The 72089-nt window shown below is 35.9% G+C and overlaps 3 protein-coding genes and 2 non-coding genes across 5 annotated transcripts; 2 read left to right on the forward strand and 3 right to left on the reverse strand.

The window, feature by feature from the left end:
• Window positions 1-10399: 10399 nt before the first annotated feature.
• On the forward strand, window positions 10400-10507 carry LOC121243902. Its single transcript, XR_005936325.1, has one exon. It is a non-coding gene; the product is annotated as a small nucleolar RNA R71 (small nucleolar RNA).
• Window positions 10508-16220: 5713 nt separating this feature from the next.
• On the reverse strand, window positions 16221-17103 carry LOC121266838. The gene is made up of 2 exons (XM_041170709.1): window positions 16917-17103; window positions 16221-16886 (listed from the first exon to the last, which is right to left on the reverse strand). Exons 1-2 carry the CDS (start codon window positions 17031-17033, stop codon window positions 16221-16223), a joined length of 783 nt encoding a protein of 260 aa, XP_041026643.1. The 5' UTR covers window positions 17034-17103.
• Window positions 17104-19395: 2292 nt separating this feature from the next.
• Window positions 19396-21380, reverse strand: LOC121266928 (flavone 3'-O-methyltransferase 1-like; the record flags this gene model as incomplete). Its single annotated transcript, XM_041170819.1, has 3 exons — window positions 19396-19777; window positions 20261-20325; window positions 21038-21380. Coding segments are annotated over 3 exons (705 nt in total), but the record flags the coding sequence as incomplete, so codon positions are not given.
• Window positions 21381-34140: 12760 nt separating this feature from the next.
• LOC121250553 (protein DMR6-LIKE OXYGENASE 2-like) lies at window positions 34141-36930 on the reverse strand. The gene is made up of 4 exons (XM_041149692.1): window positions 36641-36930; window positions 36234-36481; window positions 35812-36133; window positions 34141-34535 (listed from the first exon to the last, which is right to left on the reverse strand). Exons 1-4 carry the CDS (start codon window positions 36860-36862, stop codon window positions 34281-34283), a joined length of 1047 nt encoding a protein of 348 aa, XP_041005626.1. The 5' UTR covers window positions 36863-36930; the 3' UTR covers window positions 34141-34280.
• A 23426-nt stretch (window positions 36931-60356) lies between these two features.
• On the forward strand, window positions 60357-60463 carry LOC121243878. Its single transcript, XR_005936317.1, has one exon. It is a non-coding gene; the product is annotated as a small nucleolar RNA R71 (small nucleolar RNA).
• The last annotated feature ends 11626 nt before the right edge of the window (window positions 60464-72089 follow it).

The raw sequence follows: 72089 nt of genomic DNA on the forward strand, positions 1-72089 counted from the left end.
TCAGGGCCCAAACTGCTACCCCCCCCCCCCCCCCATGCGGAGGTGGCGGACGGGGTAGGTGCAACCCCGTTTGGGGGATGCAAGTAGTAGCCCTACCTCTGACTTGTTAACATATTATCCGTTAACTAGAATTGATAGAATTTTTTGACTCAATTATGATGGGCAAATCTCAATCTAGAGACAATATAGGGAGTTTGGATCAAATTTTCCAAAAAAAAAAAAACATTTAATACTTATATTTCTTGTTTTCACTTCATATGTATGTATTTCTTTGTCTCATATGTTGTAACAACTCGACCCCAATATTATTAGGGATAGAATGTGAATAATTTTATGTTTATTATCTTAATAATCATTCTATTATTGTTATTATTACTAACAGACCTCAGATCCAGCACACAACTTTCCTCGATGAGCTCCGCTGCAAACCATTATCTCCTTTTTCCATCTCTTTTCTTCCCTAATGGCACAGAAACTATCTTTGTCTCAGAAGTTCCGCCACAATCAACCCCAACTGCACCGATGTCGATCTTCACCCATACCTGCTACTGCACATTGCTCTCTTGGTGAGTCCGTAGCACGACCCTTCTCTACCTCAGTGGTTTTGTTTTAGAAATGACTTATTTCTTAAGGCCTCGTTTGTTTTTACAACTCCTCTCAACGCATCTCATCTAGTCATTACAATTTTATCAAATTTTCACACAAAAATAAAATAAACAATTCTACTTTTTCAAATCTAAAAAAAAAAATTAAAAAAATATATTCCATTTTATTCAACTTTTAAATTTAACCTCAACTCAGTTCATCTCATCTGTTTAAAATAAAAAAAAAAATGTCTCTCGGAAGGCACGCTAGGATGAGTTTAGAACAGATATTACATTTATGCCCCTAATACTCCAGGTGGGCTTGGACTCACAAGTCACAAGAGTTTTGTTTACGTATTGAGCTTGCTTTTAATTGGAGTTGGGTTATGTGAAATGATTATTAAATGATTTTTCTTATCATCCACTATTCGCTATACACACCCACATCTTTTGAAAAAATAAAAAATAAAATTTATCAGATGTGGAGTGTGGAGATGAATAGTAGTTGATACATAACAAAACCCATTAAATAAATATATATGTTATTGAGTTGGGTTATATTTATTTACACAAAACCACTTCATAATGTTTTGTATAGGCTCAATTTTCATCCAATAAATATGTTAGCACAAAAACTTTACTTTTTATAGAAAATATTTTAGGATTTTTAAATTAAAGGGTTAATTACACTTTGCCCTCTCGAACTTTTACTCAATTCACAATGTGGCTATGAAACTACTAATTGCATCAAAGTAGACCCTTGAACTTTCAAAACTTCCCAATCCTCCATTCCGTCTACCAATAACGTTAAATCTAACGAAAATTCACTTCATATATGTAATTTTCATCTAATTTATTATGATTGACCACATAAAATGTAAAATAACATATGCTATCAATTAATAATAATCATTAGTAAGTAATCATATATAAAATTATTTTATACCTAAGTTGCAAGTAAGTATGAATAATCTATATACACAATGAAATTATTTGATATTCATTAACCATATATAAATTAAAAAAAATTAGTTAATGATTTATTATGTATCATTAATTGATAGCATATATTTTTGATATTTTATATGGTCAATGGTAATAAATTAGATGAAAATTATATCTTTGTAGTGAATGTTATGCACATGAGCAGCACGTGCAGTGAATTTTCATTACATTTAATGTTGTTGGTAGACGGAATGGGGAGATTGGAAAGTTTTGAAAGTTCGATAGTCCACTTTGATGCAATTAGTAGTTTCGGAGGCACATTGTCAATTGAGTGAAACTTTGAGGAAGCAAAGTGTAATTAATCCTAAATTAAATTATTAAGCATTGAGTTATGATTAAATTATAGTAACAGTTCACAAGAATTAATATTAAATATTATTAAGTCTATTTTACGAACTAAATGTTTACACCATTATTTTTATAAAGTTAGATAAAAAAAAATACATTATTTACTAAATTATATTTGAAAGGTTAGATATGATATTAGTATTTAAATAATTAGATGATATCAAGATTTAGTAATAATAGTATATAACTGAATATCTTACTAGATTAGTTTTTCCAGTATGTATTTAATTAAGTAAAATATTACAAGAAGTTTTTCTAGAAACATTAGTGACGATTTGTATTTCGTATAGGTGAAGAATTACGAAGTAAGAATCAGGAAACAGTGCAACGAGATAAGTAACTTGATCATAAATTATGATTAGCACATATTAGCTAATTTAGATAGATTATTATTAAAGCCAGTTATTTGATAGCCACTTTTTATGTACCATGCATGCCATGATTTTTGTAAGCATGTCATTTATCATAGTACACGATTATGTTAATTTTTCGTATCATGTTTAGATTCAACATTTTACAGTTATTTATATTAGTATGCATGTCATGCATCTCACATCGCATAAGACTCGTAAATTTTCTTAAGTTCAAGTGCAATATAAAATCAGATAAGTTTAATCAGATGATCATTTAGATAATGAAGAAAGCTCTCTCTTCCTTTTCTCTCCAGAGACTCGCCCCTAGCAAAAACCCAACCCAATTTTTTTTTTTTTTGGGGGGGGGGGGGCGGGTGGAGCTTCGGCTCCTCCCTCCCTCCTCCCATCTGGTTAGATCAGAGATTGTGTAGCCCTTATTTTCCTATTTTTGTTTGTTTTTCCTTCCAAAGTATGGCAAAATGCCAATTTGCTCTTTTCGGAGCCCAACAACTACCACGCGCCCCACCGCAGGATTCCTTGGTTGCAGGTCATTCAGACGGCCAAAGGCTTTCGTCAAACGGAGCGACGCATGAGTCATACGCACGAGTCAAAGCAGCGCGTGAGATCCATGCGCCACCAAACCAGGAAGCTTCTACTACTGCCATGAGCGGCATTTTTGGGACAATGGACCTCGGTTTCTTCAGACTCGATTGGCCGTCACACTCCTAGCGTGACGTTGTCCCTCACAAGCCACGAGAGTCTCTTTGTTTCTTATATTTTTATTTCCTTCAAGCTGAAAATTTAGATCTACAATTGTAATTCATCATTTTCATATCTATCTTTATGTTTATTGTTATTGCCTTTTGATTAGGTAAAAATGAAAAAGAAATAGTCTCTTGGACATTTTGTGCATAGAAAGAAAGTCCTCTCCTCATCTGGAGGGTGAGGTTTTAAATCTCTGCTTTAGGTAGAGTATGGTGGTTCTCTAATTTTATTACCTCCCAAGTGCAAGAGGTGCTGTGTTGATGTGTAGTGAAGGTCCCAAGGTCGATTTCACAGGGATTAAGACAACTTATGCTTCAAGACTGAAAAGAAAAGAATTGGAAAATGTATCTATCAAAGAATACCCTCTTAGACATTGTGTTTGACCAAGGGGCAGTTCTTTAATAGAGTTGTTCTCTTCCCAGTGGCCCAAAGATTTAATAGGCGTGAAGTAGGATTGGCCTACTCTTCTATCAAATCCAATTACTAAAGAAACTAAAATAAAACTTGTATCAACGGACTCAAGCAGATTAATGTGGATGAGAAAAGAACTTTGATTATCTAAAGAAAATAAACCTAAGTCTCGGGGAATCCTCTCACAGTGAATAATCTGAAGAATTTCACAATCCCATTACCTTCTACAAATGTTAATCCAGTCTAGGGTAAACATTTGGATAATGGATAAAAATGTACGCACAGCAAGAGAAATAATAAGGATATTCTCAATAAATTTCTATCATTCCAGTTTCGATTAACACATGCAGAGAAATGGAGTTTTCACTTTTTAAGTATCCAACGTGCTTTCAATTAATGAAAAATCAAAAAAATATGAAAAGAACTCCAATCCTGGACTTGATTTGGAAATGATAACAACTTAATGAAAGGAAACAAATTACCACAATCTGGGAATAGGAACCCTTAAAAATAAACATTGCTCGATGGTTTCCCTTGACTTAGGGTTTAGAGATTACTCCCCCTTCATCTCAGGATTCCGAAGTTCAACCAAAACAAAAATGAAAAACATTTCTAAAAAAAAACTCAAGAAGGGAATAAACCCTAAGCCCATTTTTTTCTTTTTTCGTTCATACCCAAAAACTACGACCCTTCTGACTCCCCTTTCTTTGCCTTTTATTCTCATCCCTTTCATCCTTTGCCGCTCCCTCAACTGAATCCTCTCCAATTCCATCCGGATCCTAGAGTGTAGAATCTGTAACCACAATGCAGAGAGAGAGAGTGTTAGGTTTCGAGCAATAGAAAATCTGAGAATATCCTAAGTGTAGTGCGAAGGTGTAGTGGGAATCCTGAATGCGAAATGACCATATTACCCCCTTTCTTTGCCTTTTGACTTCGGATTGTCCCTTTAAGTAAAAATTGATGTGTAAGTGATTATTTGTAGTGATTTTCAGGTCAAAAGTTTTAACTTAAATACTTACTTACTACAATTATTTCGCTTAATCACACCCCCCAACTAGCTTTTTGCTAGCCTCTAGCAAATAAAGTGATTATGAGAGCAAAAAAAAAAAAAAAAAATTCAAGGAATCATGCCATCCATCAGATCCATTGGTTTTAGAATTTAAGGGTTAATGCAAATCTGATATAGATTCTCCACAAAAATTTATACATTACCCAGTCAATCTGCCAAGGAGACAAGAAACCACCAAAAACAGCATAACCCTGAGTGTGCATTGTGATAAAATTTCCAAAGCTGACCACTAAAGTCCATTCTAGAGATTCATCTGAAGCAGCTATTCAGGAAAGATCAATGATCTTACTCTAAGTCAAAACTATTGCAATGGTAGCTTTCACGCTATTACACTTTAAAAGGCGCCTATTTTTTTTTTTTTTTTTAGTAAGGACCTCGGCAATAGGCAGCCTTTTCCAATACGCAAGCATACATCATGCATGATTTTTTTTTTTTTTTTTGATCCCTGGCTTGCCCATTTTCTCATTTAATACACTATAGATCTCTTCCTAAGCCATTAGGATATAGTTCATTAGAGTTCCTTACAGCTACATTGATGAATGCTCCCTTATGGTACAATGGGGTTACCAAGGTAATTCAAGTGTAAGTGTAACCCAGGGGTTAACTGTTTTAAGTAACACACTCCTAACTAAATCAACCCACCAATGGATAAACATCTATTTTGAATTCACAAATCAGTCCTCAGATGCTACTGCAACTCATAATTCCAAAAGTTCTTTCCTCAAGCATAAAATTTTTTAGCATAGCAATTTGGAAAATAAAACTGATAAGTAAAAAAAAAAAAAAAAACTTTCTGCTCTCAAGCTTCAAGAACCCTGATGTGATGTGTACTGACTCATGATTGTGTAAAAAAAAATAGTTCTGATTCTAAACTCTGTTCCCACCCCCCAACTAAAAATATGCATTGTCCTCAATGAGTAGACTAAAGGTAAGGGACAAGGAAAGAACAGAAAGAATACATGGATTATGTTGTAGGTAAAAAGAGAGAAAAGGAAGAAAAATAAACAAAAGTATTTGATAAAAGAAAGCCTGCAAAACAACAGAATGAAGTAAAACTAAAACAAACTGAAAGGAACTACTGAGCAGTAGGGTAGATGGGATCTTGCAGCAAACTGGTTGTAACCACAAGTAAAAAGTTAGTCATAAAGGGTTTTAGCCTTTGACCATTCACTTTGAAAGTGTTTCCATTTTGAGGGTTCACAACTTCAATAGCACTGTGGGGCCAAATGGTTTTTACAACATAAGGTCCACTCCAACGAGACCTTAATTTACCAGGAAACAAATGAAGTCTAGAATTATAAAGCAAAACTTACTGATTGGGTTCAAAAGATTTCCTGAGAATGTTCTTGTCATGCAAAGTTTTCATATGTTCCTTAGTTAGCTTAGAATTCTCATAGGCATCCCTTCTTAATTCTTCTAGTTCAGAAAGCTGCAGTTTTCTCACAGAGCCAGCCTTATCCATGTCAAAATTAAACCTTTTTACAGCCTAGTATGCTTTGTGTTCCAACTCAACAGGGAGATGGCATGCCCTACCATAGACTAGTCTATAAGGGGACATGCCAAGAATTGGCTTATAAGCAGTTCTATAAGCCCATAAAGCATCAGTTAACCTCAATGATCAATCTTTTCTGTTTGGGTTCACGGTTTTCTCAAGGATATGTTTAATTTCTCTATTGTCTAATTCGGCTTGACCATTTGTCTGTGGGTGATAAGGTGTGGACACCTTATGTTGAATTCCATACTTTTTCAGGAGGGCTTCCATGGGTTTGTTACAAAAGTGTGATCCATTGTCACTGATAATAGCTTTTGGCATGCCAAACCTCGATACAATGTTGTCTTTCAGAAATTTGAGTAAAACATGATGGTCATTCTTTTTGCATGGAATAGCCTCTATCCACTTAGAGGCATAGTCCATTGCAACCAGAATATATAGATATCCAAAGGTTGGAGGGAAGGGTCCCATAAAATCCAGACCCCAACAGTCAAAAACTTCTAGGATTAAAACTGGTTGTAAAGGCATCATGTTCCTTCTAGTGACTCCTCCCAATTTTTGACAGTTTGCACACCTTTTACAAAACTCAAAGGCATCCCTAAACATGTGTGGCCAGTACAACTCAGACTAAAGTATCTTTGCAACTATTTTTTTAGTAGAAAAATGTCCACCACAGGGTTCAGTGTGACAGGAAGGGAGAACTGAGGGTATATCAATGTTCGGAACACATCTACGAATGATTTGGTCATAACAATACTTAAACAGGTAAGGATCATCACAAAAAAAAAATACCTGACCTCTGTTTTGAACCTCTTCAAGTCTTGGGTACTCCACTGTGAAGGTGTCATTCCTGTCACCAAAAAGTTCACAATATCAGCATACCAAGGGATAGACTCAACTAACAAAATATTTTCATGAGGGAAAGAGTCAGAAATAGGTAAGAGAGATGTAGCCTCTATGAAAGTGAGCCTGGATAAGTGATCAGTCACTACATTCTCCACTCCTTTCTTGTCTTTAATTGTAATATTGAACTCTTGGAGGAGCAACACCCATCTGATCAGTCTTGGCTTCACATCCTTTTTAGTTAACAAATATTTCAAAGCTGCATGGTCAGTGTAAATGACCACAGGTGACCCAAGGATGTATGCCTTAAACTTGTCTAAGGCAAAAACTATTGCAAGCAACTCTTTCTCTGTGGTTGAGTAGTTTTTATGGGCCCCATTCAAAGTCTTGCTAGCATAATAAATGACATGGGGTTGCTTATTTCTACGCTGGCCAAGCACTGCTCCTATGGCATATTCACTAGCATCACACATTATTTCAAAGGGTAAGGTCCAATCTGGGGGCTGTATTATTGGAGCTGTAGTGAGCAACTCTTTGAGTTGCTCAAATGCAGATTGTTGGTCTGTGGTCCACTCAAAATCATTATCATGCATAAGCAATTTACATAAGGGTTTAGAAATTGAACTAAACCCTTTTATAAACCTCCTATAGAACCCTGCATGCCCCAAAAATGACCTAATGTCTCTCACTGTTTTAGGTATGGGAAGTTTGGAAATTGTCTCAATTTTTGACTTGTCTACTTCAATACCCTTAGAAGACACTATATGCCCTAGCACTATACCCTGTTGAGCCATAAAATGGCATTTTTCCCAGTTAAGCAGTAAATTCTTCTCCTCACACATGGACAAAACAGCTTGCAAGTTAATTAATCATTTCTCAAAAGTGCTTCAAAAAACAGAGAAATCATCCATGAAGATTTCTAAGCTATTTTCAATTAAATCACTGAATATACTGAGCATACATCGTTGAAAAGTTGCTGGAGCATTACACAGCCGAAAGGGCATCCTTTTAAAAGCAAAGGTCCCAAAGGAACAGGTAAAGGTAGTTTTCTCTTGATCCTCAAGAGCTATTTCAATCTGATAATAACCTGAAAACCCATCTACGAAACAATAGAATGCATTTCCAGCAACCTTCTCTAAGACTTGGTCCAGGAATGGTAAGGGAAAGTGGTCTTTCCTTGTGGAGGAATTAAGCTTCCTATAGTCAATGCACATCCTCCAACCCGTGGTCACCCTTGTAGGTATCAATTCATTTTCTTCATTTTTTACCACGGTCAACCCTGATTTTTTTGGGACCACATGGATGGGGCTGACCAACCTACTGTCAGAGATAGGGTAAATAATACCCTCATCTAAGAGCTTAAGCACTTCATTTTTCACTACCTCTTTCATTGTGGGATTAAGTCTCCTCTGCCTTTCCCTAGATGGTCTAGCATCCTCTTCCAAATAGATCTTATGGGTACAAATCAAAGCGTCTATACCCTTAATGTCTGCCAAAGTCCATCCTATGGCCTTTTATGTTTGGTCAGGACCTCTAATAACCTTCCCTCTTGATTTTCAGTTAAGTGAGAAGAGATTACCACTGCAAAAGTATGGTGAGGTCCCAAGATTGCATATTTCAGCTGGTCTGGTAAAGGCTTGAGATCCAACGATGGGTTCTTCTCTTTTAAAGGTTTTAAGGTTGTTGCTACTGTGGGCAGCTGTTCGAACTTGAGCTTCCACTATGATTCAGTTGGGTTTCCTGCAATCGATGCATAGAATAATTCATTAGTTATGTCATCTAAATCACTAATTTCTTCTAACTCAATTAATGAATCAATGTGTTGATTAGTCAATGGACAAATCTCTAAAATAATGTTGTCCAACAAGTTCACTTCCTGCGCTTCTTCCACTTCTTGGGGTTGCCTGCATATATTAAAAATATTTAGTTCCAAGGTCATGTTCCCAAAACTTAGTTTAAACACACCACTTCTACAATTTATCATAGCATTAGAAGTGGCCAGAAAAGGTCTTCCCAAAATTACAGGTGCTTGAAACAGAGAGTTTGTTGATATTTTCATGTCAAGAACAACAAAATCTACTGGGTAATAAAACTTATCAACCTGCACTAAAACATCCTCCACTACTCCTCTAGGTATTTTAATTGACCTGTCAGCTAGCTGTAGGGTAATAGAGGTAGATTTCAACTCCCCTAAGCCAAGTTTTTCATAAACACAGTAGGGTAACAGATTTACACTAGACCCCAAATCAAGTAATGCATGCCCAATTTTTGAATTTTCAATCATGAAAGCAATATTGGGTGAACCTGGGTCCTTATACTTGGGAGGGGTGTTGCTTTGTATGATTGCATTGACTTGTTCAGTGAGGAAGGCCTTTTTTTTCACATTCAGTTTACTCTTAATGGTGCACAGGACTTTAAGAAATTTTGCATAAGTGGGAATTTGTTGAATAGCATCTAACAATGGTATATTTATTCTCACTTGCTTAAAAACTTCAAAAATTTCAGCATGATTCTTATCTTTATGCACAGGGGTTAGTCTTGTGGGAAAGGGTGCAGGTGGTTGCCAATTATTCACCTCAAGTTCAACATGCATAGGTTTAGAGTCCTTACCAGTGATGGCTGGGTCAGGGGTGGGATTTACCAGAATTCTTCCACTTCTCAAGGTTGTCACAGCTTTTACTGGTTTAATGTTGGATGTATCCACTGCCTCTGATACTTGATGAACCTGCCCTTGAGGGTTAGGCTGTGGTTGAGCAGGGAACTTTTCCTTCTCCTGGGTGCTCAAGGTGTCAAAGATCCTCTAATATCATTGATAGCCTGAGAAGTCTGATTGTTGATGGTAGTCTACCCTTGAATGAATTGTTAGAGGTTTGTTGCTATTTGATGGACAGAGTCCTCAAGGTTCCTCCTCTGCCCATAAGCTGCTACAGCAGGATATTGAGATGATCCTAAGGCTGCTGCATGTGAGTTCAGCGCATACTGAAATGGGCCAGGTGCATGACTGGGGGTTTGCGCTAATTGCTCATTCCTCCAGCTCAGATTTGGGTGGTTCCTCCAAGATGGATTGTACATGTTGGAAAAGGAACCTGGAACAGATTTAGAAATAAAATTGACAGGGTTAGATTGATCTAGAAGAACTTCCCTAAAGGCTGGGATTGTAGGGCAGTCACCAGTATCATGCCCTATTTCTTCACAGATGTTGCATTTTTCTGGGATTTTCTGAATAATTTGAATTTCCTTGTTTGTATCTATGGTTTTCAATTTCTTAGAAAGTACAGACACTCTAGCATGCAAATCATCCACTTCTTTCAAATGATATTTCCCCCCTCCAGTTATTTTTAAAGGCTCAGTTCTGTCATACACATATGAAACATCCCATGACTGGGCATTTTCTGACAGGTAATCAAAGTACTCGAAAGCCTCTTCAGGTTGTTTATTAAAAAATTCTCCATTGCACATAGTCTCTATGAATTGTCTCATCTTAGGTTGTAAACCCTCATAAAAAAACCTTATTATCCTCCAATTTTCATACCCATGATGAGGACAAGCATTGAGTAAGTCCTTGAACCTCTCCCAACATTGATAAAAGGTTTCAATGCCTTTTTGGGCAAAATTCATAATTTGCCTCTTCAGTGCATTGGTTCTGTGCATAGGAAAGAATTTTTTAAAAAACTCAGTCTGCATCTCTTGCCATGTTCCTATGGATCTAGGCCTTAAGGAATTTAGCCAGGTTTTGGCTTTGTCTTTTAATGAAAAGGGAAATAGCTTGAGTCTGATTACTTCTTCAGTACAAGTTCGATCTATAAAAGTTGAACAAACTTCCTCAAATTCTTTGATGTGCAAATATGGGTTCTCACACTCCATACCCTTGAAATGAGGTATAAGGGGTATCATGCCAGGTTTAAAACTAAAATTATTCGCATTAAGAGGTTGTATAATGCATGAGGGTGAGCTAGTCCTAGCAGGTTGCAAATAATCTTTAAGAGTCCTGTTATCATTTCCCACTATCCTCTCTTCTTGTTCTTCTTCAGCCATGGCACTAAGACTCTTAGAGGATGACTTGAATGAAAGTGACTCACAATCAGAGTGTGTCACAAATTCTGTTCTGACTAATCTAGTGGAATAGTCTCTACTCCAAGCAATCATACACAACCCAACCAAAAACCTTTAAACAACTCCAAGTTTAGTGTGCAATTAACACTCAAAATTAACACAAAACAATCAAAACATAGAACAAGCAAATGTTAAAGAAAAGGTAGGGTTAGATATCACCAGAGTGTGAAGAGGTTCACACTTAGACTTCCCCTTTTTTCTTTTTTGTTGTGTTAGTCCTGTAAATTGTCATTAATCCCCGGCAACGGAGCCAAAAACTTGGTTCTCCAATTTTATTACCTCCCAAGTGCAAGAGGTGTTGTGTTGATGTGTAGTGAAGGTCCCAAGGTCGATTTCACAGGGATTAAGACAACTTATGCTTCAAGACTGAAAAGAAAAGAATTAGAAAATGTATCTATCAAAGAATACCCTCTTAGACACTGTGTTTGACCATGGGGCAGTTCTTTAATAGAGTTGTTCTCTTCCCAGTGGCCCAAAGATTTAATAGGAGTGAAGTAAGATTGGCCTACTCTTCTATCAAATCCAATTACTAAAGAAACTAAAATAAAACTTGTATCAACGGACTCAAGTAGATTAATGTGGATGAGAAAAGAACTTTGATTATCTAAAGAAAATAAACCTAAGTCTCGGGGAACCCTCCCACAGTGAATAATCTGAAGAATTTCACAATCCCATTACCTTCTACAAATGTTAATCCAGTCTAGGGTAAACATTTGGATAATGGATAAAAATGTATGCACAGCAAGAGAAATAATAAGGATATTCTCAATAAATTTCTATCATTCCAGTTTCGATTAACACATGCAGAGAAATGGAATTTTCACCTTTTAAGTATCCAACGTGCTTTCAATCAACGAAAGATCAAAAAAATATGAAAAGAACTCCAATCCTGTACTTGATTTGGAAATGATAACAACTTAATGAAAGGAAACAAATCGCCACAATTTGGGAACATGAACCCTTAAAAATAAACACTGCTTGATGGTTTCCCTTGACTTAGGATTCAGAGATTACTCCCCATTCATCTCAGGATTCCCAAGTTCAACCAAAACAAAAATGAAAAACATTTCTAAAAAAAAAACTCAAGAACGGAATAAACCCTAAGCCCCTTTTTCTCTTTTTTCTTTCGTACCCAAAAACCACGACCATTCTGACTCCCCTTTCTTTGCCTTTTATTCTCATCCCTTTCATCCTTTGTCGTGCCCTCAACTGAATCCTCTCCAATTCCATGTGGTTCCTAGAGTGTAGAATCTGTAGGCACAATGCAGAGAGAGAGAGTGTTAGGTTTCAAGCAATAGAAAATCTGAGAATATCCTAAGTGTAGTGCGAAGGTGTAGTGGGAATCCTGAATGCGAAATGACCATATTTCCCCCTTTCTTTGCCTTTTGACTTCGGATTGTCTCTTTACGTAAAAATTGATGTGTAAGTGAGCATTTGTTGTGATTTTCTGGTCAAAAGTCTTAACTTAAATACTTACGTACTACAATTATTTCACTTAATCATATGGTCTCTCAAACGACTTGTCTGTAGAAAGTTATAGAAGTTAAGACCATACGAGTCACAAAAAAATTTGTATACTAGTGGAGCCCCAATCGTAAGTAGTTGACTTGTAATCTGGGATTTTCCCTGTATCTATCAGCTCACAACTGTAATTTCACTTTCATGAATGAATGAAGTCTATTTCCCATTAAAAAAAAAAAAAAATTGATGAAGAAGAAAACATCAAAAAAATATGGTCATTTAGATGCATGGTACCAATGCAGACTCAGGATTGATGTGCAAGCCACAAACCAAAGCGTGGTCAATTGTAGTATGCCAGAATACTACTCAGCGGCTCTGTAACACCTGGACCCAGTCAAGCCCCATTTTTTATATATTTTTGGACTAGTTGAATTATTTTTAGAAATTGAGTCGTGATCATTGGCTCAAGAAAAAGACCAAGACCCAAGCCCACACTTGTGTCTTTTAAACCATTAAAACCAACTGAGTTTATGATTTTTTTCACCGCCACTCCCGATTGCACTCCCATGCGCGTACGCCTCTATTCTCAACTTTAGGGTTTTGTTTTTGTTTTGTTTCAATCACCTATATAGACACACATACTTCCTGCACGAAGAAACCTCATGTGCCTGTCCTGCCACACGAAATCGTAGCCAGCAACTCCTCCCTGAAAACAACACACCACCCTCCAGCCCATCCTCACCACCATGGAGAGGCAACCACCGAAGCATAGAGTGTGGGTTACGCTGCCAAGTTCCGTCAAGCACAGAGGCACCACTCCAGGCCCATCACCCTCCTTCTGCTTATTTAAAACCGACGCCGCAGCCACCCCACATGAAGTTCCAGCAGCCCAGCCCTCCGTCGTCCATACTGCCTCTACACCAATGCAGCCCCTTGTAAACATTCGCCCAGACCAACCACCAGAACAGCATTCCACAGCCACGGGAAACGGCAACCCACAGCTTTTACCAAGTAAAAATCCTCTGTTTTTCTATACCAAAAGCAAAGTAGCCCACGTCAACGCCTTCAGCCCCGCTTCCTCCGCATCTCAACCGCTCGAGTCCCCATTCATGCTCCTCAAAGCAAAGCCCAACGCCCCCAGCAACGGAAGCTGCCATCCATTACCCCGATTGCTCACCGTAAGTCATTGTCTCTTTCGCTCCCTATCTCTCAGGTTCTCTCTTTTTCTCTTACTCATCTCTCTCTCAGTGTTCCGTCACTGGGACAGCCATCTTCTTCGCCGCACCACATGCAGCTCCTCCATTCTCGGTGAGTATCTCACGCCTCTGTCTCACTGACTGTTGCACCACGTAAACACATGAAAACTAGTTCTTAAGAGGTTACGTTAATTTAGGTTTACATATTATTTTGATATGAAATTATAATATTGCCCTTATTATTGGATGGTTTCAGTTGGAATTATGCTTATATTAAATCTATTTTTACGTGGTCTTTGTGAGAAGTATAAGAAATTGTACATAGAATAAATAGGATTTTTTTTTAAATTGTTCTATTAGTAGCAAATTATTTTTATAGTAAGTGTGTAATTTTATTTTGAACATTTCAAATATGATTAAAGTTTTTTTTTTATTATTTAACAAAATTTTTACTAATACTTATCTTAAGTGTTGATTGATATCAAGGAAATTTAGAGAATGTGGATATTTTAGATTTAAGGGATATTTTAAGGTTATGAGAATTGTTAGGTATTGAAGAATTAAAATGGATATTTTAGAAGTTTAGGCTTAAATGGTTTAAATTTGTGATTGAATGGAAATTTACGGAATTATATGATTATTTATAGGTGACGATTTATAGTTGACTCGACTTTTTGAGGAAAATTCTGAAAAGCTAAGAAGTCGAGGTAAGTGGGGTTTCTATGCTAGACTTTGCATAAAAATAAAATGGGATGGGGTTGATTTTTGAGAAGTATGCATATTTCGTTATGAAAAGAAATTTGAACTACCTCAGTTATTTGTTCTGCATTACTCATGAGATTCTGTTTAAGAATAAAGTATTTTTCTAGCATGACTGGTACAGACATAAACTTATTTTTGACATTTTATTTTCTGAATTGTGCGAAGGGAGAAAGAGTATGTAATTTTGTGCATAAATTATATTTTTGTGATTTGATTCTGTTCTGTTATGAAGATGTTTTGTAGTCTAATATGATATGATGTAATTTCTGAAAACCCCTGGCATAACATTTTATTTATGTTTTTGTTCCGTTCTGACCTTACCACGAGTGTAAAACTGTGGCCTCTGTTCGGGTTGGTATCAACTTTTCTGTTTTTGGTGCACCCACTTTGGAAACAAAGTAGTTTTCTGCGTGGTCTTTCTTATGTGCACACTCGGGGCTCCGAGAATGAATAAGGGGAAGATTCGCATTCCGTTTCTGCTTGGTTAGCTACCGGGGTTTGCACAACCCTACCACGGGGGTTATATATGGTCTCTATTCTGATATGATAAGATAAGATGAATATGTTCAGTTATGCTCTGCCAAAGGAAATTTTTGCATAAGAATATTTTCTAGAAGTTTCAGTCTTAAATTTTTTGGTAATATGTTATGATTTTGCATTCTGAAAATAAGTATTCTGATTCTGCATTCTGAAAGAAAATATTTTGTTAAGCATTCTGAATTCGGATAAATGCTTATGTTTACACACTAATATATGTTTTGTGTTTACTGAGTTGTTGATAACTCACCCCTATCTCCAAATATTTTTCAGATAATTTTGATGGTTTAGCTAGAGAACAAGAGTAGGAAGTTTTAGTAATGTGTGATGATCGTAGTGGAATAAGTGTCTAAGGGTACAAGTGCTTATTTGAGAATCATAGCTAGTAAATCGATTTATTTTCAGTTATTTTGAATTGATGAGTTAAGAATATTTTCGAGTCTTTGGAGAGTTTTTAATTTATGTTATTGAGAATTTATTTATTGTCCCTATGAAGGAACATAGATATTTGGGTTGAGTAAATGAATTAATATTTTAAGGAGTTTTCTAGATTTTGTAGTTGTGTTATTGAAGTTGATATTAGGTATTAAGAGCTAACTCTCCAGACTTTCAGGATTAGGGCGTTATGGGCTCCCCTTACGGTTGCGGGATGTGGGGTCGGTACACAAGCTTGTATATAGGATTAAGTGTGTTGGCCAGTTAAATCAATCAATTAATTCAAATAAATCAAGAGAAGTCATACATAGCATGAGTATCAGTATGAAATGTTATAAATTTAGTTCTCAACATGAAAACTTTTATGAAAATCCTTACATTTATTATATTTATATTGTTTTTTTTATAAGTAATAATATTATGTATGTATATATATCAATAGGAGTAACCAAGTACGCTGGACGTATACAAGAAAAACACCTAGCCCATACAAGAAAGCTCATAATCACCCAAAAGCCCATGAAAACCTACCCAAAATACACCAAACTTGAATTAGAAAACTATCACTACACCTCCCTGACCCCATCCCTTAGATTCCTTAAAACTAATCCTCAACCCGAACATCACAAAGCCCTCCTTTTACCCTTCCCTCGACTTGAGCTACCTCCCTTAGTATTGTAGTTGATTGCCCATGAAAGATTCTTCAACTCCCTGCTTTTCTTAAACTTAGATTTGGTTTCAAGCGCGTGGCTCACCTTGATTGCAGTGAGTAGTGTTTTAAATTGGTCTTCATATTCTCCTTGTTCTCCATATGAAAGTCCGAGGGTTTGTAGAAACCCATTATCTTTATTCAGAATCCAATTGGATGTTGATGCTGCTATATCGTTCATTGGAGGAAGAGAAACCAGGGGGAACGACATTATCCCCAGCCGCAGTACTCGACTGCGCTCCCGACTCTAAACCTTCCCCCACACGAGGCACCAACGCCAATTCTGAACCTTCCCCCACACGAGGCACCAATGACAAATCATTCCCGCCCAATGGTTGCTCAACATCTATATGGTTGTTGTCCCCTCCATCTGTTACCATCGCAAATTTCTCCCCTCCATCAACATTGTATGTATAAGCTCCACCCCTCGACGATCCTTGCCGTGCTGCTTCCTCAAGAGGGGAAGCACTACCTTTTGTTGCCCCATTTTCATTTTCAAAAAGAGGCTCGACTGTATCTTCCAAAATACTCGAGACCTTAGAGGGACCCCCATCTTCAACTACAAATGAACCCTGGACAAAAGGACCAACTTCATCTGCAATTGGTGCCTGAGACCCTACAGCTCCCTCAGAAGGCATAGTGACATTGGCATGAACAAAGATGCCAACGTCCAATGACCCTATCGCCGACACACCCTTTGCTTGCACACTTTCTGGCACACTTGGTAGCACACTTGTACCCACAACTAGGTCCAGCCCCTTATCCACTTTAATCATTAGATCTCTTACATAATCCATAACTCCCTTCAATTGGGATTTGACATCCCACAAGACTCCCTCCAACTCACCCAATGTCACTTGAGATCTTTTGTCTCCTACAAGTGCATTGCCCTTTCTTTCTATCGTTGAGCTGATCTCGGCCTGACTACCCGCTAGTGACCTCAACACCATTGCGTACGAAGCACCTTTGATTGAGGAAGGCCTTCCCACTGTTTTTCCATCAACAAACTCCCCACTTCTAGTAGTGGCTTTGGATTCAGTGACACTTAGAATGAATTGTAGAAATCCTTTCCATCCAATGCCATTTGTGCCCTCCGGAATCACCAACAAACATTTCTTTCTTCCATTTCGGAATTCAGAGAGTTGGAGAAAACTACCCCTTGCATTAACATGATGTTGAATGCTAAACCTCCATTACCCATCCTTAACTCTCTGAAGAAACCTTCATGGCAGTTAAGTTCTAAACAATCCTCAATCCCCTTAGCCACCCACGAAGCTGTCGTCCCCCCTAGATACATGAACTTAGCTATCCTTCTGCTACGTTCCGAAATGCGAAAAACATTACCTCCCTCTTTCATAAAAATGAAAGTTTTTATTCAACTTTCAACCGCCTCTCTCCTTCCAATGGGGACGAAACATCATCGTGCTTCGTCGTCGTTGTCAAACCCACTGCAAATCTGTTCCCACTGCTTCCTATTGTTCCCGCTTCATCCTTTTTTTTTTTAAAAAAAAAAAAAAAAGATCTGAAGGAGGACCTGAGTTAACGGATTTTTTGCCAAAAATCCCTAAGTTATTGGAGAAAACCAAAAGTCGCCAGAGGAAGCAGTCTATATTGGTGGCTAGTGGAAAGGCTCAAATCACAGTTTGCAGGAGGAGGTAACGGAAGAGTAGCAACAAAATCCCAGTCGCCGGAGAAGGACCGACGTCAGAGACCCACAACAGAGTCGTCTGGGTCAATCGATCAAATATGTGACGGAATCAAAGTGCTCAGTGGCCGACGCCGTCAAAGAAACACACAGAAAGAGTTCGCCGACGAGGAACTGATGTCAACGACCCTCAGCGAGGACGTCAGAGCACGTCGGCCTCATCTGTGACTGCGGCTCCCTCACAGATCGATGGTGGGTGGGGGTGGCGGCAGGAAGTAGGGTTAGGGTTTCTCTCAACTCACTGTTCACACAAGGGTTACGGCTTCGCACGTAGAGAATACAAACTCACTGTTCGCACTTATGTTTATATTGTGATGAGTTTCTTATCGAGTCTTCAACTTATTTTAGTTTTATATCATGTTTTTAAACCACCTAAATAAGAATGATGATGAGTACGAGCAGGCGAATCAGGTTTAAATGGAGGAGTCAATTTAGTTCCAGTCATTATTTATTTATTTAATTTGATTTATTAAATTATAAAATGTCTTGCATAACTTTATTTACTTTAAGAACGCTACATTCGTTTTGTATGTGCATTTCCTTTCCTTTTTATTATGTAACAACAATATTGCACCAATGGCCTTGGGGTTGAATGGGCCGGCAATCCCCTTGGACCATGTTCGAGCATGAATTGGACTTTACACTTAAAAGCATAAAAAAAAAAAAAAAAAAAAAAAAAAAAAGCTGTGATATGGATCAGCCACTGTTCACGGCTGATCCGTAGCACACGTTACGTGCCACTTTTTTTTTTCTTTTTAAAACCCGTTTCTCTCTCCTCACCTGTGTCCCCGTCGCAGCCCAGATCCACTGTCGCTACTATCGATTCGGCTTCCCAACGCAGCCACCTACCACCACCACCGAGCCCGTCCTCCTCCCCCAGCTCGAGGCCCGTAGCTCCTCCACACTCACGCCCATAGCCCAACCCCACGCACCCACATCGTGGCTCACATTCCACCACCTACAACCGCGTGTCGCCGCCCATGAGCACCCCGCGCGTCGCGGTACGTCTCTCTCCCTCACATGCCCTCTCCCTCACGGGTCCTCTCTCCCTCATTGCCAAATTTGCACCACCGGACTACTGATTGTCGCCATCTCGTCAATCGACGGCACCTCGATAGTTGTTGCCACCTTGACAGTTGCCACCACCTCGACAAGGCCTTGGGCGAGGGGGGGAGGCCTTGGGCGACACGGGTGGTGGGGGGAGGAAGTAAAAATGAAATTTGAAACGAGAGGGAAGTGAGTTTTGTTGTGGGGTGTTTTTGGTCATTTTACTATGGTGTGTTTTGAATGATCCCAAATAGTGGCTGATACCAATACTTTTTTTTAAAAAAAAAATAGTGTATTGTAGTTCAGTCATAAAATTGTTATGTTTGAACGTGAGGATTTAGGTCCTGTTTGGAATTTACATACGAAACCCACAACTTTTTTAACTTCTTATAAATACATCTAAACTTATCTTAATATCCAAACACATCTAAACTCATCTTAGGTGGACCCCATAAAACTCACTCTACCATCTCAACTTATTACTATTCATAAAAAAATTCAACTCAGCTCAACATTCAAACGGAGACTTAGTCGACTCTTTTGTTACGATTTAGGAAAACTATCACGGGAACTTACCTTTATACTGGCGTTTTATTTCAGTGTTGATGAGGGATGCATTTCCGAATATTACAAGAAAGAAATCGACTATTTAAAAAACTCCATGAGCCAGAAACCAAAAACAAAGCATTCATATCTGATGCCTTTGAAAACAGCTTTGGTTGCCAAGGCCATGAATTCTTCTTCGGTCCTTTCCTTTCCTCCTGGGATTTGAGTCAGCATAAGCACACCAAGTTGTGAGGTGAATCTCATAGAAGTGATAACCTCGGGCATCTTGGGAAGAACTGCCTCCACAACTATTACACTCCCATCGTTTGGAATTCCTGCATAGCAGTTTTTCAGAAGCTTCACGCAGTGTTCGTCACTCCAATCGTGAAGTATCCACTACAATATTATCCAAAATTATATATGGCATCACATATCTTGAATAAGAAATGCTGCTCTTCATCATATATTTTATAATTCTTGGCCAAATTCACTAATCATCATGTGATATATTTTAAGTTTTATAAATCAAATACTTATATAATATAGAAGTCATTTAAAAAGTGACACTTCAAACTGGTGCGACTATATATGAATGACAATAAATTCGGAATGTATTTGGATGACTAAGGGAATTAAGATTGCGTTTGGGCAATGAGATATTCTCGGGTTTTCTGTGAATGGTAGTGAAAAAGTAATTAAAAAAAATGACAAAATATTAAATAGTAATGAATAATAGTGAAAAGTATGTGAAAAATAATAATATTAATAGTAGTGATGTATTATGAGAATACCTCCTCAGTACTCAAACTAGACAAAATCGTCACCTCATACTAGTCACATGTCATACATGACACAATCCCAGCAGAATATGAAACTCACCTTCATAAATATTGCGTCTGCTTTAGGAACGCTTTTGAACATATCCCCTCCTACATGTTCCACACCTGCAACAAGAGTTACACGCTTTTTATCTACACAGCTCTTGATTTTACAAACCATGGTGTTTCTCACAACCTATATTATATGGTGATATCTAAGGCTAGAAATATTTGATAGAATTAAGCCATGTGAATCTTACATGAGCTAAACTTTAAAGGTTATGGTTTCTTGTATTCAACTTTGGATCAATATGGGTCAATTTGATAAGACACGGTTAATAAATGAGTCAATTATAAGTCAACCCTTAAACAAACAATTGACCAACATAATCTGTATAAATTAAAATTATATATTGCGAATTTAAACCTTGAAATTTTAAAAACCCTTTTACTTTGTGGTTCTCTGTTTAAAAAAATCGGCAAATTTAATTTAGAAATGCACTCAAAATTTAGGGTATATTCTTAATTGTTGTCTTGAATATTTACTCATTCTGTGATGAGTCTGTGTAAATGATAATAGTTGTAAGATCACATGAAAGTACAGTGTTAATCGAATCAAGTCAATCGTTTGAATTAATCAACCCATTTATATTAAACATGTCACTTTCGAGTCAATTAATTCAAAGTAATTGGTTTACTAAGCGAGTTATGATACATGCAACCAGTTTATTTGAAGTATCATGCAGTGTTGAGGGGTAAGACATGATTAATTAAATGGATGGGATTAAAATGAAACAAAATTGGAAAGGTGGAGAATTATAATGATCAAAATTCATACTCGGATATGGTGGGGCATGCTGTACAACATGAGGCAAGTCGAAATTAGTGCCCTTAATATGGGGATACTTGGAAGTAATAAAGTTGAGAGAAACTCCTAGACCACCGCCAACATCGACCAATTGCTTGAGTGTCTCGAAGCCCTTGTAGCATTCGAGGATCTTCTTAATAACCATTGCAGTATGGTTGAGCATAGCTTTGTTAAAAACCTGATTAAAATTGGGGTCCAAACCAGTATATTCGAAAGCATTTATGCCATGAACCCTATCGAATGGAATTCCTCCCTCAAGAATCGCACCTTTCAGTTGGAACCTATGAATATTAGGGTTAGATACTATATTTGATTAAATAATGCTATACACCACACCACCATCTTATTTTCATTCTACTATACATGATATGGCACATTTATCACCATTGAATTTATCACCATTAAATGATCATTTATCTAATTGTGATACATATGCTACATCTTATATAGTGAGATGAAAATAAGATGGTGGTGTGGTGTATAGCATTTTCCTATTTGTTTTGAAGCACAATTATATCAGAGGCTAAAAAACAAAAACAAGGATGCATCAATTGTAATAGCATATGGTAGATGGAGAGAATATAATACAAATAATTAAATTTACCTCTTCCCATCATTATAAACTTTTGGAACAAGTGGTGATTTTTCATGGTATTAAAGCATATGTCCTGAATTTGAACCTTGACTGATCTACATTCTACCTCATTTTAATATTTCACGTATTGAGCCAACCATTAAGGGGGAGTTTAGTCTACAAGTAAGGGAAAATGTTAAGAATATAATACAAATAATTAAATCTATATCTTTCATCTGTTTAAATTTTTGAGACAAGTGGTAATTTCACAGGTAGATGGTGAGAATGATAGTTCTTGGAGATCGAAGTAGTGGACATACCATAGTATAAGAAAATAAGTGACTGGTAAACTTGTGGTGGTGTTTTGTTGATCATGTATGATAATCTCAAACTAAATAGCTTGTCAAAGAAGGGGCACATGGCCAAAACAATTACGGTTGTTTGAGATTAGAATATAACATCAAGGAGATGCATTTGCCATGATTCTAAAGAAACTTAAAACCTTAAATAATGATTTGGAAAATCATCATATTGACCTTGAAATATTTTTTTAAACATGGTGGTTATGTTAATATTGACTTTTAAAATTTACTTTTAGAATTAATAAGAATTTATGCAAATAAAAATTAATATTCCGATTTAAATCTAAAGCATATAAAATAAAATGTACTTTTCTAGTGATAACTTCAAACAAGGAAGAAGACGTTTAGAAAAGAAGAAACCTCTACAAACATGAAGGAATCGGATATACACTCTTGGAACTTCTCTAGCTACACTCTTGGGACCCTCTCTCTCTCTCTCTCTCTCTCTCTCTCTCTCTAGATTTCTACATTAAGCATACAATGCTATAATTGAGACCTTAAATAAATTTTTTCTTGCTCAATAAAGTCTAGATGATAAAACCTCTCAACTATTTCTTAGATAAATCTTCAGCCTTAAATAATTTTTATTATATTTTCACTTTAGATTCCATATAAAAAAAAAACTAATATTGTATAACAAAAAACTTTGAGATCCATATTAGTAATTTTATTATTTCTCCTAAATTTAGTTTTAATTTAATTGTGGCGAGGCCATATCCTTGAAAATAGATAATATATAGAAATTATACACAATTTTAGGACTATAGGAAAAAAATTGGAGAGTCATTTCTAGTTATATTCAAATTCTAAAAAATTTTGGAAAGTATGCGAGGATTATAAACTTTTTGAGGGGGTCATGTTCTATATTTATAGAATTATTATTAAAATCAAGGGATACTTTGAATGTTCAAAACCGATGAGCTCAAAGGCAATGTGAAAGCATGCACAAGTCTCCAAAACATGATCATTGAAAACGAGGAGATGAAATTGGAGCACTGTCCTTGATGGACATACAAATGAGCTTACAAAGTCTTTTCACATCATTATTGTTGATTCAATTTCCAGCAGAGCCTATGTCGCACTCAACAACCTGCAACTATAAACAAGCCTTGGATCCTGTGGAGGAGTCTCTGATTGCTAGGTTAGGGAAAAATGGACTTACCCTAATAAATAATGAATGAATCAACTCTAGAACATACTTGGTAGGCTACTTATAAAGGTTGAGGTGTTCTACTATGGCATGACCCACTTGAGTGCACGCTTCATGGCACTCAAATGGTAGGTTACCTTTCCAAGCATGATTCTGTCGTTGATAATGTTCGCTCGATGCAGATATCTCACTTGAACTTATCTTTGTAGATTTTGATTTTAATGGGATACGATCAATTCAGTGTCCATGTCAGGTGCAATGTCTTTCTAGGTTTTATCTTTTGGCTCGTACGGTGCGTTTTATGTAGCCTTATCCTTTATTCACACTCAATCACGTGATCCCCTCATGATTCTGCCCAAGCTCACTCTTTTCTTGCCAATTTCTTTTTCCTTGCCAGTAACATATATATGCACCCAATAGTTATCCTGTAAATTCTAGCCACATGTATCAAAGGGAATTCTCTTCCACCCATTTTCACCGATTTCGAATTAGCCAAAATTTTTCTAGATGTCCTTTCTACGTTGTGCACAGTCTGTCTCCTACGACATTCCTTCTGCCTGACGATTCGTTTGACACCATCACGAGATTCACCTGACACCATCACGATCTTATTGTACAACACAAAATAAGACAGCTTGTCTAACACCCTCGTGTTGTGCAATGCGGAAAATGACTTTTTTGGGCAAAGAGATGTTTTAGACTCTTGTGGTCGGTGTACACCTCACAATCTTTACCATGAACAAGTCCAAAAAAACGGTTGAAACATTCTATTCATGATGTCCATAAAAGTTAGTGGACATTAGCTAATCCGAAAGGCATCACTGTAAACTCATAATGACCATACCTAGTCCGAAAGGGGCTGCCTTTGGTATGTTGCCTTCCTTACTTCTCAATTGGCGATATCTTGACTTAAGATCAATCTTAGAAAAAGATGCAACTCCTTGTATCTGGTCAAATAAGTCATCTATCATCAACAACGGGTATCTATTTTTTATGGTCACCTTATTTAGTTCTCAATAGTCGATGCACATCCTAAGGGTTCTATATTTCTTTTTCAGTAATAGTATCGGTACACCCAAGGTGAGATACCAGGCCTAATAAATCCTTTCGTCAATAATTCTTGTCGTTGACTTTTCAATTTATTTAACTCTGTTGGGGCAATCCTATAATGCGCCTTGTGTACCAAAATTGCTCTTGGTTTAGTCTCAACTTAAAAATCAATTCCCTAAAATGGGGATAACCTTAGCAGTTCTCTAAAGATCTCCAAGAATTCTGTTACCATCGATATGTTCTCGATTTCTTTAGGTTCCTTCTCTTTAAGCACTAAGCACTTTAAGTAGGCCTTAACCTCATTTGCCAAATTCTTCTTGGCCTGTAACGAGGTAGTTACTTCCAGTATCGATCTCAACTTGCTTTTGCGAAAGATCCTATCTTCCATTCCAAATACGTGGAATGTTACTGTCCTCATCTGACAATCTATGCTGGCAAAGTGTCTAAACAACCAGTCCATTCCTAAAATGACATCGAACCCCAATATATAGAACATTATCAGATCTGCTTCCAAAGGGATCCCATCTATCTCCAAAGGGCACTCTTTAACTACCTTGGTGTAAAACACTAATCCTCCATTGGGTAGCATTACTGAGACTCCTTGACACATTGGTTTTGCCCGAAGAACAATCATCCCAATGAATGTAGTAGACACAAATGACTAGAAAGCTCCTGAGTCAAATAGTTTACTCACATAGAAATGCAATATCCTAACTTTGACTTAAAGACCAACTTTGACTTAATGGCGCCTAAGGGCAATCCGTGGCATAATGTCCCGTCTGTTTGTAAAGATAACATGAGATTCGGACCTGTCAATAGTCCCCCTAGTGAGCTGTATGGAAACTACTGCAAATTGGCATCCTTCCTCCCATGCGTACTTTGGGAGTAGTTGGCAATCGTCCACCTGTCAGTGACACAAACTTCTGAGGGGCACTTGGGCTGCTTCCCTCACCAGAAAAAGCCCTATTCCTTAGATTCGTGAGCATGACCCACAAATTGCGCTGCTCATGCTCAATAATGGAGGCTACATGTACTAACTTTTGGAAATCCTTAATCTCCAAACATGCTATTTGGGTTCTAACTCAAGTTTGCAATCCGTCCTCATACTCTCCATAGGGATAAGATGAGGGGTAGATCTCCCTAGCTCCATGAACTTAGTGGCGTACAGTTCTATTGTCATACTACCATGAACCGAGTTAGCGAAATCCTTTGACTTTTGCTGCTTCACTATAGTAGGAAAGTATTGATCGTCAATTTCTCTCTTAAATTTCTCCCGCAAGATCCTTACCATAGCTCTAGCTCCAGCTCCATGGTAAGTAACTGCCTCTTGGCACTCTACCACAGTGATACATGACCTTGTAGCAAATAGCTTGCATACAATACCTTCTGACTCTTGGTGCACCCTCACACCTCGAAGTCTTTTCGATGTTTGTTATCCACCTCTCCACCTTCATTGGACCATCATTATCAAAAAATCTTGGATAGCGTTAAGTCAAGAATCGTTCATACATACATCCCTTTTGCTTCTCTCCGGAGATCCTAATGACTAAACTTGCAAGTGACGTGAATATAGTTCACATTGTTGTTCCAATACATCTAAAATACTGTTTAGCGCTCTCGCAAGCTCTTCATCTCTCCTCTCACTTGATGGTCCTCCCTCGTGACCACTCAGTGATCACTTTTCTCGCGGGGCTTTCGGTCTTACCATACGCAAATCCTGCCACATAATCTAAACTTATCACTTTCTATCCTATCACTTATTTCTAAATGCAGATCAAACCTAGGATACTTAAAATCTCAAGTTTATAATACTAAAATCAGCTCCTACATTTTTGGTACAATCCTTCATAACATATAGGTTTACTCAGAGTCCTACATAAGTGCACTCTGATACGAAGTTGTGGTGCCCTATTCCTCAATAAGGACCTAGCAAGGATTCGTAGTGCCAAAGGATTGAGATTTTCTAGAGTTTGCACCAAAATCCAAATTTAAACTTGTTGACAGATAAATATATGAATTGGGTAATACAATATTTATTATTGTTTATATAAACTTATTACGCAACATTAAATATTCCATAAAAATTTCCGATCGACTTAATATTTATGTTTTCGGTATTTGGTAAATAGTCATATTTATTTTAGATCCAAAAAGAAGAAATATTATAACCAACTCCTCATATAAATTTAAAAAAATTAGGAAAAAAACTATTTTATTAGTTCGACCAATTAATGGTACAAGTGACGTGTTAACTAGGCCTCGTTTGCATTCAAAATCCACTTCAACTCATCTCGTCTCATCAATACAACTTTATCAAATTTTCACACAAAATACAATAAACAATTCAACTTTTTCAAATCCCAATACAACTTTTTCAAATTTTCACACAAAATATAATAAATAATCAACTTTTATTCTACCATTCACAATTCATCTCAACTCATCTCTGAATCCAAACTACTCCTAAATTACCTCTTATGAAAATGGTAATGATATGACACTTATTTATTTGGTGATTTAATGTGAGAGGTAACACATACGTAGCGTTGTCATACCAATATAATAAATTAAATTTATATTCACAAGACTTTTAACGAGTCTCATTTTTATTGTCTTTTTATATGACTCCTCCCTCTGGTTTTTGCAAGCTAAATGTTGATGCTGCATTATTTTTTTACCTTGGAAAGGCTAGAGTAGGTGTTGTGCTTAGGGATGAGAAATGAAATGTTCTTATAGCTGTGAGTAAATCTGAGCATGAGCCTCATGAACCGGAGTTTACTAGCCATGTTACGAGGTCTGCAGTTCAGTTTGCACTTTGGGATTTCTAAGGTTGTGCTTGAGAGTGATTGTTTACTTATGGTTGAAGCTTTGGCAATTAATGAAGATTCCTTATCAAGCCAAGGTAACCTATTAAAGGAGGTTAGAAATCTGCTTAACCGTTTCGAATGGTATCAAGTTCAACATGTAATTAAAGGTGAAAATCAGGTTGCTCACTTCCTGGCAATACATGCATGGTCAGTCTATGATTTAGAGGTGTGGATTGGATCTATTCCTTCTTTTCTACATCAATATATTTGGCTCGATCACGCCAATCTGTAAGCATTACATTTGATGAGTGAATGAAGTTCTTCTTATAAAATAAAAAACAATTGGCAATCATGCAAGTAAAAATAACAAATAGTTTTCTAATTAAGCATTTAATTTCAAATATCGCGTAATAGATTCTCAATTAATTACCTTTTTATTTAAAGTTAGTTTTAATTTTTTATTTCCATAAGTGCTTAATGATCTTTTCCATATGACATTTACATGATTGACAAAGAGTGGTAATGGGACTTATGCTAGCTCTTTCTTTGAATTTTTATGTTCTATGGACATCATTGATGCTTCTTCATTGAAAATTCAAGCTTAGATTCTTTTATATATAATTGTTGTTGTTAGTCAAGATAGAACAGTTTACCAACCACAAATTTGTCGGATACGTTTGAATTTAGTCAACCGTTTGATTATTATTTTTTATATAATTTTTTTTATTTTCACAGGAAACAAATATCATCATTAAAGTCTTATAACTTATACTATATCAAGATATATAATAATATTTTATTCAATTTTTAACAAAACATCTCATCTGAACTGTGTAACCAAACGAGTTCTATGTTGTGCACGGTCAGTCTTTTAGGACTGGAATTAGATGAGAAGTTTTGTTTTTCAAATAAATCTCATCCCATCTCATCTCTTTTACAGACATAAATTAAATATAAAATTTTTCAAACTAATCATTACAACTTTTTCAAACTTTTAAAAAAAAATCAATTTTTTTAAATCTCCAAACAAAAAATATTTGTATAAAACTATATTCTATCAATAATTTCATTTTATAATATTTTTTATTTAACTTTTTCTCTCTCTTTTCTCAAAATTAAAAAAAAAATACAATTTAAACTATCTCATTATTATTCATAAATTATTTTACTATCATCGATAAAATTTCCATCACATTCCGGTCCAAACGAGCACTTTCAAAATAAGGAGAAGATTCATATAAAATGAAAGGTGAGTAGGTGACCTTACCTGACGTGAATGTCGTTAATTGAAAATAAAGTACCATTTGTGAGAGTATTGGCATTGGATTGGCTATTTATTCTTCAAATTTTAATTAATATGTATCTTTTGCACTTTTAACTAATCATTAAAAACTTAAAGTCTACATTAGATTAGTCATCACACTCTCTATAATAATAAAATATTATTATTTTTTATTTTTTTTATCTTTATAATTAATTTTTATTTTTTAATTAATTCTTTTTTCATAATCTCCAATAATCATATTTATTTTCATTTTCACAATCCAATAAACAAAGTTTCATCACATGATATCAATATTATCAACACTATTCCATCGATCTTCAATGCAACTAAGCAAATTCTCTATTTTTTTTCGAAGTACCAAGCCAATGCACTATCCTAAAGTTCTATACAAAACTTCCACTGATCTCCATGGTCTTGCCTCCTGATGAAATCAGCCACGTAGGTAGGTAGCTTCACCACAAAATCCAGCATCACTCTATACATTTGTATCTTTCAATACTTTTGTACCACCTGTTACGCCCATATCCATTGATAATCAATGGTCTTGAGACTTGCAATGGTTCTTACTTGATCCTGCAAAACTAAGAAGGGAATTATCTCGGTTCCCATATCATTGACCTCAGTTCTCATTGATCATGCTTATTTGAATATAGACAGATTTACCTTTGTGATGTTGCAAAACTAAGAAGGGAATTATCTCGGTTCCCATATAGAAACAAAAGCAACTTGCACAGAATGCCACAACACAGAAAGTTGTGGATATGCACCCCATTCTAATCTATTAACAATACTAAAACAATGACACCATCCAAATATACATCTGCATGAAGATGGTCATCAAGATGGTCATCAGTGAAAAGCAAACATCTTGGAGATGATTCTGATTTTCCAGATCATCTAATAGCCTTTTTTATCTAGTCTCCAGGCCTTTAAAATTTTAAGCTTCTCATTTAATTAAAGCATATATTATTGAGTCATTCAACTAGGACATTTTTTTTATAAGATAAATTTACTAATGAGCAGAAAGGCACTACCCAATTACATAGGGAGTTAACATTTGATACACCTAGTCAGATCTCAGAGATTGTTATGTTCATTTAAATTAGGATACTGTTACAATCCGATATCCTTTTCAGTTCTTGTCCACATCATAGTAATTTGCTATGTAGATATCTAATGGCTAATCATGGAATAAATCAAGATTTTATTGTATCCCAGAAATTGGAGCCACAATCCCCTCGAAGACATCAATCCTTAATGTGGCAGAACTGTATCATCATATTCCACCAAAAAAATATCGTAGAACCTTTAGCACCACAGCTACTAGACTTATTTTCATATCATGTTTCTAATGATAGCTTCCAAAACAATACAATAGAATTTTTTTCTTATAAGTCGATAGAAATTATCACCACCATAAATACTATACTTATATTTACAACATGTTTGTAGCGATAAATAAATACAACTCTCACACCCTCGCAAGGTTTAACCTGTGACCTCACCCTTCACATGTTTCAAAGGGAGGAGATGCCATTTAATCCAAAGACCATTGGATTACTTTCATGTCACACTTCCTATCAGATAGTTCAATAACAAGGCAAGGCAGACACCCGATAAGAGTAAAAATTGATTTAACAGAATCTTAACAAGACTTCTTTGCAATTTCCAATTAATCAGCTAAATAAATGCTCGGGAACTAGCATGATGCCTCCAAGAAAACATAGGGGAGAATAAGTCTTACTTACAATTTGAAGTTTTATCGTCTTCCCATCTTGCTCCACTGCGTATTTTCTAACAATAGGTGGAAAAGTACAGTTAGGATCATATTGCTTCACTTAAAAAAGCATGCACTAAAACCCAGGTGATAATACTTACAATTGTTCTAATGTAACTGTCCAAGTACGAATCATCCTGTATTCAAATAACCCCCTTCTAATCTGCAAAAGTTATGTACAATCATCAACAAAGGTAAATCTGTCTATATTCAAATAAGCCAACCTAAAGTCCCTATATTTGTATCCTTTGACCTGTGTGAAAACTGTTAAGTACTGAAGTATGAGACTCTTTTTGGATTCTGCCTAGCTATTTCCTTAGAGCCGCATAGGAGCACAGAGGAACCTTTACATAGACCCAATCTCCAACCAGAACTGAGATTTCAAGTGATCAAAACCATCCTCTCCTCAAAAAGATATAGAAAAAACCTTTCTTTCCTTCTGTTTTAGCTATTTTTTTTCTCTTCCACACTTAGTCTGCTACTACATACAAAATGCCCAGACTATATTTTTGATGATTGTACAAAATGCCTAGGTGATCAAAACCATCATCTCCAACAAAAACTGCTACTCTGCTACTACATACAAAATGCCTAGCCTATTTTTTTTTTTTCTTTTTTGTCAAAACACTAACACACGAGTTCAAACCAACACTAACAACAATTTATAGAAGCTGCTGAAAACAAGCAGCATAACTAGAAAAAAGAAATGAAATTGAGCCCTATCGTGTTCAAATAAGGACTAGAAATTGAAAAACTCTTGTTGAAAACAAAATCAAACCCAACAACATCAACAATATCAAACGCAAACAATAAAATCAAGGTTAGGGTTTCGAATTTTACTGAGTTGCTTGTCTTGTTGGAGAGAAGCTGCTGCGGTGCCATGCTGGAGACAAGATGCAAGCTTTTTTTAGCCGCGAGAGAGAAAGCGGAAGAAGAAGAGAAAGAAGAGAGAAAAAAAAATTGCGGGAGAGAAAGAGGAAAGAAGGCAGAGACCCGAGAGAGGGAAGAAGAACAGAAAGAAGAGAGAAAAAAAAAAAGAGAGAGAAAGAAATCGTGGGAGAGAGAGGGAAGAAGAAGGCAGAGACGCGAGAGACAGAGGGAAGAAGAGAAGAAAGAAGAGACGTGGGAGAGAAAGAGGGAAGAAGAAGAAAGAAAGAAATCGCGGGAGAAGGAGTCGAAAACAATAAATAATTCGTTTAGACTTGAAACAGTTCTTTTTATCTTTGGAAAGAAAGATAAAAATACTATAGATCAAAATTCATTTAAAAATGACTTGACTAATTTAATGTGGGTCATCTTTTTATAAAATTATTTAAATTTAAAGATAAAATACATTTAAAAAAAACCGATGTGAATGCTCTGTGGGAGCACCTGCCCTTATTCGGCTCAGAGAGAAAAAAAAACGTGGCTTTATATTAATAATATTAAAAAATAAAAGTGGATATTTTGATGAGCAATGATTACAATAACAGCCCATCCATTTACCTACAACTTTTTATAAAATATGATTTCTTTTAAAAAACTTTGAAGAGTTGTTGCCACCTTGAATATATATATATATATATTATATATATATATATATATTTTCTAAACTAAAACGAACGTTTTTCTTGTTTGAGAGATCTTATATTTTTTACCTATCATTTTATTTTCCAGTTTTTGTTTTACTATTTTTTTTTTTTTTTTGTATTTTTTAAACGACACGGAAAAATCTATCATCTTTGTGTAATATTTCTGACTTGGACTGTGTACCTAACAACCTTGTAAATTCTCACCACACGTGTGCCGGTGGGAATTTTCTTTCTCCCAATATCACCAATTTCGAATCAACTGCACTTTTCTACGTGTCCTTTCTATGTTGTGTACTCTGCTATTAGTTTTGTGAGCAGTGATCTTCATACATCATATTTTACAACATGTTTCATAACATATATTATAAAATAAAAGTATTTTTATAAAATAATGTTAGTTTTATAAAGTATTTTATAAAAATATTCCTCATTTTAAAATATTGTTATGTAAAGTATTGTGTATTTATCATTTTTCTAGTTTTGTTGTAGTCTTTCTTTAGCCTGTTGTCACTTAGTCGTGTCATCTTTTGAAACCTTCAATCATCTTCACTTTTGGCTTTAAAATATCCTCATATATAACAGATATGTTTGTTTAGTTGTAACTCTCCAAGATGTCCTCCTCTCTTATATTGCTAATGCTTCTTTTAATACTTTTCGAGATCGGCTTTGTTCAGGATGTGTTTCGTACTCCTGCCAACGATGTTCAATGACCTGCACCAAGAAAACCAAGGAAAGGCTCGAGGTGGTATGGGCTACTTCCGATACCCAAGTCAAGATAAGTTTGTGCGATATCTCAACTCTTAGCAAAGGTAATGTAGAAGTTACTTCAGGTATGTGCTTCTCCTCCATATATATAGAGTGAACGTTCAATTTATATGGCTTGCTTAACAGTTTAGCTTCCCTCCCTGTCTAGATCGGATTGTGGGTTGTTATTACTTTGAACTTGCTTCCGTGTCGGACAGAGTTCATCTGCCAGGCGGGTCTTATCTTGCTGAGAATGGTTCGTGGTGATCCTTTCATTTACATCATTAATTCGGTATGCGTGATCATGATCCAGCCAGAATCTTGTATGGATACGTCTGTGGTCATGGCCTTGGTTCTTTATTTAGTGGGCTTGTGATCCTGGGTGTACGGCCCCTTTTAAGGTACAGGTACTCGGCCCACTTTCGAGAGGGGAATACTACTTGTTCATCCAGGCTTTTATTGTCGAATTCTCTGGGAGTTCTGCAACTCCATTTTTTTTTTTTTTTTTTTAAATGATAGGGAGCCCGTTTTGGGGTCCCGTTTAGTTTTGCCCGATTGCTTTTGTTTTTTTTTTCTTTTTTTTCTCTCTTTTTTTTTTTAGTGATTAAGGAAATATTTTTTAATAATATTATGAATTTTTTTATTTTTTAAAAACTATTTTAAAATGTTAAAAAATGATGTGAAAAAATTTTTTTAAGACTTTTTGTTTTTTTTTCACATTATTTTTTTAACACTTTTCAATATTTAAAAAAACAAAGAATTCACAATATTATTAAATAATATTTTATTAATCACTAAGTAAAAAAAAAAAGCAATCTGGCAAAATAAATGGGCCTAGCATTTCCCTTTTTTTTTTTTTTTTTTTTTTTTTTTTTTTTTTTTTTTTTGGGGGGGTCTCTGGGGAAACTTTCTTAACAACCAAAGAGTACCCTAACTAGCTCTTGTGGCTAGCTACTCCACATGCTATAGTTTTTCCCATTTAGCTACGGGAATACATGCTGGATTAATGAATCGTTAAGTGCTATTAGTGATCTGTCTCTAGTAGCAAAACGAAACTCGATGAGTACGGCTCCAAAATTACATTTGTTAGGGGCAGATATACAAAAGTAAAACAAGGGATATAGGAAAGAATGGGATTTATAAATGTGATGCTACTGATGATTTCTACTTCATATGAATCAAAATAGTTAATAGCTGCTTAATGTGTACTTGACTAATAATTATTAATCGTCGATATAAAGTAATTAAGCTTCATTTACTAAAAGGCCGCAAGTGTTTCGAATGGCGAGATTAGCGTACTACTTTTTGATGTCAAGATCAATATATAATTCTCCAATAAGATAATTAATGCTGACATAAATTTGAACTCAAGAAAACTTGAAATTGGACCAAGATTAACACGACATGACATTCAGCGTGCGAAAAATGTTAAATGTATTTAAGAAAAATTTATAAAAAATTTATTTCTCCACGTGTTAGTTATTGATATGTTAAAAATCATAAAATTTAAAATTTAAATTTCAAAAGAAAACTAATAAAACGAGTCTTGTAAATAAAAATATAAATAAAACTGTAAGTACATATAACACTACTCTTCAACATGCAGTGATTCCTTTCAGAAGTTTTATTAGAATTAATATCAGTACATATACATCTAGAAGAAATATTGCACTAAACATTTATTAATTTTCAGGAAAACTAAACTATGCACCTCTTTATAATAACCTAAATATAAATTAGGCGCACTTTCTCTTTATTATTATTATTATTATTATTTTAGAATTTAAAATTCCCATTAAGCATATATCACATAAAAAGTACATGACTATTCCATGCATGCATATATACATATATATATATATATATATATATATATTTATATATATATATAGGTTAAGGAGTATGAGAGGTCTTGAAAGCATCCAAGCAGGTTTCAGTAGTGAGACCACCATCCCAAAACTTCTGGTAGTATTCAGAATAGGTAAAATTTCTGTAGTTGGGAGGAGGGTCAACGTGGATGAGCAGTGGAGCTGGTCCTATCATGGCATCAGGCGATGGGCAATAGAAGGTTGGGATAGAGATCCTCTCCTGCTCACAATTCACTACTGCCCGATGCAGCACACTCTTGTACCGATCGTTGCTAATTACCTGCAGCATGCAAACGTATGTACGTTATACAGACTAGTGCTACATATGATTGTCCAATTCTGGGTTCCCCCCCCCCCCCCCCCCCCCCCCCTTCCTTTTAAGAGTACTGTTGTCACGAGTAAAAAAAATCAACTGGTGGCAGTCCGGCCACCTCTTTTGGAATTCGGTGAGAATTTTCAAATATTGTTAATGTTTTTATTTTTAGAAAAAATGCCAACAAATTAAATGATTAATAAACAGGTAGACCACGGAGAAAATATATATAAATAGATTTTGAAAGACTTGTCAAACTTAAGTACTTAGTTTAGATCAAATATTGTCAGAACTGAACCCTTAATTAATGATCGGATCATCATGTACGACTTACCTCTTAACATGAGGAGATATATATATATATATATTTATAAGTTTATCTCATGTTTAATCAGTCTTTCATATAGAATAGGTTCATGACAATCGTTAGTCTCTAATTCAATGGATTCAAGTATATATAACGACTAACCAAGCGGAGTCCAAATTAATTATGAATACAGCCAGCACTACATTCGTAATTGACTTCCATTCGATTAAACAACGGTCAAATCTTGATGGCTGAAAATGGCGCCACACATCCTTTAAATTATAATTAACTTCATTAGCTAGCTAGGGGGCTTATTTTGACAACAAGATTTCTTCTCATCAACCATTATTTATTATCTCACATTCTACACTTCATGAAAAATACACCCACACCTTATGATATAGAGTGACTGATGCATAAAATTCATCTTTTGACAAACATGGAAGAAATTTGATGTAGAAATGATAAACACACGACAAAGTAGCACAGGACAAAAATATGGGGGATAAATCAAATTATGCCATGCAGATGATATGTGCCGTAAAGCTTTCAAATAGCACTAATTTTTTTACTTCTCTTCATGCAATGCTTATGTGTGCTCTAAGTTTAGAGGGACGTTAGATCTGGGGAGGAAGAATATTTCGATTTGGGTTTTAAAACTCAAATGATCTCCTGTTTGGATTATATATTAATTAATATCTGGATTTGGATTTGCATGCCTAATAAGATCATAATTGATTTCTAGATTCGAAATCCAAATTCAAAGTCCTAAAGAAAAACTTACTTACTCATTAGAATTAGTGATTATGCATTCACATTTACAACTATCTATAATTCATTTTATAATCAACAATAGAATGATATTACTTAATTCTAATTCAGTTTTTTTTTTTTTTTTTTCCAAACAAACATTAATTTAGCGTATAAATTTCTTACTTGTATCTGATCGCCGATATTGACAATAAAGGTATATGGAATGGGATTGACAGAAGCCCACTTGCCATCTTTAAGAACCTGCAATCCCGGAACCTCATCTTGAAGGAGTATGGTTATGACGTTCGGATCGGTGTGTCCCGGCAATCCAAAGGTCAAGTCTGGTTGGGGACATGGCGGATAGTAGTTGATGGCCATGTGCTGCCCATGCTTCCCCAGAGCCCTATCTATGTATTCCTTTTCCAGCCCTAAGCTCTCTGATATTGCTTCAAGCAGTCTCAGTGCTATACTCCTTGCATTTTTACAATACTCAGCGACAACTTCTCTGCAAATTAAAGTAGCAAAATTACCTGAGACCCAATTACTTATAATTAGTAAAAAAATAAAATAAAATCACATTTATCGTCAGTTTTCTGTAGTAGTACCTAAAAGATGGAGGGTTGAGAGGCCATTCCTGGATGTAATCCTCTAGAGGGTGGCAATGGAGTCTTAAGTAATCCCTCCAGCTGGATACGTTTTCGGTGTTGACGTTGAAACTAGTGGATAGCCTCGTCGTCTTCATTGGATCATCACAATAATTTTTTAACCTCTCACTTTCTGGCAGATGAAAAAACTCCCTCGATACGCGTAACATATTATCGATCACTGCTTCAGAAACTCCATGGTTTTTAACCTTCAAAATTAAGAATGTAACAGGAAAATTATATATAAACAGTGCAAAATGTGCTGTACATGAAAAATTACTGATTAATTCAGAGCTGAGAATGAATGCATGCATATGTGTGTGTCATGTATCTGCTCAGAATGAAAACAAATATATATGTAAAGGCACCTGAAAGAAACCATAGCTTTTGCAGGCAAGGCCTATCTCTTTGATTATATTAAAACGGTTAGGACCATCAAGGCCTTGAAGATCGATGAGAGGAATGGCACCATCCAATGATTCAGCCTCGTGAAGATTTGGACGGTCAGATGTGGGTCGGATGTAGTTCGGGGGAACACGGCACATGCCGGCGACGAGGTCAGACAACAGTGGTTTTGTCGTCGTAGCCATTCCAACAGCTAGCTCAAACTTCCTGCAGCCTGATTTCTGAATATTTCCGACAAGCTTTGTAATGGCGCTCCGATAACAGGGTTGAGCCAATTCCTGAGCTTATAAATAAGAATAAATGTCAATAAATAATTCAATTAAACAGCAACCTCTTTATTTCGTGGGTCCCACTATTTTCCTTTTTCGAGGTAGTATTAATTCGGCTTGTTGAAAGATGAGAATGCAGTGATTAATGATATTGAAAAATTCTTGCCACTATTTACTATCTCATAGTCCTCAGGCCATGTGAAATTTTCCACATTTTATAAAAAATTTACAAGTATGAAATATAAAAGCGAATAATAATTGATGAATTCCCTAATATATTTTTATAAATATCAATTAATGATGCAATTTTTTTATTAAGAGACCATTCACTTCTTAATTTGTATTTTCAATATCTTGTTTTAAATTATCCGAGTAGAAGAGAGATTAATCGCAAGCAAATTGAGTTTTATATAAATATTTAATATTATCGAAAAAATTTCGCGCAAAGATAATTAAATGAAAAATTTTACTCATCATCCTCACACTACATATAATTTTTTTATTTTTTTATTTTTTTCATCAAATTTGTAATGTATAGATGATCAGTAGAATAATTTATTTAGTTTAAGAAGCATACAAAAAAAAAGTTTTAAAAATAAAAATAAATATAATGTGTGGAGATAATGAGTAGTGAAATTCTAATTAAATACTAATATAAGGTCTACGTGCATTTATTTCTCTCAAACTCTCAAATCTCGAACGTGATGAAATCTTCTTCCACTTTTTTTTTTTTTTTTTTTTTTTTCTTTGGACGTTGGATCTTCAATGTAGTGTTATTTGGATCAATTTACTATAACTTTTTATTCAAAATACGTACTTTGTAGTTTGAGGAGGATTATTCATTATATATGAACTTGACCGTCTTTCTTTTTTTTTTTTTTGAAAAGAAACTTCTCATTAATAAAACAGATCAATTATAGAGTTTATCAAACAAGACATTACCTGAGACAAACCCAGAACTCTCCTCGATCATTACAATCTCATCACTATAATTAAAACTAAACTTAGTTAATTTGTGTGCAATACCATTTCCTGCTCTAGGTACCCATACTACCTTCCAATCTTGTCTTCTCGTAAACAATTCTTTGATATCATCCACTACTTGCCCAAACTAAAGCCAATTCTCTTCTTTACTATTGAATGCCTTCACAACACTTTGTGCATCACCTTAAAAAATGACATTGCTCAAATTAAATGAACTTGACAGTCTTAAATGTTGAGATCCACACTCTTTACTGGTAATGTTTAATACTCACTATAAGAAAATTATTTATTTATGATCAGTTAATTCTAGCGAAATGATTATTTACAGTTAAAATAAATTTATTTTAACTGTAAATAATCATTTCGCCATAATTAAATAGCTACAAAAACTTATTTTTCTTATAGTGACTATAGCGATCGCATATTATATATATTTATTTTCAAATTATACAAATATTTTAGTCAGAGAATTATTAAAAAAAAAAAATCTGACCCATATTATCCAACTCAATGTCTAGCTTTTAGCTGGACACTGTACCCTCATGTTGTTCAATCTCTTAATTGCTGGATTGACGTCATAGGCGATAATTTTGCACAATCCACGTTCATATGGACAACGTGTCTGACTCTCTTAATTTGACTCTCGCGCGCGCGCGCAGCCTCACGACATTATGGTACCTTTCCTTCACTAACTTACTAACTTTTTTTAACCCAACCCAACCAAATGCTTGTCACTTAAATAATTTTTTTCATCAATTAATATTTACTATTTCATATCTCATATTCTATAAAAAAAATTATAAAATATAGAATGTAAAGATGAATTGTGACTAATCTATAGAAAAACTCTTTCAATATTAATGCTTATATATAATTCGTGTCATCAATGTATTCAAATTAGTTACCATATGAAATATATTACCACTAAATTATAATTATAACTTACCCAAAATGTCTAAACTGACGATATTTGCAAGGATGAAGTGGGTATAACAACGTTGTGCCATCTTTGAAAAGTACAAAAATATAAAAAATAGCTGAAATTCAGCAACCAAACTTTCTTACATTTTGACCGGCGTGTTTGCTTAAATTTCGCACTTGAACTTTCTTACAACTAATTTCAACTCAAAAGGTCATAAAAAAGAAAAAATAATAATAACGTGGTAGATTTGAAGAGTAAGATTAGAATTTTTAATTTTAGATAAAAGTTTAAAATATTAATTAAAATATTATTATTATTTTAAAATTTAAAAAAGTTGAATTGAAATTTAAAAAAATTAATTAATTTATTATATTTATATAAAAATTTAAAAAATTATAATAATAAAAAAAATAAGATAAAAATTTTATATCTCATCAAATGTTTCAACATACGTACGCTTCTGCCCAGGAAAAAAATAGCATTCATTCTATTCAAAAGGTCAAATTTTATAATTTAATATTGGAAGTACAAAATCTTGTACCTCTGAAAGGCAGGGTATGCTATAAAATCTGTCGGTGCAGGTGAGAAATTTAACGTATAACTGAATTAATTGACTAATGATGAATACGACGAATTAAAGCCGGCCCTGAAAAGCTTTAGCTAGCATCATGGCTTGCGCACATTTAACTCTACATGTATCACGTCATTAGACCGTCGTCACACTCAAGAACGAGTTTCGCCCATTTTCATCGTGTCAAACTTAAATGTTGACATACAGTGTGTCGCTTATTTGAGTTGGTAAATTTCTAGAATTTAGAGTATTCATATTAGATTCGTCAAATATCTTTTTATCTTTTTTTTTTATTATTTTTTATAACCAATGATTCATTCATTTATTTCAAATAATAAAGTCCTTACAAGACATTGTTTCTATCAAGCCATACAGATTGTGATACAAAAGAAGGACAAGAGCCCCACCACATTATAATATCCTCAACATTCCATGCATTTCTTGCTAATTGGTGAGCTGCTACATTACCCATCCGGTTGACATGTAAAATCTGAACTTCATGAAAACCCCTCATCATACGACGGATATCATTTATAAGAAATGCAAAATCTGTGAGGAAAGCAGTTTGGGATTGCAAAACATTTACAAGAAGCAAACAATCAGTTTCCACCACCAATTTTGGAACACCCCATTGAGCACAAAACTGTAAACCCCTCAGCAAAGCACTTGCCTCAATAAATTCGGGAGAAACAACATCACCTTCTAACTTACTACAAGCAGCAACCACGTCTCCTTTTTCATCCCGAAGTATAATCCCAATACCTGCCCTATGTTGATCAGGAAATATAGCACCATCCACGTTTAATTTCAGGAAGCCCGGTGGGGGTGGAGACCAACTAAGCACCTTAGCTACTTGCTTACTAACCCCATCAAAAACTTGCACCTGTTTGTAAGCTGATTGCATAGAAAGGGCGTTATTCATCACAGCTGTACAAGGATGCACCACCTTTTCATACAAAAACTGGTTCATTCGGTACCATAAAGCCCAGCAAATAACAAAAAATGTAGTAAGCATTTCAAGACCACCCTTATCTCTAATATGCAGCACCACATCCCAAAAGGATAAAGGGGAGTATAAAGTTTGCAAGGAAGGTAAATACTGCATATACACATCATGAATTGTAGGACAGAAAAATAATGCATGGGCTGTATCTTCAGAACACAGATTGCAAAAAGCACATCTATCCTCATCTTTTATCTTCCTTTGTCTCAAATTCTGGAAAGCAGGCAAGTAATCGTGGCATGCCCTCCATGCAAAATTCTTCATTTTATGGGGAATCTTCAATTGCCATAAGGACTTCCAGCACTTCAAAATTTGTTCACCTCTGGACCCCTCACCTAGAACCTGAGAGGCTTCCCATTGTAAGACCTTATAACCACTCTTAACGGAGTAAGAACCACTTCGTTCTGGGGTCCAAAACCAAGAGTCTTCTTCAGATAAACATATATTAATTTTCAGAATCAGATTTGCCAACCTTGGAGCAAAGAGAGCTCTAACCACATCAATCTTCCACCAACCTATTCTTTCCTCAATTAATTCATGAACCAGCAAAGTATCATTATTCAGTTGCTCCATAGCTCCCTGGACCTCATCACGGCCACAACCCGGGATCCAAGAGTCGAGAGCAACTCTAATACTTCGACCATTTCCCACTCTCCACATACAACCAGATTGTAACAAAGGCAAAGCACTAAAAATACCCTTCCAAACATAAGAAGCATTAATATCAATCTTGGCCTCAAACAAACTACAATTTGGAAAGTACCTTGCTTTAAACACTCGATAGAGGAGAGAATTCTGTTGTGTAAGAAGCCGCCAACCTTGTTTAGCAAGTAGAGCCAAGTTGAAATCACTAATTTTCTTGAAACCCAAACCACCCCGAAATTTAGGAGCACAAAGTTTCTCCCAACTAGCCCAATGAATTTTCTTGCCTTGAGTTTGGTTACCCCACCAAAACCGAGCCATCATCATCTCTAACTCATGACACAAAGACTTGCGAAATAAAAAGCAACTCATAGCATAAGTTGGTAGTGACATAGCTACTGCTTTGACCAAAACTTCTCTACCTCCTTGGGAAATCAGATTCCTTTTCCACACTTGAAGTTTTTGCCACAACCGATGTTTAATACCAGAAAAAGCCCGTTGTTTTGATCGTCCAACCATGGGTGGTAGCCCCAAATATTTTTCATACTGCTGTGTAGAACTTCCACCCCAAAGCTGCATAATTTCTGTTTTCAAGCCCTCATCCACATTTTTGCTAAAAACTATAGAAGTCTTCTCTTTATTGATACATTGACCTGAGGCCTTCTCATAGTCATTCAAGAGAAGCTGGATCTTTTCATTAGTACCAATATCAGCTCTACAAAAGATAATACTGTCATCTGCAAATAACAAATGATTGACTCTTGGTCCCCCTCTACAAATTCTAACCCCCTCAACCATACCTGGACCATCATGTCTCTTTAGCAAACTAATCAAACCTTCAGTACATAGAAGAAAAAGATAGGGAGACAATGGATCGCCCTGTCTAAGCCCTCGACTCGGAATAATATTCCCTGTTGGACTCCCATTCACATGAACTGAAAAAGAAACAGTGGAGACACATTTCATTATAAGATCTATCACTTTTTGTGCAAAACCAAGAGCCCCCATGAGTCTTTCTAAATAACACCACTCCACCCTATCATACGCCTTGCTCATATCAAGTTTTATGGACATAAAACCCTTTTTTCCAATTCTCTTGTTCCGAAGATAATGCAATAGTTCATAAGCCACTAAAACATTGTCCGTAATCTGCCTACTGGGGACAAAAGCACATTGGGATTCCGAAATAACCAAAGGCAGAATTTGTTTTAGTCTATTCGCAATAACTTTAGACATGATCTTATAAAGAACATTGCAAAGGCTAATAGGACGGAAATCAGCAACTTTAATAGAGTCGGGCTTCTTAGGAATCAAAGTAATAAAAGTGTGATTTACCTCTCTTGGAAAACTTCCAGAATTTAAAGCATTCAGCACAGCTTCAATTACTGATTTACCCATCACCCTCCAATATTTTTGGAAAAAAATAGGGGACATTCCATCGGGGCCCGGAGCCTTGGAATGGTGCATTTGCTTAATAGCAGCCTCCACTTTAGCTGCCTCATAAGGTTTAGTTAAGTCATCATTCATTAAACCAGTAACTTTGCACTCCACCCCTGATAAAACAGCATCTACTTCAATCTGATCTGCAGCTATGAATAGCCTCTGAAAGTACTCCACGATCAGTTCAGTCATCTGCTCACCACTCTTCCAAACACGCCTACCATCTTGTAGCTGTAAAATTTTATTCTTCATTCTTCTTGTTGTGGCTTTAGAATGAAAATATCGAGAATTACTATCCCCTTCCTTAAGCCACAAGACTCGGGAGCGTTGTTTCCACATAAGCTCGTCCCTCTCCAACCACTTTTGAACATCATCACGTGCAGCTTTATGGAGTGACATCGACTGACAAGTTGGATCCGCTTCTTCAATATTCTGTAATCTCAATTTTGCACTAGCAAGCTCTCTTTGAACATGACCAAAAGATCTTTGATTCCATCTTTTCAATTCAGTAGCACACTTTGAAATACAACCCATTACTTGATGTATAGACTTAGGAACAGCTCCCTCTTCGCCCCTCCACTCCCTTTCAATGACAGCAGCACAATCCTTTTCACCCACCCACATAGCCTCAAACCGAAAAGGTTTAACTCCACCCCTTCTATTTAAGCCTCCCCGAGTATCTAACCAAATGGGGACATGATCCGAATAAGCTGCTCCTCCATGTTGGACTGTTAAATTCGGAAAAACAGAGCACCATCCCGAATTGGCTAGAAAACGATCCAACCTTTCACTAATAACACCTTCACCCTCACGTCTATTACACCAAGTAAACGGAACACCAACAAAACCCAAATCTCTGAGATGCCCCTCCTCTAAGACTGATCTGAAACCACGCATCAAACTCTCATTTCTCAATCTCCCCCCACATTTCTCTTCATGATTAAGGATCTCATTAAAATCACCAAACACCAACCAAGGACTCACAATCCGGTGGCCCAAAGATTTTATCAGAGCCCACACTGCCTCCCTTCTACTCGAATCCGGATGCCCATACACACCCGTACAAAAATAAGGACTCCCATCCACAATAGAATTTTGAGCTTCAAAATGAATATGATGCATAGAGAAATTAATAACAGACAAACATAAATCTTCTTTCCAAAGCAAAGCTAACCCACCACTACGACCCAAACAATCAACTACAAAGCAATTGGAAAAACCAAGCTTAAACTTACAATAGTCCCACTGCCGAGAGGTTAAGCGGGTTTCTTGTAAGAAATTACATCGGGATCTTCCTTCATAAGCATATCACGAAGAGTACGAATACCTCGTGGGTTCCCAAGCCCACGAGGATTCCAGCTCAGGATTTTCATGGTGTCCGGCGGGGCTGTGCAACAGCCGCCGCCGATATCGCAAGGGGAGAATCGGATACATGTACCTTTTTGTGCGGGCGTCCTGCATCCACTTTGATAGAGGGCAACTTCCATTTACGGGCACCAACTACTGCTTTCTTCGGAGAGAAACTCAATGGCCGATTGGAAATTCCACCAGCTGCTGCAAGTTCTCCAACAGCTTCGTCGAAGGAGATTGCCTTTGTGTGAAATTGAATAGTATCCACCCGTGCCCTAGAATTAGAATTAGGCGTGCAGCCGTTTGGCCCTTTAGTTAATTCTGCAGCCTCTTTTGTGGGCTTCCGCCAGCGTTCCTGCGTAGGCGGGCCTGGGTGCCGAACACCAACTTCAGTGGATCCAAGGCTAAGGCCCAAGCCCATTTCTGAACTCTTAACAATGGGAACATCCACCAGATGGTCTTCGTTTATAGCGGGAGTTACGCTTCCTCCCACTCTCTTCGAATTCAATGTGTCCCCTGATCCCACTCTTTCTTTATCCATTTTCGCGTTACCCACATGAGCAACTACTGGAGAATCCAAAGAAAACGGCTTCTCCACAAACACCGGACCCATGTTCTTCTCCCCCACAGTCACACGTTCGGTTATGGATGCAACTTCCCGTAAAGGAAGATTCCCCACCAACTCAGCAGTTGCACCTTCGTTCACCAGCAGAACAGACACTCCCTTAGCAGGCTCAACCGCCATAGACTGCGGTGGTTCTACATTTCGGCTTCCCTCTTTCCTTCGAGCCCCGGCTCCCACTTGCCACCCACGTTTAGGCGACGAAAAGCCTGCGCGAAGCCAAGCTCCATAAGGCAGTTGATCAATCTCTGCATTGACTGAAGTTTATTCCGCACATTCACGTAAAGAATGACCCAATGATCTACACTGGTAGCAAAAATCAGGGAGCCTTTCATAAACCAAACGAACCCAGCAGTAATTTTAACAATAACTGGTCCATATTAAATTAGTCAAAGACTTTTCATCTCAAATATGAGCTATAGTAATTTTATTTTTCTTTTCAAAGATAAAAAGTTCTGTAGCAAGTCTAAACTCATTATTTATTATATTTCGGCTCTTTCTCTCTCCCGTGACTTTTTTCCGTGATATCGTGTGATGAAATTTTATTTATTAGATTGTGAAAAAGAAAATAAATATGATTATTGAAGATTATAGGAGGTTATGAAAATAGAATTAATTAATTATAAAAATAAAAAATAATAATATTTTATTATTATATAGAGTGTGATGACTAATCTAATGTAAACTTTAAGTTTTGAATGATTAGCTAAAAGTGAAAAAGTTAAATAATAGTCAAAAACTTTCAGAATACCACAGATATTAAATTGGCTTTTGGATCAACCAAAATTCCTGGTATCATGTGATGAAAATCTTTCCTAAATCATGTTTTTAGCTACGGAATTTGTCATGATCTTGAAGGTTAAAGGTTTAACCAAATTAACATTCAACAGTACTAAAATCTTGGGATTAATGGTTACTGTTAGGTCTTTAACAGAATTTAGATTTAATTCTAGGAGCGACATGAACCTAATTCAGCAACTTTGTTTATAGATACCCCAATAATTGTTTGAACTATATAAAAATTGATCAAACGTAAATTTATTTTGCATTTGGATGAAAATAATTATCGCACAATTGTGTTAATTAATGGAAATAATCCCAACATATTGGAATAGATTTTTAAGGTTTGAATGTCATTTTGATATGTTAATTATAAAAAATAATTCAAATACATGTGTTAACGTTGTGTTTTGTATGCCCAGATAAGGTTCCAACAACTCGGATCATGTTGGTTGAAATCACAAGTGTACTAATTGTAACAAGTAATAAAGTGAATGAGTAAGAGTATCATCCCATGAGGGTTAAAAAATTACTAACAAATTTGGGATTCTGCGAGAAGTGGGTGAGCCTTGTAATGAAGTGTGTTAATTTTTTAGCATATTTAGTTTTAATAAATGGTTCTCCTTGGTATAAGTTTAAGCCTTCAAGAGGGTTGAGACAAGGTGATCCCTTGTCACCTAATCTTTTCTTAATCTGTGTTGAAGGTTTAAGCTTTCTTTTAAATCATTATGAGAAAATGCATATCACTGGAGGGGGGTGCAAGTGGCTCGAGGGGGTACTAGTATCTTTGCAGATAATTATATCTAATTTGGTAGAGCAAGAATAAAGGAGTGGAGAAGGTTACAAGAGGTGCTGAAAATATATGAAAAGGCCTCAGCCTAGTTTCTCAACAAAGACAAGTTTGTTGTTTTCTTCAACAGTAATACCAAATCAGCAGACAAAAAGGCCATTATGGTTGCTATGAATTCTTTTGTTTGTGGAACCTATGAGAAGTGCATTGGTCTTCCTGCTATAGTAGGAAGATCAAAGTCTAATACCTTTAGGAACCTCAAAAAAAGAATATGGCAGAAAATGATACCTGTGAGAACATTTCACAAGTTGGTATAGAGATATTGATCAAGACAGTTCTACAGGCCATACCTACATACACTATGTGTGTTTTCAAGCTTCCCAAGAGATTGTGTCATGAGATCAATGGATTATTTGCTAAGTTCTAATGGGGAAGACAACTGAGAGGTAAGGGAATTGTGTGGAGGAAATGGAAAAAGATGGGAATGCGTAAAGGTAGGGGTGGTATGGGCTTTAGGGACTTGGAGAGCTTTAATACAACCCTTCTTGCAAAACAAGGGTGGAGGCTTCTTAAGTTTCCCAATCCCTTGGTAGCAACAATTTTCAAGGAGAAATATTATAGAAAACTAGCTTTTTGGAAGTCAAACTAGTTTCACAACCATCTCTTATATGGAGAAGCATTTGTTCAGCTAAGGATTTGTTAAAAGAAGGGATTAGATGGAGGGTAGGAGATGGGAGAGACATCAAGATATGGGGGCATAAGTGGCTTCCTAGCCCTTCTTCTTTTATGGTTCAATAACCAGTTTCTGTGTTGCAGGAAGATTCAAAAGTTGCAGCTTTAATTGATCAACAGAAAGGAGAGTGGAAGGAAGATGTGATTAGATCCATTTTTAAAGTTAAAGAGGCTAAGAAAATACTTACCATTCCTTTGAGTAGAGGCAGAGCAAAAGATAAGTTGTTTTGGGGGGCATAAAAAAAGGGTATTTTCTCAATGAGAAGTGCATACTTTGTGCTTATGGAAAGAATGAGGAGGATTAAAGGAGAGTGTTCAATAGAAGTTAAAGGAGATTAAAGGTGGAGAAATATATGGGATCTAGAAGTACCTGCTTTAACAAAAATGATTTTTATAGAAAGCTAGAAATGATTTATTGCCCACCAAAGTGAACTTGTTTAAAAGGGGAGTGGTGAAGGATAAAAAATGTCCTATATGTGAAACTGATGATGAAACTCTTATGTATGTATTATGGGAGTGTCATTCAGTAAATGATATTTGGGGAAGTGAAAAACGTTGTGTTCAAAAGTGGGGCATATATGAAATTTATTTCTTGCTGTTGTGGGAGAAATGTATGACTTCTCTAAACAAGAGTCAGTTGAAGGAGTGGGCAGTAACTCTTATGAAGATTTGGCTACATAGAAATGGCGTTGTTTTTTAAGACAATGGATTGTCCTACGAATTTAATTTTATCTGCAAAGGCTACTGTAAGAGACTACCAAGCAATGCTGAATTCTGGCAAATCAAACAGTCAAGTGCAGAACAGAGTTGAAAACATTCTGAGGTGGGAAAAACCTAAAAGAGGATTTGTCAAAGTAAATTGGGATGCTTCTTTGGATCAGAAAAGAAGGAGAATGGGAATTGGTATCGCAATTAGAGATAAGGAAGGGAAGGTTTTAGTTGCTATGTGCGACCAGAAAGAAAATGTAGAAGAGGCATCTATTGCAAAATGTTATGCATTGAGGCTAGCAATGGAATTGTGCAGTAGTCTTAATATCCAGAAAGCAAAATTTGAATGGGATGCAAAGGAGATCATCATGGCAGTTTGCAATGAAGAAGAGATGCTGACTTGTTTTGGTTCCTTAGTAGAAGATGTCAGGTTTTATTTTAAGAATAGTTCATACTGGGCAATTCAGTTTGCTCATAGAGAAAAAAAATATGGTTGCTCATGCTTTAGCAAAAGAAGCTTTGTTTATAGAAGGAAAAAAAGTTTGGTTAGAGGCTATCCAGATTGTATAGTTGGATGTCTAAGTAGAGATTACAATTTAGATTGTATTACTTGATTTATCAATAAAATGAAGAGGTTTTATTAAAAAAAAAAAAAAGAAGACCATTAGTATCTCACGAAAGGATTGGGCACGAAGGTTAGATGATGCATTATGGACTTATAGGACAACATTTAAAAGACTGATTGGAATGTCATCTTGTCAGTTAGTTTATGGGAAAGCATGCCATTTACCCGTTGAGCTAGAACATAGAGCTTATTGGGCGATGAAGACATTTAATTTTGATTTAAAGGTTGCGGGTGAGAAGAGAATGTTGCAAATTAATGAGATGGATGAGTTTCACAATGACACTTATGAGAATGCTCAGATTTACAAGGATAAAACTAAAAGATGGCATGAAAAACATATTTTGAGAAGAGAGTTCGAAGTGGGGTAGAAAGTTTTACTATTCAATTCAAGACTTCGACTTTTTTCGAAAAAGTTTCAATCTAGGTGGTCGAGACCATTTGTTGTGACTCGTGTTTTTCCATATGGAAAGGTTGAAGTTCATCATGAGATGGTTAATGGACAAAGGTTAAAACCTTATATGGATGGAGAATTTAGCATGCAAAAATTTTCCATCAATCTTGCCAATTCTAAATAATGGTTTGGAGAATGTCTAGCTATAGACTTTAAACAAAGCGCTTTTTTGGGAGGCGACCAAAGTTTTTTTGTTTTTCTCCTTAATTGTTGTTTAATCTTTTTCTTGTTATTTTCATCTTGGTAGGTTTACATAAGTTTGCGGCTCTCCAATGTATTACATGGTTACACTTTCAAGGACAATATTCAATTGGAAATCAGGGGAGCACTTTTTACATTTTCTCATTCCTTTTTGTTTTTGTTCTTCTTTCTCATTGAAGACAATGTGTTATTTAAGTTTGGGGGAAGAGTTTATATTTTAAAATTTATTTTTCTTTGCATTTGGTTGATGAATAAAAAGCCTATGATAAGAATATAGCTTAAATTGATTATAATTTTTAAGGAAAATTCTTATTGCTTGAGTCTATTTGTTAATCCTTGACTTGATTTTACTTAATTTGATATTTTCTATATTCAATGAATGCTTATCATGATCATTAATTATTTTGCATACCTAGAGAGATTTTATGTGAATATTGTAAATTCTATGGTCTCAACAAACTCTAGAACTTGTTTGATGGCACTTTAGGTGAAATCCTAGACAAAATATTACTTAGAAAATGATTTAGGCATTATTTAAATCGATTGAACCTTTCAAGCTTACCTATTTATTATTTTTATCCCTAGCCACCTCTTTGAGTTTTGTTGAATTGTACTTTGGCCTTATTTTTTTTCTTCTTTTAAAATATCATATTCCCTACCCTATTTGAGCTTAAACATTGATTTCCTTACCTTTCAAGAGAACTAAGTTTACATAAAGTCAGAAGAGCAGGGAAGGTGTGAGAGGTAGAAAGTTTACCACAACCCATGTTATTAAAGTTAAAATTTTGGGGGTGTGAAAAGTCAACAAGGTGTTGGGAAGTTATTCGAAAAAAAAAAAAAAAGAATAGAAGACTTTTTTTTTTTCAAATGATCTTTGAATTCTTATACAAAAAAAAAAATAAAAATAAAAAAAAGGATCTTTGAAAGTACGATAAAGAGAAGTGGTTTGAGAGATTCAAAGGATTGAGAAGAAGTGTATGTGTTAGAAGTGAGTATGCTCTATTTGTTTTGTTTGTATTCAAAATTAAGTTCTTTTGCTTTGAATCCTATATTTTCTTTGTAGCCCTCATATTCGCCTTACATTACAAGCCTAATAAAGACCTATTGATCATTGGTAATATTTTTGTTCTACATTAGTGGAGAGTGATTTGAAAAGCAAGCCTATGGAGTTTGAATTATCAATTTCATAACTAGAGATCCATTATATATTTACTTGTTTGCATAAAATTGTTCGGGGAGCTAATAATGAAGTGAGAATGATAGATATGCATGAATGAGATGATTGATAATGAGGTGGAACTGAGTTTTGAATTAACTGTTGAACTTGTGTGATATTGATTAATGATTCATTTGAATTATAAACTTTAGGTAATCTTTGAGGCAACAAATTTTATAAATTAAACCAATTCGTGTTTTTAGTTTTTTTTTCTCTTTTTCTTTGCTTGAGGGCTAGCAAATTTTAAGTTTGAGAGAATTTGATAAGTGTAATTTTTACATAGTTTTTATTACTCTTCTACTTGTTAAAATTGTTAGTTTTCCTTTATTTATTTTGATTTTATTTTTTTTATTCGCTTGTGTTTGAAGGAATGAGAAGGTTTAGTCGAAAAGAATGGCATTTTGATATATTTAAAAGGGATTTAACATAATTCTGAATTGGAAGCGTGTCTGCACAGTCTTGAATATTCTCACCATATCTCTCGTGTCAGAGATAAGTTTGAGCTTATTCAAACGGCTTTGGAAAGCTAACTTAACGGGCTACAATTGTTCTTGAAGTAGAGTTGTTTTAATTCTCACATTTTCCAAGCAAAATAGGGTCTGCAATCTAAGCTTGAAAATCTAAAGAATTGACAATGCGGATTGGGGATTGATTTTCTTTCCTTCTGAGAATGGCTTAAAAAAAAAAAAAAAAAAGGGCATTTAGCTTTGGAGGGGAGCAACCGACATCAAAGAAGAGCTGGGTTTTTGAGTTTTTTTTCTTTATTCCGAATCTCTTTCAATTGCTGGATGTTAAACTCTTTAATTATGTTTTTATATAGTTTTATTATGAACTAAATTCTATTTTCTAGGACTACGATGTAGTCTAACTATGATTGTGTGAATTTTTTAATTGAATTAATTTAGTATTTGTTTCATATTGTTGAGTAGTTGATTATGGACTTAATGCTTGTGAATGTTTGATCACCGTTTACATGATTTGAGATTCAATTTGAGATTGAGAAGTGATAATTGTTTCAGCCTATGTTTGAGATACCATAATGAATCCGTAGGATAGAGATATCTATGGACTTGTGTAATCTTTATGAGGGTTTCTTTGTTCTTAATGAATTTTGACAAGTTTAGAATTTTCACAGAGATGTAGAAAATTTATTTATTGGGATATTTTGTTAATACTTGAGAAAAATTAATGAATAAATTAGAGAGACTTGATTATCAACAATAGGAAATAATTATAATTAATTCAATTAGGAAATTCGCAATTGATTAGTTATGGTGAATCAGAAACCCTAGAATCTTATTTTCTTGATCTCAATTTGCTTATTTAAATTTGCTTATTTTAAGTTTAATAGTTAAACAATTCATTCCTATTCAATTATCAAACAGATCATAATAAAGAGAGGAGAATATCCTTTAACGTACTTCTCAAGTATGCGAGTCAACTCTATTGGACACCTCAACTTGGCTGCTTGTTTGAGGATGATATGGTGCTGCCACATGATGAATAACTTCATACTTAGTAAGTAAAACTTCAAATTGACTGTTGCAAAAATGCTTCCCACTGTCACTAATTATCACCCTTGGAGTGCCAAATCGGAAAAAGATATTTTTCTTAAGAAAATTTACCACAACCCTAGCATCATTGGTCGGCAAGGTAGTAGCTTCAACCCACTTGGAGACGTAATCTACAGCCACCAAAATAAATTTGTTAGAATATAAAGATGGAAAAGGACCCATAAAATCTATCCCCCAAACATCAAACAATTCAATCACTAAAATATTTTCCTAGAAATATTCTCATCCCATTGACAATGATCACATAAATTAACAAAGTTAAAAAAAATCCTTAAAAATAAAAGGCCAATAAAACCAGGATTGCAAAATTTTTGTTGTTGTTTTTGCTCTACCAAAGTGGTTGCCCACTTCCAATGAGTGGCAATGCCGAATTATGCTCTCCATCTCTTCTTCGGGTAGACATCTCCTAATTATCTGGTCTGCACAATGCTGGAATAGAAAATGTTTCTTCCCAAAAATAATACTTCAAGTCGGAGAAGAATTTTTTCTTTTGTTGATATGTCATTCATGTTGATATGTCATTCTTGGAGGTAGAATTCGTGACACCAAGTAGTTAGCTATGTCGGCCTACTATGGAACAACCTGTACAACCATCAAATGCTCATCTGGAAATGCTTCATTAATTGGCAATTGCTGCTCATCATCCACACCCTTACGCTCATTCTGGGACAAGTGATCTGCTACCAAATTTTCGGTACCCTTCTTGTCCTTGATCTCCAAATCGAATTCTTGCATAAGCATGATCCATTGAAGCAATCTTGATTTAGCATCCTTCTTTGCAAGCAAGTACTTAAGAGCGGAGTGATCGGCATAGACAACCACCTTCGAGCCTATTAAGTAAGAAAGAAATTTGTCAAAAGCAAAAACAGCCGTTAATAATTCTTTTTCAGTAGTAGCATAATTAAGTTGAGCTTCCGTTAAAGTCCTGCTTGCATAATAAATAACACAATTTTTTTTTCTTTGCCCTAAAACAGTCCTTATAGCAAAATTACTAGCATTACACATCAATTCAAAAGGTAAATTTCATCCGGTGAAACAATTATAGGTGTTGAAATTAATTTCCTTTTCAATGTTTCCAAAGCATGCAAGCATTCATGAGAAAAATCAAACGGTGTATATTTAATCAAAAGATTGTAAAAAGGTTTAGTAATTTTAGCAAAAAGGTCGATAAAATCCAGCGTGACCCACGAAACTTCTCATGCCCTTCACATTGGCCGGTGGTGAGAGTTTGTCAATAATGTCTATTTTGGCTCGATCAACTTAAATTCCCTTGAAGGAAATTCGATGGTCAAGCACTATCCCTTCCTCGACCATAAAGTGACATTTTTTCCAGTTTAAAACTACATTAGTCTCCTCACACGGCTGCAAAACCATAGACAAATTAGATAAATATTTATCAAAAGAATAGCCAAAAACTGAGAAGTCGTCCATGAAAACTTCAATAAATGTTTCCACAATGACGGAGAAAATGGACATTATGCATCTTTCGAACATGGCTAGAGCATTGCAACAACCGAAAGGCATCCTTCTATATGCCAAAGTTCTATTAGGATAAGTGAATGTAGTCTTCTCTTGATCTTCGAGAGTAATTACGATTTGATTGTATCCATAATACCCATCTAGAAGACAATAGTAAGCATGGCTAGCGAGTCCTTCTAACATTTGGTATATAAAAGGCAATGGAAAATGATCTTTTTGAGTTGTATCATTAAGTCTTCAATAATCTATACATACTCGCCATCTCGTGACTGTCCTTGTTGGTATAAGTTCACTGTTGTCATTTTTTTATCACGGTTATTCCCCTTTCTTTGGGACCACTTGAACCAGACTTACGCATGCACTATCCGAGATTGGATAGATAATTCCAGCATCTAAGAGCGTCCATACTTCTTTATGTACCACTTCTTGATTCAATCTCCATTGCGGTTGAAACTATAGGCTTGAAACTATCCTCTATTAAAATCTTATGCATACAAATCGAAGGACTATTCCCTCAATATTCGAGATTGTCCATCCCAAAGCCATCTTATGCTCCCTTAAAACTCTCAGCAACTTTTCATCCCCTACATCACTCAAAGAACCATTAATAATAATCGAAAAAGTAGAGTTGTGGCCTAAGAAAGCATACCTCAAATTTGATGGAAGCGGTTTGAACTCAAGTTTGGGTGGTTCCTTACTTGAAGATGTCGGCATGGATGACCCTAGCTCTTCCAATTTCAACTTTATGGAAGGATGAAAGGATCGTCCAGCTTCCAAATACCTTACACACTCCCCAACATCTTTATTCTCGTATTCAAGAGTTGTAGAATGAGTAATACACACTTCAAGTGGTAGCTTTGAAAATCCAGCCCTATAGGTCTTGGCTACCACTAAGTCTAAGTCATTAATTTGAAAACAAGAGTATACTTCGGAAGGAAAATCCATAGCTTTAGATACATCAAAAGTAACCTGCTCATCATCAACCCTCAAAATAAGTTTCCATTGTTGGACATCAATTAAAGTTCTCCCTGTAGCAAGAAGAGGCCGCCCCAAAATCAAAAGAATTTCCTCATCCTCCTCCATGTCTAGCACAATAAAATCAACTGGAAAAATAAACATATCCACCTTCACGAAAACGTCTTCAACGAGTCCTCTCGGGTGCTTGATAGACCTGTCTACCAATTCTAAAGAGACCCTCGTAGGCTTTGCTTCTCCAAGATCTAACTTCCTAAAAACTGAAAAAGGCATAAAAATTATACTTGCTCCTAAATCGCATAAAACTTTATCAAAACAAGAACTTTCTATAGTGCAAGGAATTGTAAAACTCCTTGGACCTTTCAATTTAGGCAACTTCTTTTGTAAAATTGCGCTACTCTCTTCGATTAGCATCACTATCTCATACTCTTCCAACTTCCGCTTGTTTGATAAAATATCCTTAAAAAGCTTAGCATATTTAGGCATTTGCTCCAAAGCTTCAATAAGAGAAATATTAATATAAAATTGCTTAAAAATACTAAGAAATTTAGAAAATTGATTATCAAACTTATTTTTTTTTATGTCTTTAAGGAAAAGGAATCGGCGGATCATAAATTGAAGGAGAATTAGTTCATATGTAAACTTCCTGGAATTCATGAGTTTTGAAGCTTCTTTATTCTCCTTAGAATTTCCAACTTGCTGGTCAACCACTTGCTGCTCCAATTCCTCCATCTTTGGCTCGGACTCCACATGATTTCCAGCCTTATTTTGCTCGGTACTTACTATTTGTGGCTACTCAATTGTCCTCCCACTTCTTAATGCTATTGCTTTGACATGTTCCTTAGGATAGGTAACGGTATTACTCGGTAAAGTTCCCGCTGTCCTCTCTGTAAGAATGTTTGAAAGCTGACCATTCGAACCTCAAGGTTACGAATCAACGCCGAATTGTTTTGGATTGCCAAATTTGTCTTTTGCATATATTGCATGAATATCTCTTCAAGTGTCGGCTTCTATTCTTGCGGTGAAAATTTTTGAGGTGGTCTAGCTGCCACTTGATTGTTGCTCCACGAAAAATTTGGGTGATTTCTACATTCGGGGTTGAACGTGTTTGAATAAGGATTGTTTTGATGTTGAAAATTGGACACATAATTAGCTTGTTCAGAATTTGATTGAGCAAAAAGGTTCCCCACTTGGCAATCGATAGTTGAGTGATTGATAAGTGTTATTTTCATGTGATTTTTATCACTTTTTTATTTATAAAAAATGTCATTTTCCCTTCAATACTATTGATTTTATTTTATTTCTACATATTTTTATTTATTTTCTTATATTTTAAGGAATGAAAAGATTTAGTGCAAAATAAGAGCATTTTGGTACAAAAGAAGAGACAATGGATCCAAACCAATAAGAGACGACGAGATCTGAAGCAAGCAGATGAAATTTGGGCGAGGAGTCTTGTCCCTTAGGTAGCAAAGAGATTTCTCTTGCCCAAAGGTGAGAAGACTTACCTCTTGGTAGGCGAGGGGACTCGTGACTAGAAGAATCTAGATACCGAGATTGAAAGAACCTTATATCGGATCAATAAAAGAAGAAGAAAGAGGTTGCCTCCTCCAAATTTAATATGGCTGACCAGAAGTACAGGGCGTTCAGAGATGCTATTACCACATTGGCGACACAGATGGCAAATCTATCACAACAAATAGATAAGATGAACCATAATGCTATTTAAACTAATGTTGTTTGTGATCATTGCGTAGAAAATCATTCAAGTGTAGATTGCCAAGTGGGGAATCTTTTAGTCAAATTTAGTCATGAACAAGCCTATTACGTGTCAAATTTCCAACGTCAAAATAATCCTTATTCAAACACGTTCAATCCAGATGGAGAAATCACCTTACATCTTCATGGAGCAATAACCAAGTGCTGGCTAAACCACCTCAACAGTTTCCACAGCAAGAGAAGAAGCTGACACTTGAGGATAGGTTTATGCAGTACATGCAAAAGACTAATATGGAATGCAAAAGGATGATATGGTGATCCAAAACAACTTGGCTTCAATCCGCAATATTGAGGTACAAATCGATCAGCTCTCAAACATACTTACCGAGAGGACAACAAGGACTTTACCGAGCAACACTATGACCAATCCAAATGAACATGTCAAAGCCATAACATTGAGAAGTGGGCGGACATATGACTAGTGGTAAATACTGAGCGAGGCGCAGAAGTTGCCGAAAATGTTGATTTTGAGAAGAAGGAAACTGAGTACGAGGTAAAAGAAACAGATTGGAAGGCGACCAACCAGCAAGATAAGAAGACTAGAGAAAATTAAGGGGTTGCAAAATCTAAGAAATCCAGGGAGTTTATTTATGAAACTTATTCTTCTTCAATTTATGATCCACCGATTCCCTTTTTGCAGAAATTAAGAAAAAATAAGATTGATAATCAGTTCTCTAACTTTTTGAGTATATACTGATATTAATATTCCTCTCATTGAAGCTTTAGAGCGAATGCCTAAATATGTAAAATTTTTTAAGGATATATTATTAAACAAGCGGAAGTTGAAGGAGCATGAGACTATGATGCTGACCGAGGAGAGCAGTGCAATTATACAAAAGAAGCTGCCGCCTAAGGAACTAGGTCTTGAAGAAGCAAAGCCGACCACCATCTCTCTACAGTTGGCGGATAGATCCATTAAATACCCGAGAGGACTCATTGAGGATGTACTAGTGAAAGTTGATAAGTTCATCTCCTCGACCGACTTCATTGTACTCGATGTGGAGGAGGACGAGGAGATCCCTTTGATACTGGGCCGACCTTTCCTTGCAATAGAGAGAACTTTAATTGATGTCCAGAAATGGAAACTTATTTTAAGGGTCGGCGAGGAGTAAGTCACTTATGACATATTTAAATATATGGAATTCTTTTATTTTCAAATACGCGACCGAGACGTGGTCATGGCTGACAAGACTTATGGAGCTGAATTCCCAAAACTACCACGTAAGGAACTACCCAAACTTGAACTCAAACCGTTTCCATCAAATTTAAGGAACGAAAAGGCTGGAGAGATCTCCAAATGGTACACGGCTGCACCTTCAAGGAAAATATTCAATTGAAAGACTAAAAAAAAATCAGGGGAGCATCTCTTATGCTGAATGAATGATTCTTATGATCATTAATTGTTTCAAGTATCTAAAGAAATTTTATGTGAATTTTATGAATTTATATTGTCTCAATTTACTCTAGAACTTGTTTGATTACACTCGAAGCAAAATCCTAGACAGAATATTACTGGGGAAAAGATTAAGGCAATATTTGGACCGATTGAGCCTTTCAAGTTTACCTATTTATTATCTTTATCTCTAATCGCCCTTTTGAGCTTTATTGAAATATATTTTGGCCTTATATTTTTCTTTCTTGTAAACCTCATATTTCCTACCCTATTTAAGCTTAAACACTATTTCCTTACCTTTCAAGAGAACTAAGTTTACACAAAGTCACATACTCACAAGAGCATGAAAGACGAGAGGTAGAAGGTCTACAAGTAAAGTTAAGTATAGTAATATTATCAAATCATAAGTTTGGGGGTGTGAAGAGTCAACTCATCTATTATGTGGCCAACAAGAAAAGGCCGATGAGAGTTGTCCACAAAGGTAGTCGAAAAAGTATGGAAGATTTACACAAAAAAAAAAAAAATTGAAAAGAAAATGTCTAACCTACCGAATAAAGGGGTAAAGAGAGAGATACCTGAAAGTTGAATAAAGAGACGTATGTTGAGAGATTTACAAAAATTGAGAAGAGATGTCAGTGTTTGAAGTGAGAATGCTCTGTTTATTCTGTTAGTGTTCAAACTTAAGTTCTCTTGCTTTGTTTGAATCCTACCTTTTCTTTGTAGTCCTCACCCTAGCCTTACATTATAAGCTAAATAAAGACTAATTATCCCTGGTGATAGTTTCTATTCTATATTAGTGGAGAGTGATTTGAAAAGCAAGCCTATGGAGTGTTTAGAGATCCATTAGTTATTTACTTATTTGCATAAAACTATTCAGGGAGCTAATGATGAAGTGAGAATGATAGGTATGCATGAATGTGAGAATGGATAATGCAGTGAAATTGAGTTTTGAATTAACTTTTGGACTTGATTAATCTTGAATGATTCCTTTGAATTATAGACTTTAGACAATCTTTGAGGTAATAAATTTTATTAACTAAACCAATGCTTGTTTTAATTGTCATTCTTTCTTCTTTTCTTGAGGGCAAGCAATGCTTAAGTTTGGGGGGTATTTGATAAGTGTTATTTTTGTGTGACTTTTATCACTCTTTTATTTATGAAAAGTGTCATTTTCCCTTCAATACTATTGATTTTATTTTATTTCTACATATTTTTATTTTTTATTTTTTGGATTTGAAGGAATGAGAATATTTAGTGCAAAAGGTGGGCATTTTGGTACAAAAGAAGAGACTACAGATCCAAGCCAATGAGAGGCAGCAAGATTTGAAAAGAACTGATGAGATTTGGGTAAGGAGCCTTGTCCAGTGGGCAGTAAAGAGATTTCTCTCGTCCAAAGGCAAGAAGACTTACCTCTCTGTAGACGAGGAGACTCGCGACCAGAAGGCACGAAGACTTGGCGATAAGGCTCTAGGTGGTTAGATTGGGCGACTACTCTAAACAATCAACTTAAAGACCAACTTCAACGATATCATGGACAACAACTAGAAAAGGCGATAGGAGTCTTTCATCCCGATTGAGAGTCTTTCCACTCGGTAGGCGAGGAGAGGGTGTGTGGTCCTTTTGACCTCTATGCCTGTTCATTTGTAACCTCCATGCAAGTTATATTCATCGCACACGGCATCTACTCAGTGGTATAATTCCTCCCGATAGGGATCAATCTGTTGCTGACCACCAAATCTGAGTTCCTCAATCAATCTATTGGCGATCAAATCCTCCCAAACTTCACGATTCAAGCCACATATCATTGAATCTTCCATTTTGGATAATCCCGTTATTCTTGGGATAATTTCTTTTATGTTAACATTTATCTTTAGAAACTATTTTTCATATCTTTAGACTAGATTTTAGTCGCAGTTATCTTATTTCCAGATTTGAATTTTGACATCTATTTAATCTCAACTTGTGGGATGAATAGAGGAAGTTCTGAATTGAGGTTGAGAGTTTTTATGTTTTAGAGTCTGAGTCTGAGTTTAGAGTTCCAGAATTTATTCTTTAAATGTTCTTCCGAGAAGGCGGAGCTAGAGGGCAGAGGTGAAAGTCGCACGCTGCATCAACCGACTTCAACAAAGAACACCAGTTTTATTCTTTTTCTTTTCAATTCCATTATGAACTAATTCTATTTTCTAGAATTTTTATGTAGCCTAGCATTAAACACACAATTTATATTCCAAGTTATTTTATTTTTAATATTTCTGAGATTGAGTGTTTATTCCTTGTTCTTAATGCTTACAATTTTCTAGCTAACTATTCTTCGATCTTTTGGATTGCAATGAGACCAAGAGGTGATTTGTGATTAAAGTTCTAGGATTAAACACTATTAGTTGAGTGAAAGCAGAGATGCTTTATCGCGACTAGTTTGATTTTTAAGAAAAATCCAAAGAGGTTAATGAGTCTCCAATTAGTTAAATTCACATAGAGACATGGAGTCATTAGTTGAAGATATCTTTGGTATTATTCGAGATAAAATATTGAATAGTTAATAGATTTTTATCATTAACTTGGGACAATTGGGATTCTATAATAAGAAAGAATAAATTGTGTGGGATTTGCTAGGTGAAATCAAATGCTCTAAATCTTTTATTATTATTTTTAAAATCTTAATTTTAAAGTTCTTTTCTTCAGTTTAATTTAGATAAACCATTCTTCAAATTTTAGCTTTCCAATTAGTAATTAATTTAGTTAATTTCAATACTCAATAGAATAATTATTATTTGTGGGTTCGATATCTATTTTCTTTAAAACACTTTACTACTTGTTACGATTATGTATAGTTGCAAATATATTTTTTTCACAAATAGTGATCTTCTACACAATAATCACACACAACATTAGTTTGAATAACATTAACATTCATCTTACCTAGTTGTTTAGATCAAGTTGTCATTTGTGCTACCAATGCGGTAACAGAATCAAGTTCAAAAACTCCAGCTGTCTTTCTTGTCATTGCTCTCTCCGAAGACAAGTCATAGTTGTTGGATGCCAACTGCTCCAAAAGTTCAGAAGCTGCTTCATGAGTTTTACTCATTAAAGCCCTTCCAGCTGCTGCATCAACCATGGACCTGTTTGTAGCTCCCAAACCATTGTAGAATGTTTGGACTTGAAGCCATGCTAGAAGGTCATGATGAGAACACTTTCGCATTAAATATTTTTACCTCTCCCAAGCTTCATACAAAGATTCATTCTCAAACTGAGTGAATGTGGTAATATCATTCCTTAGCTTTACTTATTGGCCAGAGGGAAATAGTTTGCCAAAAGTTTTTGTGCTAACTCCTCCCAAGTAGTAATGACACCAGGTGGTAGAGAATTCAATCAGGCTTTCATTTTTTCTTTGAGTGAAAAAGGGAAAAGTCTCAAACCAATAACATCATCCATCACTCTATTGTGCTTGAAGGTGTCGCAAATCTCTAAAACATTTGCATATGAACATTAGGATCTTCCTGCGACAGCCCCCAAACTGAACAGTTTGCTGTATCATTTGAATTATGGTCGGCTTAATCTCGAAATTATTAGCTTGTATAGCTGGCCTCCTTATACTAGATGTAGCCCCATTAACCGAGGGCATAACATAGTCCCTCAAAGCCCTGTTAGCCTCTCCATTCTGCTGATCCACAATAGTGATGGCAAATGTGGTGACTTCTTGCTTCTTCTTTTTTATTGATTCGGCGCAAATTTCTTTCAATCTCAGGATAAAAAAGTGTATACTCTATTGGTTTAGATCAGGATATCCTAAATCCTGAAATGAAAAAAAAAAATCCAAATTAGTAACAATTTAGCTAGTATCAATATCGAAAATAAATAATTAATCCCTGACAACAGTGCAAAAAAAAAAAAAAAACTTGTTGGTTGAAATTGCAAGTGAACGAATCGTACCAAGTAATAAAGTGAATGAGTAAAAGTATTGTCCCACGAGAATTAAAAATTTACTAATAAGTACCAAAATTTATTAAATTATGATCTATTTCATAATTCGAATAGGAATGAATTGTTGAACTATAAAATTTAAAATAAGCAAATTGAGATCAAGAAAACAATATTCTAGAGTTTTTGATTCATCATAATTAATCCTATGTGAATTTTCTAATTCAATTAATTATTATTATTTTCTATTGTTGATAATCAAGTCTCTCTAGCTTATTCATTAATCTTTCTCAAGCATTAACAAAATATCCCAATAGGTAGATTTTCTACATCTTTGTGAAAATTCTAAACCTATCAAAATTCATTAAGAAGAAAGAAACCCTCATAAAGATTACACAAGCCTATAGATATCTTTATCTTACGGACTCCTTATGGTATCTCAAACATAGACTAAAACAATCATCACTTCTCAGTCTTAAATTGAATCCCAAATCATGTAAACGGTGATCAATCATTCACAAACATTAAGTCCAGAATGAACTACTCAACAATATGAAACAAATACTAAATTAATTCAATTAAAAAAAGATTCACAAAATCATAGTTAGGCTATATCCTAGCCATAGAAAATAAAATTTAGTTCATAATAAAACTGAATAAAAACATAATCAAAGAGTTTAACATCCAACAATTGAAAGAGATTCGAAATAAAGAAAAAAACTCAGAACCCCGGCTCTTCCTTGATGTCGGCTACTCCCCTCCAAAGGCAAGTCATAGACTCTTGATACTCTCCATTAAGTTAGCTTTGTAGAGCCTTTTGAACCAGCTCCATTGAATCTTTGATGTGAGAGATATGGTGAGAATATTCAAGGCTGTGCAGAGATGCTTCCAATTCGGGATTACGTTAAACCCTTTTGACTTGTCCTGACCTTAAATGTACCGAAATGCCCTTCTTTTACACTAAATCTTCTCATTCCTTCCAACACAAGCAAATAAAGAAAAATAAATAAAAATAAAATAAAAAGAAATAAAGGAAAACTAACAATTTTAATAAGTAAAAGAGTAATAAAAATCATATAAAAATTACACTTATCAAATCACGATCTTTACCTGTAAACACAAAGGCGAAGTTGAGCTCAGGGTGGTCTAGGAAACCTCCTATGCTTATGTCAGTCTCACTTGTTTATAGTATTGGTTTTTTTTAATAATAGACTCTAGAGAGCATTCCTACCTGAGATGTAGGTTTTATATGAGGTTTCAGGAGGGACATTCTATTCCTGGTGTCAGGGTTTGGCCATCCTGCCCGTAGCTGTTTTGCCTGCGTATTTAATGTGATGTTGTGTTCTGAAGTAAGGCTTTCAATGCAGCGTGGCTTCGAAGGTGTGTCCCAACGATGGGTAGCTCGCATTTAACACCTTTTGGTCCATGGTGAGTACACATACCTCAAAGGTCCTCTGAATGTCGGATATCATCTCTCTGCCCTCACTACTTGCTTGTTTCCAAAGAATCCTACGTAGCAGTGGGACAAGAATCGCTTATATGTACATCCCCTTACTTCCTCCCTAGGGGATCCTAGAGACTGAACTAGCATGTGACAAGAGTACATCTCTTGATATTCTTCCAACACGTCCAGCATTCGGTTTAACACTCTTTCTAGTTTCTCGTATCTTCCTCCGCCGAACGATCGTCCCTCATGACAACTCAGCAGTTGCTCTCCTAGTAGGGCTCTCGGTTGAACCATCCTCAAATCTTGCTACATCACCTTAGCCTATTACATGTTATCTCATCTCTCAGTCCTAAGCATAGTTTAAGCCTAACACTAAATTTCAGCTTACGGTACTAGATTAACTCCTATTTTTTGGTACTATCCTATTATTAACTCTTATGTGAAAGATATTTATCCATGTAATTGCAGTAGAAATTTAAGCAAAATGCGTTGTAGTGACAACGCTAGCTATTAACTACTAGAATACTAATATTCACAACAAAAGGGGGCCTTTCGTTGTTCATTAAATCTCGAGATATTACATTATCTAAATGTACATAAAGTTTGTTGCCTTAAAGTAGCGGATCAAAAACAAGTAGTCGCTAGACTGAAAATAGTATATTCTAATGAAAGGTACAAGGTAACTACGGTGGTTATTGGCCTCCATACTCAGAACTCGAGCAGGTTTTGCTCTTCTCTGTTGGATATCACGTTAGGATTTGGATTTACATCAAAATCTATGGCCCTAAGAAAGAAACCATAGGTAGGTTAGGCAGGTTAGGCAGCTATGACAAGACTACTAATGAGAGATCATGCTATCGAAGATGCTATGAATACTTTCATGAAGAAAACCAGGCAAACACGTATATGCCTGCTGAGGAATCAACCTCACTCTTATAGCTATGTTCATCCTCAAACGTAACAAGGAATCACCCTCTAAGATAACACAAGTACATACATAAGCATGACAAGGAATCACCCTCTTGGGATGTGCCCTTTATTTTGTGCAAAATATGAAACACATTAGTATTAATATGGGGAGGAATAATTTGTGTCCAATATAAGTATAAAATGTCGTAAAAACCAGTATTCGGCCTGTTGTAGCCCCAGTAATATTCCTGCACCACACAGATGCTCATTACATAGATATTCGTCATACAAACTTCTCCCACAAAGATACTTGTTGTACCAGAGATGCTTCTATCTGACCAACCAACACATGATACGTTGGGGGATCCTACATCTCAACTACCAGGTGAGGCCAATCACGACACCACTCCACCCAAATCATCACGTGGCATTCTCCTTCTCGTGTGAAGCATATGACAATGTTTCATAGGAATGGTCTAGGGAATTCTTTGTATTGTCGCTATGATTATAGATTTACGCTATTGAATTCTCACATAGAGATAGACATTCTCACACAGAGATATTGGGTTCCCACACAGGGATTTAGAGTCATGTATTAAAAATAGTTAACACAGTCAAACATTCAAAACATTGTAAATTAGTGCATAAATATAAGCATAAACATAATGACCAAAATATTTATTCATACTTTTAGAATGGGGGAGAGAAGTTACATAGATAATGGAATGTCTCTTACTCACAACATTCACCCCACATTTTCTAGCACTGTCTTTGAAGCTAACCAACTTTTCTACGTTGGAAATCCTCTCATCGTCATTTTGCTCCTTATTTTTCGAAGCATTTGACTTCACGGGCTCTTTGGTGAATAAAGTATCAAAAGTGAGATCTCATCCCACTTCCAGATCCTTTAAACAGGGTGGGGTTATCAGATATCCTTTCTAACTTCGGATCTGCAGTAAGGATTTTCTTTAATCCTTCCCTATCATATTGCAGGATGACAGAGGCAGATTTTCGAGCGGTGTTTGCATGCTCAGTCCTCCTGACTTTCCTTGAAAAAGGGTCCCGATCGTGGTTTTTGTCGTAGTATTGCGATTAGACGATGTGACCCTTCAAGTCTTCACCTTTCATTGTAGAAGCACTTTGGATGTGACCCTTCTGATGGAGTGGAGACTTCTGTGTGTAGTACTAACACTTTTCTAAGCACTTTTATGTAATTCAAGAAAGCTCTCATACTTACCCAATCTCTCCTAGACTGTTGCTCTCGCCTTGGCAGGTAACTCTTTGTTTTGTCAAAGTTATTGGCCTCTATGGCTCCTCATTCTTGTGATGTCCCGACTCCCACGTACAAAAAAAATTACGGGAATCGTGACGTCGGGATGACAACAGCATGGTCACGCATCCCAACGAAATGTACTCAAGTGTGTGCAACATGCAAAAGTGCACAATAAAAGTCGCAGCGGATATTATAAACAAGTGAACTAAATACCAGAAATTTAAATACAAATATTCAAAACAAATTATCTTTAAAAAAAGTCATACAGTCATCCCAAATATATTACAAAGGCAATACATAAATAATTGATAAAAACGAATCTCGATAAACAGGAGCAATCCCAGATCACTCTGCCAATGGAGCCAAGCTAAGGCTCGTCATCCTCATCTGCATCAAAATCTGTGATACCATAAAATGGTACCACAGGTAAGTATAAACCAAACAACTCTCGGGATAAAAATATAGTAATGTAACCAACATGCATGCATATGACAAAATACGCTTAGTCATAAAATACCATTTTTTCCAGAAAAATGATTATTTCCAACACACTCCAAAATCTCATTTTGGCCCAAAAATAATAGTCCGTCATTTTTCCAGAAAATGATTCACACAAACAAACTATTTACAGACACTGTAGGAGGGAATCGCAGGCGGGACTATGCCACTGCCCCTGCTTACCACCATATCTACCACGTGCACCGTAGGTAGGAATCACAGGTAGGACACAACCACCATCCCTGCTTACCACCATCCCTATCACGTGCACCGTATGCGGGAATCACAGGCGGGACTCTACCATCATCCCTACAGTTCCTTTCCACACAATAAATACTTATCAGAGCATTATAGGCTGGAATCACAGGCGGGACACAACCACCATCCCTGGTTACCACCATCTCTACAGTCTCTTTCCTTTATCTCACATGAAAATCAAATTTTCAATAAACACATGAACATGAATGCAATTACACGAAAACCCAGTTTCCTTACAAACATGATCATGCGTGCAATATGCCATGTACATGAACAACACCATACCAACAACCAACAATGCAAACCAAACACACAACAACTCCGTCTACAATCCATCCGACCCCCGAACTCCTCGGACTCAGTCAGGCATGTCCAACCAGATCACAATAATATGAGTTAGTGCAAAAATATATTTAAATCACGATAGTTTTTTGGAAAAATACTTACAATGCTATAATATAATTTCCGAAGGATCACGAAGCTGCAAGAAGTGGTGGCTCAGCAACGAAACAGTGTAAAATACACTGTGGCCGTGGGTCTCAAAAACCCACTTTTGAACGGGGACAAACCAAAACCTGGAATTGATAGGGTAGGGCTTAGAGATGTCTGTGAAGCTAGTGGTGGTGGTGGTTGGCCTTGGGTGGCGGCGTAGAAGGCGGTTTTAGGCAAAAAATGCCGAAAACAAAAATGTGAATGGATGTGCTTCACCGGTGGTAGATCGGAGCCAAAGATGGGTGCATTGGATTGCTATGAGGTCGAGGATGAAGTGGTGAAGAGATGGTAACCGGAGGTGGCATGACGGTGGCACTGGAGCTCAAGATGCGCCGCGGCTTTAAGGAGTTTGTGGTGGCTAACGGCAGCACGAGGGAGGCTACAACTAGAGGGAAGAGGTCACCAGAGGGAGGGGAAGTTAGAGGGGTGGGTGGTGCTGACCGCAGCGGCTGGGCTGGGAGAAGAGAGAAATGGATGGGAAGAGAGGGGAGAGAGGCCTCACAGGGAGAGAGAGAGAGAGAGAGAGAGGAGAGAAAAGAAAGAGAAAAGAAAAGAAAAAGAAAAGAAAAGGAAAAAAGAAAAATGAAGTGAAAGAAATGAGGTTCAATCCCCACATCTTGGGTTACAAAAATGATCCAACGAAAATGATTTTCAAACAGCATCTCAATTAAAATAATTTAAACGTAATGATACAATGAAAATACAATAATTAAATTCAACAATCAATTAATTTAAAATAAAGAACAATTTAAATGCATCACAATAATAAATATTAAAAAAACATATCAAATTTAATTTTCGCAAATTTTTAAAAATTATAAAAATAAACCCACTAAAAATCCAACAATTTTAAAATAAGAGAATAAATTTTTGAATTAATAAAAATAATCATTCAATAAAAATACACTAAAATACGGGGTGTTACAATTCTCGCCTTCACTGTAAGTTGCCTTTTTGTGCTTGCCTTTCGTAAAACAACACACTTATCTCCATCTCGCTCTGGAACTCATCAGCCGAGCAATTGCAAGATGCTTGCTCGCCCATGGCAGTGCCTACTACTAATTTGTTAGGCCACTAGAGTGTTTCTCATCTTTTCCTTCCACTCAACTTTAGGAATAGTTTGTTCCCTTTCGCGTCAAGCGGTTCCTCACAAAGCCCTGGCCTGTGTTGGAGATAATATCAAATTAAGATTCTTAATTTGATATTATCTATAATTGAGTTTCATAATTATCAAATCAATTTGATTTGATATATTATCTTGGTTTGATGTATATTACTTTGACAAGAATACTACCAATATTAAGTTAATGTATATTACTTTGATTAAAATACTTCCTTATTTCAGTCGATCTCTTTCTCTATAAATAGGTTCTCTCACATACAACAATTCAAATCCTCAATTGTGCACTCAAATAAAAGATGTAGCAAGGGCCACCAAGGTATTTTGTCCTGATGTCCACATGTCAATGGTTGTTCTATTTTAAATCTTAACGCTAGTTTCATATTTTCGGTCAGTTTTTGCATTGAACTGCTCTCAATGGCTCAAAGTTATTCTAATTTGGGCAATTATGTCTCATCTCACATCCATGCATTTGTAGTATCCTTATTAATTGTGAGCTTTTTTTTTCCTTTATTGTGTCTCACCCTTCTAATTTTGATCCTATAGATGACCATGGCCATATAAAGTCTCATTGTTGGTCATAGTTCCATATCTGATGTTCCAGTTGCTAGTCATTTAATCACCAACGTCATTTTTATCATCTCATTGACTATCAATCAATAGATATGAAAGTTATACTAAAATTTCAAACTCAAGATTCCAAAATTCCCCCCCTTAAATTTGGGGGGCTGTTGGAGATAATACCAAATTAAGATTATCTACAATTGAGTTTTATAATTATCAAATCACTTTGACTTGATATTATCTTGGTTTAATGTATATTACTTTGATTAGAATACTTCCTAGATTAAGTTGATGTATATTACTTTGATTAGAATACTTCTTTATTTCACTTGGCCTCTTTTTCTATAAATAGGCCCTCTCACTATACAACAATTCAAATCCTCAATTGTGCACTCAAATAAAAGATGTAGCACTCAAATCCTCTTTCCCCCCTTCTCTCTTCCCATCACCCTTTTCTATATTTTATTTTATTTTATTTTATCAGCCCCTAAGCATTGACTTAATCCCAAACCTTACCATCACCAAATGCATCAAGATCATTATTTTTTCCAAACAAATCAATACTCCTCCTAACCAACACTATAACTTCCTCATTTGTGCTACTAATACAATGGACTAAACATGGCTAGCACGAAACAAAACGGTTCTAGTTAAACACCCATACTCCCACCCCTACAAACTAGCCACCCTCATAAAAAGAGTTTAGTAAGAACACACCCTTGCCTAGAAAACAACCATAACCACTAGCACACAAGCCAAATGGACCCCCATGCCAGAAGAAGTTAAAATACATTAAGTTGTCACTGTCAAGAGTAACTTCTCCATCGCAGTAGCCCTTTCCCAAGACCCCAATGGAATAATCATACATTCATGTTTCATGTTACAAACACCTCTTGACCATGAACCCTACCACTATTGAAGCCGAAACTGCACTGCTAGGAGCCCCAAAACTAGGGGTGGTAAATTGTGTTCACGGGTTGTGTTCATATTGTGTAAGTATGGTGGGTAGCGAAGGCCCACACCCCATTGCCCCACCTTCGCATGGTGGTGCAGGCAACCTTGCCCAGCAAGGCAAAGCACCGACAGGGCCGGGGGGCGACATAGCTCCAACTAGTGGTCACCCATATTTATTATTTTTACTATGTATAAATATAGTAATATGTATTAAATAGAACTTTTACTTAATATTTTGCATAAATTGTAGTGTAGTAAGGTGACCCTCTTATAGGTTGCATTGAGAATACAAGTCTTGCACTTTAGCAATGTGATATCATGTATTACCTTGACAGGTTGTATTGTTAAGGCAACCTATAAAATGGTCACTCTACTACACTATAACTTACACAAAATATACACTAGCTAATTAGTTTTCAACTTATAGTTATATTTAAAAGATTTAAATTTACAATTTGGGTTTAAAAATGTGTTTTTGATCACTGTTAGACCCAAGAATAATTTTTTAGCCTAGTGGTTGTAGTCCATTATTAAGTGGGTGGGGTGCTGGGCAGATTGGGAGTTCGCCCCTCCCCTGGGATGCGGGGGAGGGGTCCGGGGGTGAAACCCCCCCCCCTCGCGCTAACATTATACGATATGAGTCAACCCAAACAAGACTCGTTAAGTTCAACGGGTCAAATTTTCAAATCCTAACACGACCCATTAAAATAATGGGTTGACACGACATGACCCGCTATGAATTAATTAAAAATATATCAACATGACTCGTTTCGACCTGTGTCAACCCGTTTATGTAAATGAGTTGAATTAACCTAAATAATTCATTTGACTTGATTAATGTAATTTCACATAAAAGTCATAAAAGTTAAAATCACAATATCTCCAAAAAATATAAAACTAACTACTTAAGTTCAAAATTACAATCCAAACAATAAAAACTCCAAAACTACAATCTAGAGGAAGTGTGGGAGGGACTCATGATAATCGACTCAACTGAGAACTAGGAGAGACTGAGGGCCAGAGAGAGAGTTAGGACATACGAAATAGGGCTAGAGTATTTTTGCTTTTAGGTTAAAAATGATATAATTGTGATTTTGAGTAAAAATTTAAATGGGTCACTAAGGGGTTAAGTGGGTTGACCCGTTAGTGAATCGTGTCTTAACGAATCAACTCATTTCGATCTGAACCCGTTAACATTAAATCCAAACCCACTAAATTCGTGTTATATATCTACGTGTTGGATTAACAGGTTGTGTCACATATTATCACCCCTACCCCAAAGCAAGCAAAACAGATCTCTCCCACGTAACATTAGAATGAGACTCCCCTCACCGTCCATAAAAGCAATCTCAGACCCACGGAACCCCAAGACTCGAGAATATTAGCAACAATCAGCAAATACAAGCCTTAACTCACCAAAGCCCAAACTGGAACTCTTGGTATGTTTCACGTAATGGAAATTCTAAAAGAGAAATTCTATTTGTAGACCCCATTTGGGGACTGCATATGCAAGCCCTTCATTAAATGGAGAAAAGTACCATTTTGATAAGGATATTATTGTAATTTTAAAAAAATTTAAAAATAAAATTAACTAGGCTTGCAATGTAGTCCCCATTTGGGGACTATACATAGCATTGCTCATTCTAAAATGCACAAAATGGCGGGACGACTCATCAATTTTGCTTCTCAAGATGTGGAAGCCCTCCCATTGTATCGCTACAACTATTATGATAGTTCCACAACGGCAATGAGTCCCAGCTGTCGCTCTCCCAATTTAATGTAATCTTGTTAATTTACATTTTTTTCTTTAATTTTGAGTTTATTCTAAGGGTAATGCTACAAGTTCCGAGAAACAAGACCAAGAAAACTTACCGAATAATTACAGCATGCCACCTGGCACACATGATTATTAAACAAAAAATAAGAAAGGAAAAGCAAAAGGTGGAAAATGAAACTGGTGAACTGAAACCAGTTTGAACAAAATTTCTCCCTTGTTTAATCGTCCATCTCGAACACACTTGAAGATTCACAGTAACACACTATTAGATTCACAAGAATACACTTCAAATTATTCACAAGAACACACTTTCAGATTCACCTATATGTCACTTCAGACCAATCAAGCAAGAAAACATAAAAATAGAGAAGTGAAAATTAGATAAATTGAGAAGAGTAACAACACAGTCTGCTGCACCGGAAATGTAAAATAGAGAAGTGGGAACCCAGGCTCGAACCCAGCCTCAACTGCTTGGTTTTTATTCACATGGAAAGGAGGGAAAAAGGAGGGAGGGAGGGGAGAGAGGGGGCTCGGATACTTTTTTTTTTTTAAACAAAGAACCTCGTATATTTCATTACTCAAAAGTGAAACTAGTACAATTTGACTTCTTTAAAACTTGTAAAAGAATACAATATGGACAATCATCTATCCATATCTATTCTTGTACTATATCTAAAGCATTTTTTGCTAACAAATGAGCTACTTTATTTCCTTCTCTTCTTATAAACTTCACCTTCCAAGCATTTCTTCCTTTAAACACTGTTTTTATATCCTCAATGATGTGGCCTCTAGCAAACAGAGCCTCATCTTCACTATTAACAGCTTCCAATACAAGTTGAGCATCCCCTTCAAAGATGACTCTATTGAAGCCCAATTCATTGCATAAATCCATAGCATACCACAAGGCTACTATTTCTGCCATGACAGAATTAGAAACTGGGGGTCTTTTGTAACAAGCAGAGGACAATACTTCTCCCTTTTCGTTTCCTAAAACAACTCCCAACCCCATATTTTGTTTATTAAGAGAGGCATCCCAATTTGCCTTAATCCATCCTTGTGAAGGCTTCATCCGCATTTAACAAAAACTACTTCTCGAAATACCTTCACTCTGTGGCTTGGCTTTGTCCTTTAGTTGAGCCTCTTGAAAGTCTTCAATCACTACTCTTGCTTCTCTGATCAATGAATCAAGTCCTTTGAACTTGTCTTAAAAAATAAAGGAATTCCTTCTGCACCATAGTGACCTCGTTAGAACAGCCACTAGTTCTAGTTCCTCTATTTTCAATCTCTCCATCAGCTTCTCCTAGAAAACCAGAAAAATATCTTCATCAGCATACCATTTTTGAATGACTCAAAGAGAAACTGCCCAAACATCCCTAGCAGCAGAGCAATTCCATATAACAAGCATTGTAGTTCCTTCTTCACACCCACATATTGGACATGATGCATTTTCCACCACCTTCCTTCTCCATAGATTCTTTTTAGTAGCTAAGACATTGTTCCCCAACTTCCATAGGAAAGACTTGACCACACCTAGTACCCTCAAACCCCAAATATTCTTCCATAATAGAAATTTTTCCTACTCCCTTGAAGTTTCCCCCCTTCTGTGCTCCTTTCCTCTCTTGGTCCACATAATAGGCACTTCTTACAGTGAAATGACCTTTATTAGAATGCCCCCATATCAACTTATCCTCTGAAC

This window comes from Juglans microcarpa x Juglans regia, chromosome 1D, assembly GCF_004785595.1.
Source record: "Juglans microcarpa x Juglans regia isolate MS1-56 chromosome 1D, Jm3101_v1.0, whole genome shotgun sequence".
Classification (NCBI taxonomy): Eukaryota; Viridiplantae; Streptophyta; class Magnoliopsida; order Fagales; family Juglandaceae; genus Juglans; species Juglans microcarpa x Juglans regia.

Bases quoted from the DNA above. Each gene is read 5' to 3' on its own strand.
- LOC121266838 (XM_041170709.1), bottom strand. From the start codon at position 17,033: ATGGTGTTGAGGTCACTAGCGGGTAGTCAGGCCGAGATCAGCTCAACG. The intron at 16,887-16,916 runs GTCTTGTGGGAT...TCCCAATTGAAG, and splicing joins CATTGGGTGAGTTGGAGGGA to GGAGTTATGGATTATGTAAG.
- LOC121250553 (XM_041149692.1), bottom strand. From the start codon at position 36,862: ATGGCTACGACGACAAAACCACTGTTGTCTGACCTCGTCGCCGGCATG. The intron at 36,482-36,640 runs GTGCCTTTACAT...TTAATTTTGAAG, and splicing joins AAAGCTATGGTTTCTTTCAG to GTTAAAAACCATGGAGTTTC. The intron at 36,134-36,233 runs GTACTACTACAG...TTTAATTTGCAG, and splicing joins CTCAACCCTCCATCTTTTAG to AGAAGTTGTCGCTGAGTATT.